The sequence below is a fragment of the Heteronotia binoei genome, chromosome 10, assembly GCF_032191835.1.
Source record: "Heteronotia binoei isolate CCM8104 ecotype False Entrance Well chromosome 10, APGP_CSIRO_Hbin_v1, whole genome shotgun sequence".
Lineage (NCBI taxonomy): Eukaryota > Metazoa > Chordata > Lepidosauria > Squamata > Gekkonidae > Heteronotia > Heteronotia binoei.
This window is the reverse complement of record NC_083232.1, coordinates 101,236,010-101,307,653: the sequence shown is the minus strand read 5'-3', so window position 1 is coordinate 101,307,653 and position 71,644 is coordinate 101,236,010. Positions and strand designations below refer to the sequence as shown.

General features: G+C 46.8%; 1 protein-coding gene across 2 annotated transcripts; it reads left to right on the top strand.

Moving 5' to 3' along the window:
• The first annotated feature begins 23,272 nt into the window (after nucleotides 1–23,272).
• On the top strand, nucleotides 23,273–66,645 carry VSTM2A (V-set and transmembrane domain containing 2A). Of its 2 annotated transcripts, none has more exons than XM_060247841.1 (5): nucleotides 23,273–23,400; nucleotides 25,745–25,911; nucleotides 36,548–36,598; nucleotides 44,999–45,332; nucleotides 65,502–66,645. In XM_060247841.1, exons 1-5 carry the CDS (start codon nucleotides 23,322–23,324, stop codon nucleotides 65,588–65,590), a joined length of 720 nt encoding a protein of 239 aa, XP_060103824.1. In that variant the 5' UTR covers nucleotides 23,273–23,321; the 3' UTR covers nucleotides 65,591–66,645. The 2 variants fall into 2 exon arrangements, with proteins under 2 accessions (XP_060103824.1, XP_060103825.1); XM_060247842.1 differs by having other exon boundaries at nucleotides 65,379–66,645.
• The last annotated feature ends 4,999 nt before the right edge of the window (nucleotides 66,646–71,644 follow it).

Genomic DNA, 71,644 nt, shown 5'->3' with positions numbered 1-71,644 from the left:
TTTTAACAATATGCTGGAAAAACAGGCTAGCTTTTTTGCTGTGGGCAATTTCTTGCAAGGAATGAAATGCACTTGTTTTGAAAAAGTATCCACTACCACCAATATTACCGTCCGACCCTGGGAGACCGGCAACTCTACTATCTTCGGCTTGACTTCGCGAACGAAGATTTAAGAAAGGTGCAGTAATCCACGTCTGCTGCAGGCTCGCTGGTGGCTGCCAAGACCAATGCGGGACAGGCAGGTCCGGCCACAGCGGCTGCAGGGAAAAGTCTGATTTGGGGTTGATGCTGTAGCAGTGCGATTCTTCCTCATTCTCCTTTTGTCCTCAAGACCAGCTATGCGTGCGTTCTCAAAGGAAGAGACAGCCTGGTGGATGGTGTGCCTCCATGCTTTGCGATCTGAGGCTAGGTCAGACCACTGGTGATGGTTGATGCAACAGGTACCAAGGGATTTCTTCAAGGAGTCCTTGTACCTCTTCTTTGGTGCCCCTCTATTTCGATGGCCAGTGGAAAGTTTGCCATACAGGGCAATCTTGGGAAGGCGGTGGTTTTCCATCCTGGAAATATGCCCTGCCCAGCGCAGCTGCGTCTTCAACAGAAGTGCCTCGATGCTTATAACCTCCGCCCTCTTGAGGACTTCAGTGTTGGTCACAAAGTCACTCCAGTGGATGTTGAGGATGGTGTGAAGGCAGTGCTGATGAAAGCGCTCAAGGAGTCGCAGGTGATGACGGTATAAAACCCACGATTCGGAGCCGTAGATAAGGGTTGTCATCACAACCGCTTTATAAACATTGATCTTTGTGCCTTTTTTCAGATGCTTGCTGCTCCACACTCTTTTGTGCAGTCGGCCGAATGCACGGTTTGCCTTTGCCAGCCTGTTGTCAATCTCCTTGTCGATCTTGGCATCTGAGGAGATGATGCACCCTAGGTAGCTGAACTGCTGGACTGTCTTCAAAACTGATTTACCCACAGTGATGCAAGGAGGGTGATAATCTTCCTGGGGTGCAGGCTGGTGGAGAACTTCTGTCTTCTTCAGACTAACTTCTAGGCCGAATAGCTTGGAAGCCTCTGCAAAGCAGGACATCATGTGCTGCAGAGCTGATACCGAGTGGGAGACAAGTGCAGCATCATCAGCAAACAGTAGCTCTCGGATAAGTTTTTCCATTGTCTTGGAGTGAACCTTTAGTCGCCTCAGGTTGAACAGGCTGCCATCAGTGCGATAGCGGATGTAAACACCATCGTCATCATCTAGATCTACACTCTACTATAAAGTCCATAGAAACCACAGACCAAGGGTGTTCTGCCGTGGGTGTGGTTTGGAGAAGATCAAGTGGTTTTCCACCTTGTTTCTTTGCCATTATGCACACTGGGCAAGCACTCAAAAATTCGGAAATGTCTTTTTTCATTTATGGCCACCAAAATTGACTAAATGCAGTGTTTTCACATACAATTTATTACAGTGACAATGTTGTAAAACCTCTTGCCTCAGGGTCTTCGGGACATACAGTTTTCCATCATGATACCAAAACCCTCTTGCCCCCTTTATCATTCCTTCAGGTCTCCCTTCTCCCTCCAGTTCAATTTTGTCAATCAGTCTATTGCCCCCCCCCCAAGGTTCCGGCACTCCTTTTTACTTCCCCGAGCGGGTGGTCACTGCGCCCGTTACGGCACTTGGGGGAATAATAGAGTCCACTACCTCCTCTTTTTGACTCTCGTGTTGGGGCAACCTGGACAGAGTGTCGGCTAAGAAGTTTCTTGACCCGGGTATATGTTTCAGGGTGAAGTCGAATTTTGCAAAGAACCCTGCCCATCAAATTTGCTTTGTCCTCATCTCGACCAGGGCTCTCTTCTCTTCTCTCGCCGAGGTTTCTGCCGCCTTTGCCCCCTCGCCCGGGTCTCACCAGGATGTTTTCGTGGCACGTTGGTGCCTCGTTCATCAGGGTGGTAGAAAAACGTGGCTCCCACTTCCGAGGGGTGATGAACAACTGTTGTACGTGCAGAGGGGACCCACAGCCCCCGACTCTCCGAGCTCTGATGATGTGCCAGGGGGGAGTCTTCACCTCTACGCCTTCGAATGGATCAGTAGGTTCTCTGTTATCCAGCCCTTTTTCAGCCATCCGGAGCAGATAAACTCTTAATAAAGGATCAGTTCCAAAATGTCAAGCATTAGATCTCAAAGTAACCAGTCCTTGAATTGTGAAACAAAGTTTGGTTTATTGATAATCCATGTGGCTCAGCCCAGCTAGGTATTGGAACTGATACAGTGTAACAGTAAAATGCATACTTAAAGATGGCACATCAAAGGTTCTCTAAACAATTCTACATTCTCTAAACACTTCTATATTCACGTGTGAAATTTCTCACTGTAACTTCCTTATTTCTACTGCCGTCAGTGCATCCTGGGTCCCAGCCTTGCTGGCATGGGAATTAGTCCCAGGAGGTTTTATCTTCAAAGAATACATTCCTGCATTTGTTAGTGAAAGTGAAAGGAGCAGGGGGGCAGGTTCTGCTACTTTGATGTGCCTAAGCTCAATCCAAGGTTAGTAACATTTCTATAACCTAACAATTATAATCAGAAAAAATAGACAATGCTTGACACTGAGGTCAGTAAAATGAGTACCCAGCTTGCTGGGGGGGAAGCGTAGATGACTGGGGAAAGCAATGGCAAACCACCCTGTAAAAAGTCTGCTGTGAAAACATTGTGAAAGCAACGTCACCCCAGAGTCGGAAATGACTGGTGCTTTCACAGGGGACCTTCTCCTTTCCTACCCCAAAAATGGGCTCTGGCCTGCTTATATCATAAAACCAACAAGATGAAAACAGTAAATGATAATTAAAATTAACAATCAATGACAAAAAAACCCCCTGCCTTACATAAAAAAAAAATCATATAAGAAACTCCAAAAGCTCCAGTGCCCCAAAAATGTCAAAAGCAGCAAGGCACCGGGAAGGGGCTATAGACAGGGAAGACCAAAGTAGGTTGGGCTTCCATCACCCCAGCCCAAAGCCTAATGGAACAGCTCCATTTTATAGGCCCTGCAGAACTGTAGTGAGTCCCATTGGGTCCTAATCTCAGGCGGGAGCATGTTCTTCCAAGTTGGGGCAAGAGTCAAAGAACCCCTCACCCTGGTTGAGGCTAAATGGATGTCCCACGGGCCAGGGGCCACCAGAAGATGTTGATGGGAAGAGTGTAAGGCTCTTTGGGGCTCTCCTATCTATCTCTCCTGTGTGATCAAGAGAGTCTGGCAAAGCAAGCTGCGACTCAGCAGAAGCAGAACTGGAGAAGAAAGCAGGAACCAGCCAGTTGCTCAAGGGCCAGAGAGAAACCTTGTGCAAGCCGGATGTGACCTGCAAACCACATGTTTGACACCACCGCCCTATTGCATTATTTATTGGATGGTTCATTCTGGTTGATTAAAACTGTCTCACATGTTGTGATTCATCTTGAGTCTCAGTGAAAAAGAAGGACTATAAATAACAAAAATAGTAGCATTGGAAGGGAAGGTAGTGTATATGGGCCACTCCTGGACAGGAGTATGTGGACAGGAGACCACCAAGGAAGACTCTGTAGAGAAGAAGAAGACCACAGATTTATATCCCACCCTTCTCTCTGAACCAGTCTTAGAACGGCTTACAATCTCCTTTATCTTCTTCCCCTATAACAGACACCCTGTGAGGTGGGTGGGGTTGAGAGAGCTCTCACAGAAGCTACCCTTTCAAGGACAACCTCAGTGAGACCTATGGCTGACCCAAGGCCATTCCAGTAGCTGCAAGTGGAGGAGTGGGGAATCAAACCTGAGGAAGGCAATGACAAACCACCTGTGCTTCTGTTCACCTTGGAGACATGCTGCAGATATGGGCATGGTCTGGTGTGAGATTTACACCCTCTCCCCCAGATTTTCAAGGGCCGGTGAGAGCTCACTGGATGACACTGGAACTGTGACATTTTCCAAGTTGTGGGCCCCTCTCTTGGGCCAAACCCATTCCAGGGCTCCCTGCCCTTCACAAAGAAAAGAGAACTCTCCCTGGGGCTCCCACCAGCTTCTCCAGTATCGGTTGCATTACTGCACTGGACATCTCATGGTGCCCACCTCTGCCACTCTGGGCATGGGGGTGTGAACCCGACTCCCTTTCAATTGGCCAAGAGCAACAGAGGCAATTGCCCATCCCTTTGGAATGGCACTCACCTATCTTTCAGGACCAACTGACCCATGTTCGACTGCTGTTCACATGCAACCTTTCTCCACTTCAGCCTTCAAAGCTGGTGCTTGCACATGCACATGCAACCTTTCTCCACTGTTCACATGCAACCTTTCTCTCACATGCAGCCTTTCTCCACTGTTCACGTGCAACCTTTCTCCACTTCGGCCTTCAAAGCTCCCATTTGAATATTTGCTACTACCACCAAGATCTGCACCCATGACAGCTCCACTTAGGCCCGCACCCTAGGCTTCAAGGCCAACTGCGGTGGCCCTCCTCATTTTGGCATAGCCCCCATTGCATGCATCTCTGGCGATGGCCAGGTATGGGCCCAAAGCTCCAGCGCCATCCATTTTCAGGGCTAGTTGATTCAGCAGGTGAGTTGTTACATGCTCCTTAGTGGACTCTGACTTCCATGGCCACCATCCTGCTGTCTATATCAACCAACATCTTTTCTGGGGTCTGATGAGCATTGGCATCGCGCACCTTAACATGGCATTTGGTTCATCCCACAGCGCCTGCTCTGCTTACCAAAAGTGGCCCACTAGGCAGCTTGCATTCCATGCCTAGCCCCATGCCAGCAAGCCGGGCTTCTTACTCATTTAAAGTTTGAGAATAGGTTGAGATCATTTTGGCCTCAATACCTCTGATCATTCACTTTACCAGATAAAACTGAGGGTAGGGTCACACACCCCTCAAGCAATGGGGGCACGGGTTTCTTGTCATCACTGTAAATGTCAGCTATCCTGAGGGAAAATTTGGAGGGAACCAGAGCCAGTTTGGTGTAGTGGTTAAGTGTGCGGACTCTTATCTGGGAGAACCAGGTTTGATTCCCCACTCCTCCACTTGCACCTGCTGGAATGGCCTTGGGTCAGCCATAGCTCTCTTATCTGGGAGAACCGGGTTTGATTCCCCACTCCTCCACTTGCACCTGCTAGCATGGCCTTGGGTCAGCCATAGCTCTGGCAGAGGTTGTCCTTGAAAGGGCAGCTGCTGTGAGAGCCCTCTCCAGCCCCACCCACCTCACAGGGTGTCTGTTGTGGGGGAGGAAGGTAAAGAAGATTGTGAACCGCTCTGAGACTCTTCGGAGTGGAGGGCAGGATATAAATCCAATATCATCATCACCAATATCATCATCTATGAAATGGTTCAATTGCATTTTTGCCCCCTATACTCAGGTCTAATGACCGATTTGCACATCAGGGCTGCTATGGACTTCCATCACTTCTCTTGCTTTGAAAGCATCTTGCTGGTGTCACCGTAAGTCAGCTTTGACTTGATGGCACATATACATAGTTTAGCGTCATTAATTGATTTGCATTAGATTTCCTTTGGACTGACATTTGCAAAAAATAAACAGTAAGTACATTTGTTGACGTCTCAGATGGCTTTGAAGGAAGCAATGCTGTAACATCTGATTTATTCTAAGACTATCATGAACTTTTGCTGATGGAAGTGAGGCTACAAAAAATATATGGCTATTAGATGAGCTCTGAGGCTGAGGCTGTAAATCTGTTAGGACAGCTCTAGTGGGCGTCCAATCAGCTTGCAAATGGGGACAGTCAGCAAATCTCACAAATTGTATCAGTGAGACTTCATTAGATCTGCTGCCACTGCTAGAAAGCCTGTTTTAATGAATATTTATTAATGCATTAATGTATTTATTTAAACATTTATACCCTGCTTTTCCTTGTGGTGCAAGGCTTCTGCTCAGACATACATGTTAATCATACCATGAGAAAGGACAGTGTGTGTATCTGAACAGGGACTGATCAATAGAAACCCTTCCTATTAAGTACCCCTAATCAAGTACAAAAACTTTGTGAAGTGTCAGGAGGACAATCATAAGAACATCAGAAAAACCCTGCTGGATCAGACGTGTCACCCAGAGCCCAACAAATTCCTCTGGAGGACCGCCTCCAGAGCATGATGTTCATTAGAACATCAGAAGAGCCCTGCTGGATCAGACTAGTGGTTCATTTAGACCAGCATCCTTTCTGTCATGGATCAGTCAGGAGAGAAAGACTCATCGGCAGGAAAGAACTTCTCAGGAGGAGAGGACTCAGGAGAAGAGGTATCCTGCTCTGAATTAGCAGAACTGGCAAGAAAGAAGATGAGGTGAAAGTTTGTCAGAGTTCACAACTAACAGCTGATGCTGTTGCACCAACACCTTCAAGCCCATTTCCAACAGACAAAACCCAGGTCATCATTACCTGCCCTCACCCTTAAAACTCCATATATAAAAGTTTAGAATGGAGCTCTGAGAGAGAACACAAAGTGCACATCTCCTGGCCCAGCACCAGCTGCTTGCTGATGATGAGTTGCTGCAGGGTTACTCCCAGGCAGTTGGCTGCAAAAAAGACCTTTCACCAGATACCTTTAAAAGCCAGACAAGGGAAACTGCTTGATGTGAAAGCAACAAATCACCACCTGGTGAATTCGGCACCCACAGCTCCTGTCAGAATCCAGGACCTAGTGAGGCCTAACGCCTGCCTAGGAGTTACTAAAGAAAGCCCACATAGGCTTCCCAATCCACAGGTCCCAGAGGGGGATCCCCCAGTTTTACAGGCTTCCCCCCTCCCCCAGCCAGCTGGCTGGCGGCGGAAGTATCTCCCCCATAGCCATCATGCACCTCCATGAATGATTCCTATAGGGAATGATGGGGAATTGATCCATGGGTATAGGGGGCTCTGGGGGGCTGTTTTTTTGAGGTAGAGGTGCCAAATTTTCAGTATAGCATCTAGTGCCTCTCCCCAAAATACCTTCCAAGTTTCAAAATGATTGGACCAGGGGGTCCAATTCTATCAGCCCCCAAAAAAGGTGCCCCTATCCTTAATTATTTCCTATGGAAGGAAGGCATTTAAAAAGGTGTGCTGTCCCATTAAATGTGATGCCCAGAACTCCCTTGGAGTTCAATTATGCTTGTCACACCCTTGTTCCTGGCTCCGTCCCAATGTCTCCTGGCTCCACCCCCAAATTCTCCTGGCTCCACCCCCAAAGTCCCCAGATATTTCTTGATTTGGACTTGGCAACCCTAAGCCCACATCTCCCAGGATCCCCTCTGTTCCTCTGATTGGGTGGCAAGGGAAACTAGCCCAGAGAGGGGTGGGACCTGGGAGGAGAGCATAAAAGGGCCAATCACAGGCAGGGGGTGTTCTCTCTGGAAAAGGCTGCAAGTGATAAGAGATCCCTTACCCAAGGGGGGTGGGGGGTTGCTGAGTTCTGGTATTAGAGGAAGGGAATGTCTAGTTAGTTGCATCAGGGCTTCTGTTTATTTGCACCCACCTACACTGTATATATATTTCACTGTTTTTACCCAGTTATTATTTGGTCACTGTAAATAAACTGTTGTTGCCATACTGCTTGTGTCCTCACATCTCCTTGGTCACAGTTAAGAGGTATTTACGAATAAGGAAGATACAGGGGTGGTTGGGTGCTTTGGGCCCTCCCATGTCGACCCTTACCAGAGTGGTGGCAGCCAGTCGAAGGCCCTCCTAGGCCCCTGCTGTGTGACAGCTCCTGATTCTGCTTTGCTCCAGTGACCTCTGGACTGGCTTGCTCTTGTGTAAGGCCTTGGACTGCCTTGCCTGACTTCTGGAACCCTGACTTTGGAGCAACATTGATGCTGACTCTGGACTCTGACTGTGACTGTACCTAGCACTTGGCACTGTCTCACAAAGAGGCCGACCAATTCCTCTGCCCCACAGCAAGCTAGAGATGTCAAACTCACAGCAGATCTCTGGCTGACTCTGCTCTGTCTGCCCTCCAAGTCTGGTGAGAATTGGATGTACAGGGTCTGAATTATGCCCCCTCCAAAGCAGGTGTCCCCAGGAAAGTACTGTCAGACAATGGAACTTCAAATTAGGCAGATTTCCATTTGTTACAATGTTAAGACTTTATTTGATAGTTCATAGTTTCTGAGCATGGATACATTAGAACTGATACTCTCTCCTAGAGCATAGATGTTTTAACCAGATGCACATCAAAGGTTTTCTAAACAAATCTACATTCCCACACTAAAGTGATACATTTCACACATTTGCTTTCCCTTATCTCGCTGTGGTTCCCATTCTCACAGGAACAGCTCTGCTGGCTTCCCTGAGGCATTTTATCTTCAAAGGGTTGTTGCCTTTGTTAGTATCAAGGACAGGAATTCACAGGGGGGTTAGTAACAGCTTCATTTCTACAAGGCTTCTATTCGGGGTTAGTAGCAAATGTTAGAAAATGGAGTCAGTTAGGTTAGGCAACACATTGCAGTTTGAACACAGCATCATATCATGAAAGCTTTCCTGTGTCTGACAAGTACTTTCTGTAGAAATGACAAGTGCAGGTTCAAGAGTGTATAGAATGGACCCTACACAAGTTAGAGACATCAATCTTGTCAGGGGCCTTGCCTTGTTGTGTCTCTTCATGCCCTCCAAATTATGTGCAGCTTGGATTTATGTAGTCCACTAAAAAGATGCTCCCAGGAAAGTGCTTTTGGGGAAAATATCAGTTGCAGGTTTGAGAGTGTAGAGAATGGACCCCTTGCAAACTACATACACTAAATACACAGGGAACTTTACTCTGCCATTGAAGTTTGACAAACATTTTTATTGAGCAGAGAAAGTCTGTCTGAAAATGTATCTATTCATGAACCACCACAAACCACTTTAAAGTTCATAGAAAGTTTGTGCTGGTTGACCTGCCCCAAACTTCAGTTTGTGAACCATGAACCAGCCAAAATTCAGCACAGATATTCATTTGTGTGCTGGTTCAGGCCCATTCCTGGTCGGGAAGTAATAGGAAAGGAGTTAAGAATAAAACAGCTCCTGTATAGATCTATGGGGCAGCCTTATTTGGAATACTCTCTACAGTTCTGGTCACTGGATCTCAAAACAGGCATTGCAGAAGTGGAAAAAGTAGAGAAGAGGGCAACCAAGATAATGAGGAGGATTGAAGCTCCTTCCCTTTGTGGAGAAGCTGAAGAGTCTGGTACTTTTCCATTTAGAAAAGAGATGATGAAGTAAGGACATGATAGAGGTTTATAAAATTACGTATGAGGTGGAGAGAGTTGACAAAGAGACATTTTTTTTTCTCCCTTTCCCAAAATACTAGAACCCGAGAGCATACAATGAAACATTAGGTTCAGGATGAACAAAAGGAAATACTACTTTAGACAAAGAGTGATTAAAATGTAGAATTTGCTGCCGGAGGATGTAGTGATGGCCATGGCCACAGGAATAAACAGCTTTGAAAGAGGGATGAGATAGATTCATGGAGGATAAGTAGATCAGTGGCTTCTAGCCACGGTGACTGAGGGAAACCTCCAAATTAGAGGCACTAATCCTCCAAATCTCAGCAGGGAGACAACATCAGGGGAAGGCCTTGGACTCTGTGCTCTGTTGTTGGCCCTTCAGAGGAACTGGTTGGCTGCTGTCTGAGACAGGAGGATGCTGGACTAGATGGACCTTCAGTGGTCTAATCCAGCAGGGCTCTTCTTCTGTTCTAATGTTCTTACGTACTAACTAGGGCTGATGCTGCTTAGATTCTGATATCTGACCAGGTCCTCAGTCAGGGCTTGCTCAGCTGAGGGAAAAACAAAGTCTTTGCCCTTTTGGGTTTGGAGAAACACACAGTGATGGCCTCAGTCTAAGGAGAACATCTCTGGAAATCTAGTCCAGGGGAATTGAGGGGAAAGGAAAAGGGGAAGAGGAGGCAGCCCTGGTCAGTACTTGGATGGGAGACCACCATGGAAATCCACAGTCTCCGTGCAGAGACAGCAGTGGCATACCACCTCTGGTCCATCTAGTCCCGCATCAATCTTGGTTTTTGGAACAGCCCTCTTCTTTGTAAGCCATAGCAAGACTTCTACCTGAAGGGTGATTTGCTGCAGAATGGAATTTTCAAAATGCTCTCTGTACTGCTGTGACACAGCGCGCAGTATGTTTTTTCCCAAGTGGAATTTCTAACAACGTTGCAAACTAATTTTTTTTTACCTCTTTGATTTTTTTTTCACTTCAAGTGTTGCATATTTGCCATTTCGACAAGTGTCTCAACCAGTCAGCAGTTTGGGAATACTGTCACACGTTGTGAAAAGGAGCTGTGTACAGATTTGTAACCTGATGCCCACATACGGAGTGGCAGGCACTATGGCACTCAGGTGTATGTGTTCTTTGGAGCTGTGTTATAAAAGCCACATACTGATTTTCAGAGTGCAATACAGAAGGAGCAATAGAAGAGCAGATATTTTGCATATTTTGGACTTTGGGGTCAGTCTGATACAGATACAAGGATCACATATAGCAGAGCTGTGCTTGAGCTCTCTGGGAATAGCAAGTGCTCATGTGCGGGCAAAGGAATTCATAGCAGCAATCAAGTCCAATCCCACACATCTTCTGTGCCAGGAAGCAGCAACCTGTACCTTTGGGGCAGGACCATAACTGGCAGGGCAGGGCATACCTCTGAGCTTTGCAGAGAGAGACTCACCTCAGTGGAGTGGGGGGGGGCAGGGGAGGAGGGTGCAGCCAAGGTAGCCTCAGCAACAGGGTGGCGTCTTTGGAAGTCTGCCACAGGAAGGCTGAGGAGGCATGGGGACAGGGTGTGCAGGAGCCTGGATGGGGAAGCAATGTTTCCCCAGGGTCAGGACAGGAAGAGCGGGAGCTGGGAGCAGAGAAGAGGAGGGTGGAGCTTAGCACCTGGCCCAGGAGTGGGGCTGGGGCTACATACAGGGAGGAAGGCCAGTGGGAGGAAGCACTGCAGCAGAAAGGTAAGTCAAACCAGCCAAAAGTAAAAGGAGGGGGAGGAGGAAAAGGACACAGAGAAGGAAAAGGAGAAGGACATGGAGAATGAAAAGGAGACAGAGAAGGATAAAGGAGGAGAGGGGAATTGAGGGGAAAGGAAAAGGGGAAGAGGAGGCAGCCCTGGTTAGTACTTGGATGGGAGACCACCATGGAAATCCACAGTCTCCGTGCAGAGACAGCAGTGGCATACCACCTCTGGAAATCTTTTGCTTTGAGAATCCCTTGAAGGTGTTGCCATACATCAGCTGCAACTTGATGGCACTTTACATACACACAGGACCATCTGGTTGGCATTTTAAAGTCACATGATGCACCACCAATTAAGACATCTTGCCAGCTTCAAACATTCTTTCTCTGTCATGGATTGACAGGTCTCTGGCAGCAGTTTCATTTAACAGCTGTACTGAAGGCTTGTTCTCACATGTCTTCTTAAGGTTAAAGGCTGGTTTGCAGTGGCAAAGTTGGCATTTAAAACCTTTGGACACCCAACTTCACCTCAAGCAAAATTCAAAGTGGATTTGGAGGGAGTTGGAAGTCTGCCTCCATTGCGTCTGTTTGACAGCACTAGTTGTTTGCCATTTTATACACAAAGACTCTGTTTTTAAAATGTCAGCCATCATTGTATATTTCAAAGGCCAAGATGGACATGACGTTAAATGCCCAGCTGCTACTGGAAACAGCAGCCAGATCTCCAGCATCCCTCTTTTCATGTGGAATTCACACTTCAATTAAACAAGGCTTGAAATCCTGTTTTCTTTTGCCCTTGCTCCATGACTGCTGCCAGGGTGATGTGGTTACACGGGGAGTGCCGTTTGTGATGCCAAAGGGTGGGTAAAGTTTCAGAGGACAAACCTCAACAAGCAATTGTCACAATGTCTAGTCTGGGTCTCAGAAGGAGAAGACATTTTCTCTGATCCCTGTGTAGCTTGTCCTTGTGGTGTTTGATGACTTGTGGGATAACCTTCAATGTTGTAATGGCCCTGTATGGGACCAGACTTCTTTGAAATACTGTGTACAGTTCTGGTCACCATATCTTAAATAGTGGCAAAGGCAAACTGTGCATTTGGCTGACTGCACAAAAGAGTGTGGAGCAACAAGCATCTGAAAAAAGGCACAAAGATCAATGTTTACAAAGCGGTTGTGATGACAACCCTCATCTATGGATCCGAATTGTGGATTTTATACCGTCATCACCTGCGACTCCTTGAGTGCTTTCATCAGTGCTGCCTTTGCACCATCCTCAACATCCACTGAAGTGACTTTGCAACCAACACTGAAGTCCTCAAGCGGGCGGAGGTTACAAGCATCGAGGCACTGCTGTTGAAGATGCAGCTGCGCTGGGCAGGGCATATTTCTAGGATGGAAAACCACCACCTTCCCAAGATTGCTCTGTATGACGAACTTTCCACCGGCCATCGAAATAGAGGGGCACCAAAGAAGAGGTACAAGGACTCCTTGAAGAAATCCCTTGGCACCTGTCGCATCAACCATCACCAGTGGTCTGACCTAGCCTCAGATCGCAAAGCATGGAGGCACACCATCCACCAGGCTGTCTCTTCCTTTGAGAACGCACGCATAGCTGGTCTTGAGGACAAAAGGAGATTGAGGAAGAATTGCACTGCTACAGCACCAACCCTAAATCAGACTTTTCCCTGCAGTCACTGTGGCTGGATCTGCCTGTCCCGCATTGGTCTTGTCAGCCACCAGCGAGCCTGCAGCAGACATGGACTACTGCACCCTTCTTAAATCTTCGTTCGCGAAGTCAAGCCGAGAGAGGGAGATCTTAAATAAGATATTGCAAAATTGATGGGGGGCCACAACAACGGAGGAGGGCAACCAGGATGATTAGGGGGTTGGATCACCTGCCCTAGGAGGAAAAGCTGGAGTCTAGGGCTTTTCAGTTTAGAAAAGAGAAGACTAAGCTGGGGGGAGGGGGGGTATGATAGAGCAAGGTTGTCAAACTCATTTGTTACAGGGGCTGGATTTGACATAAATGTCACTTTTCGCACTGGACCATAAATGCCATAAAATGTAACATGAGGTACTGAAGATATACAGTATATAAAGGTGATTTCAGATGCCAAAAGGCAATAGCAGGTGAATGACAATAGCAGGCTTCGTTGGATTAAGTGTGATATGCAGGGATAGTGGGAGTGGAGATACCAGCATCGGTAATGAGACAGGAAACCTAGGTCTCAGTTTGGACCATGAGGATTCAGTCCATGAGGAAACAAAGAATAAATGGTCATAAGACTGACATTAGAAAACAAACCATCCAAAAACCAGTGGGGGAATATCTCACCTTCCAGGACATTCAGTTGCTGACCTAAGAGTAGCCATTCTCTTACAAAGGAATTTCAAAGGGAGATTAGAAAGAGAGACTGCTGGATTGCAACTGATAATGGAGCTCAATGCATTCTCCAAAACTGAACAGAGATCTAGGTTTCGTGTCTCATTTCCAACACTTGCTATTGTCATTAGGCATCTGAAATCACTCCGCTCTCCAAGATATAAAGACCAGTGGACACACGTTCTAGCTTTATCTGAAGAAGTGAGCAGTGAATCATGAAAGTTCATGCCCTGCCACAATTTTTTTTTTAGGTGCTACTGGACTCTTGCTCCTTTTCATTAATAAAGATTGCAAGCTGTGCAGTTCTTCCCCCCTCTTCCTCTGTTTAAAGTGGAGATGGGGATCTCTCCAAGTGAAAGAGTCGATTGATTTCAGACTGGGTAAAATTGGTGCTAGTGCATTAAGCTAGAAAGGCAGCCAGGAAGGGAGATGTGATGAACTGGAACATATGAAACCATAAATATATATTTTAAATACTTAGCCATCTACTTCCAGTAACTAAACTATGGAATCTAATTCCTGACCAGGGCCTTTTTTGAAAGAAAATAAAATTTCAGTTAGGCACTGATAAGGGAGGGATGGTGGCTCAGTGGTAGAGCATCTGCTTGGGAAGCAGAAGGTCCCAGGTTCAATCCCCAGCATCTCCAAAAAAGGGTCCAGGCAAAGAGGTGTGAAAAACCTCAGCTTGAGACCCTGGAGAGCCGCTGCCAGTCTGAGAAGACAATACTGACTTTGATGGACCAAAGGTCTGATTCAGTATAAGGCAGCTTCATATGTTCATATGATAAGTCTAATCTTTTTTTTTTCCTTTTTAGAAAAGCCAAAATAATTTTCTTTTAATTCTTCTTTCCCTTTCTTAAAGGGAGGAGTCAGGCTTTGTACATGAATTGCTACATGAGGTGAGCTGAGCCAATGGAGGGAAGGGAGGTGTGGCTTGGTTCTCTCTTGCACAAGGCAGGAACCAAGAAGAAGAAGCTGGACAAAAGCTAGCTGCAATGCGATGGTGGCGGCAGCTTCAGAGAAGTAAATAGGAGGAAGTCAGTTGCTTGGGGGCCAGATGGGAGCCATCCAGGGGCCAGATACAGCCTGCAGACCGCATGTTTGGCTCCTCTGTTATAGAGGTTTGTAAGATTATGCACAAGATGGAGAGAGCTGGTCAAGAGAAATTTTTCTTCCTCTCCCAACCTCCTAGAACACAAAGGCATCCAAGGAAGCTGAGATGAGCAGTAGGTTCAGGTCAGAAAAAAAGAATTACTACTAGTGTAATTAAAATGGGGAATTCACTGCCAGAGGATGTAGTGATGACCACAGGAATAGACAGTTTTCAAAGGGGGATTAAGATAGATTCGTGGAGGATGAGTCTTATCTATGGCTGCTAGCTATAGTGGCTGAGGGGAACCTTCACATTCAGAGGCACTACTCCTCTGAATCACAGTGCAAGGAGGAAACCTCAGCCTCTGTGTCCTATTGCTGGCTGTCCAGAGGAACTGGTTGGCCACTGTGTGAGACACGAGGCTGGTCTAGATGGACTATTGGTCTGATCCAGCAGGGCTCTTTTTATGTTATTCACAAATAAGTTTTACAGTAATCTATGTTGTGGTGATGGAACCTCATTTGTTGAGCAGATATGATGTCACAGAATGTTCATGAACATTATTTATTACATTAGATTTATATCCCGCCCATTCTACAAAGTCTCAAGGAGGCTAACATAAAATAAGCTAGTTTATAAAATAAACTTGTACAAATTATAAGTATTGCAGTTGAAATGTTGATAAATATTCTGTTCCATCATATTTGTTACAGTTGTCGTGTTCTGTTTTGTTAAGGGAGAAAAGTTATTAATTTAGCTTGGAGTTTAACCACATATAGATGCAAGTAACCTGGAGAGAGAGACTGAAAATTTGGTGAAGAGTAGCAACAGGGGCCAAGAGGCAATGAGAATGGTCTTTTTAAAATAGTTAATGACTTTTACAAGTTAAACATTCACAGTTGATTGAGATTGGCTCATCGAAGGCAGAACAAATTTCACTTGGGGTTTCAGTCAACCAGCCAATTGCAGGTCCAAAGTCTTCCTTTTCCCCCAAATGCCAGCTTCAAGTCTGCCCTCATAAAACCTGGTGTCCGGGGGTGGCACCCCCGCCCCCGAGCTCACCAACCCTGGAGGGGTCTGGGCTGTTGCCAGAGGAAGGAATGGGGCTGCAGGGAAGAGCTGCTGGTGCCTCCCACACTGGATGCAGAAGGAGAGTTGGAGGGACCCTCCTCTCTTGACCAGGGGCCAAGTGCAGAGGCAGGTGATGGCAACGAGGGAGAGACAAGGGGTGGGAGCTGGGGGCACATGGACAGGACTTTGGTGGTGAAAGGATATTGGGGCCAGGCCCAAGGGGAAGGCCTGGAGGTGCAGCCAGATCCCAGGGGCTGTCCGTCAGATGAACTCACTTGGGGAGGAGGGGGGTTTGACGTCTCTATGGGGCTCCACCCTGAGGGGGGAAACTTAAGAAGCCAGCACAAGGTCAGTTGAGAAGAGTGCAGGGAAGCCACGTGCAAGACAGAGGGATTTAGGTGCTTGTCAACACCCCTCCTTCTGCATTGTCTGAGGCCACAGCTAAGCCAGCTAGCTGTAAGTCGTGCTCTGGAGAAGCCTGGTGCACCCAGTGGCCCCAGGACTCAACACATGACCTTTCTTCCCAATGGAGACCCAAAGTGGCTTGCATCATTCTTCTCTTCTCAACATTAGGAAGAACTTCCTGAAAGTCAGAGTGGTTCCTCAGTGGAACAGGCTTCCTCAGGAGGTCATCATGGGCTCTCCTTCTTTGGAGGTTTTTAAACAGAGTCTGGATGGATCATGTGAATTTAGGGAGTGGTATTTGTGACTTTCCATTGTGCAGGGGGTTGGACTAGATGACCCTGGAGGTCCCTTCCAACTCTATGATTCTATTATTCTTCTCCATTTTATTTTCACGTCAACTCTGCTAGGTAGCTCAGGCTGAGAATGTGTGACTGGCCAAAGGTCATCCAGCAAGCTTCCCTGGCTGAGCTTCCACAATTGCTTGTATCCATCTCCCCCACCTTCTGCAAGCAAATTTGATATTGTGGAGCGTATCAAAAAGTGCTGTGCTCTGCCTTTGATGAGCCAATGTCAGTCAGCCATGAGTGTTTCACTTGCAAAGTAATTAACTGTATATATAAAAAGGCTGCCCCATCAGAAATGAGCCACAAGCATGGAAGATTCAGTTCTGAACCACATAATGTTTTACTCCATCATAAAAAAAAAATGCCTCATACTTTGGCAACACTTGCTTCTCTTTGCACTCTAGAAACAGTTAATTGAATACAAAGTTGTCATGAACATCTAACTCTATCACCGAGGAGGCAAAAAGCCACTATCCAAAGAGTAATGCTTGAAGCTTAAGGTCAAGGAAGGGCCATAGCTCAGTACAGGCTTTGCATACAGAATAAACCACTCAGCTGCTGCCATGCCCAGGGATTGGATGATGAAGCAAAAGCAGTAGGGATGGGCATGAACTGGCTCATGAAGTAAAGTTCATCGTGAATCTTGGGCAGTTCATTGTTTATGAAATGATATTCATGGAATTGATGCTGTTCATGGTGGTTTGTGAATGGATACATCTTCCAGACTGCCTCTGCTCAATTAAACTGTTTACAAAACTCCAAGACAACAGAGGGAGTGGGATTCTCCAACACTGGAAACACTAATAGGAGCTCTCCTAAGCTTAACAGGCACTGCTGGCTGCCAATAACAAGAGTTCCCATTGTGCTCTATGGGTTCAGAACATAAGAACATAAGAGAAGCCATGCTGGATCAGGCCAACGGCCCATCAAGTCCAACACTCTGTGTCACACAGTGGCAAAAAAATTTATATATACACACACACTGTGGCTAATAGCCACTGATGGACCTGTGCTCCATATTTTATCTAAACCTCTCTTGAAGGTGGCTATGCTTGTGGCTGCCACCACCTCCTGTGGCAGTGCTATCTATCTATCTATCTATCTATCTATCTATCTATCTATCTATCTATCTATCTATCTATCTATCTATCTATCTATCTTCTATATATATGCTCAGCTCAGCTCTGCAGCCTCTTTTCTCTCGTCTGTTCACAGTTACAGAGAGAGGCAGGGAACTTCTTAAAAGCAAACACATTCCCTCATGACTGGGAATTCCTCTCTGCTGCTGGGGTTTTGCACAGGATCCATTCTACACACCCCTGATCCCATAGCTATCATTTCCCCCAGAAAGCACATTTCTGGGGACACCTTATTTGGGGGGCTGCAACCCTGTAACTCAGACTCCTAAATCCAATGGCCATCAGACTTGTAGGGCAGGCAGAGGAGAGCCATCCAGAGATCCCATGAGTTTGATGTCTCACAGATGTGGGGCATTCTACCACATCGTGAGCTGAACTGATTTGTCTGGTGTCAAAAAGTCCATGATGGTTCATGGACTAGGCCTGCCACGAACCATAGATTGAACCACATTTTCCTGGTTCATGTCCATCCCTAAGAAGCAGCTTCACAGAACTGTGAGCAGTGAGACTGGTAGGTAAGAAACTGGGGGAATAGTGGCTTGGCCGCACTGTTTGGTAGATCGATTCTTGTGCATAGGATGGGCTGAGGAAGCAGAGACAATGCCTGCATGAGTCTGCTGCTGAGCAAGAGGGTGACTCCCTGTGAGAAGAAGAATGCCTTCAGATGGGTTTGCCCCAGTCTGCTGAACCAAGCAGCGCAGCACAGAAGAAGTGGCCCTTTATTCTTTGGGCCAGGTAAGTCCCTGAGACTTTGTGCTGCTGTTAAATCCCCACAAAGAATGAGGGAGAGATGCAATCCATCACAAGAACATATGTGATCCTAAGAAAGTCATTCTGTTTTAATAAATGCAGTGGCGAAAAGTGCCATCAAGTCGCTGCTGATGTGGCAACCCCGTGGATTTTCAAGGCAAGAGACATATAGAGGTGGCTCGCCAAAGCCTGCCTTTGTGGCGAGCCTGGCATTCCTTGCTGCTCTCGCATCCGAGTCCAATAATACATGCAGGGCTGACCCGGCTTGGCTTCTGAGATCAGGTGAGATCAGGCTAGCTGGGGCCATCCAGCTCAGGCACTTTAATAAATACACAAGAGACGCATAAGTTCCAAAGTATAAAATGTCCTATGGACCGAAGTAAGAAAATATTTAGATAGACAATTGTAGACCAAATACATTTCAACTTGGCACATCAGTGACTTTTGACACACCATATCTCAGGGTGGCCCCTTGTGAAGCAGCCCCAACTTCCCGAACTGGGACAAGAATCACTTTTTTTTTAGGACAGCTACACTACATTTGAATAGATATGTGAACACATGGAGCTGCCTCTGACTGGATCAGGGGGTTGGTTCATCAAGGACAATAATAATAATAATAATAATAATAATACATTTTATTTATATCCCGCCCTTCCCGCCGAGGCAGGCTCAGGGCAGCTAACAACATAGTCGATACAACAGATTATACAATGATTTAAACCAGGGGTCCTCAACCTACGGCCCGCGGGACAGATGCGGCCCGCTGAGGACGTTTATGCGGCCCGCCAGGTCCCTCCCCTGGATTTGGCAGCGCCTCCCTCCTGCTCTGGCAAGTCCCAGGAACTTGAATCAAACTTTTATTTTTAACCTTGCGGATGCTCATTCCTTACCCCTCTGGGGAGCCGCGAGAGCTGGGCACGAAACTGCGCCGGGAGAGAGGCGGCGGCAGCAGCAGGCGAGGTGAGCGGAGGGGCTCGCATGAGGCAGGAGCCGTTGGGGCGAGGAGGAGGGTGAGGGAGGCGGGCAGGGCATGCGCTGACGGGCGAAGTGAAGTTGCAGATGCCGAGGGAAGGAGAGAGGGAGGAAGGAAGCTGCCGCACGTGCCCCTGTATTGTTTCGGACCCGCAGCGTTAGGTGGCGGTCGGCGCAAGCGGAGCAGTCCAAGGTCAGAGGCTCCAGAGAGAGAGACGCGAGCAGGCGCGTCCGCACTGACCTGGAAAGGGGGAGGGGTTCTGCCTCGGCTCTCTTTCCCTCACTTTGGGAGAAGTTGTGCGGAGTCTGGGGCTGGGGGTGCGCAGGGAGGCAAGCGTCTCGGGCGCACACCCGGGCGAAGTGGGAGGGGGGCGTGCTCAAGCACTGCCCCCTTCGGAGCACGAGTGGCGCCACATGGAAGGGCCACTGAGGAAGCTCTGCGGGGTGGGGGGATATAGTTGTGTGTGGTGAAGAGTTGTTGAGAAATCAGGCATGCAGACAGGGATACCTCTATTGTGGCTGCCCCCAGCCTGGCTGGAAGCACGCACAGGTGTAGGAGAACAACACCTGGGGGGGGAAAAAACCTTGGCCTGTGTTCCAGACTTTTGGTGGCATCGGCGGTGCCCATCCGTCAAAGTAAGCGGCGTGCCTGGAGCTCGCCTCCCCCTCCCCCAGCCCTTGGCTGACAGACAGTGACTTCTCCAAAGTGACTCCCATTGAAATACTGGCAAGTTTGTTGATTTAACTTTACTTCATTTTAAATATTGTATTTGTTCCCGTTTTGTTTCTTCACTTCAAAATAAGATATACGCAGCATGCATAGGAATTTGTTCATAGTTTTTGTTTTTACTATAGTCCGGCCCTCCAACAGTCTGAGGGACAGTGAACTGGCCCCCTATTTAAAAAGGTTGAGGACCCCTGATTTAAACAGTAGCTAATAATTAATTAAAATTCTAAAAACAATAAAACAATAAAATTAACATCTTGGTGCTATTCCAGCAGATAACAAGAATCATTTAAGCCGTCTCTCAGTTTTGTTTTGTTTTTAGTCGGTGAAAGCTTCATCAAAGAGGATGGTCTTGCAGGCCCTGCGGAACCAGTCAAAGTCCCGCAGGGCCCGCACTTCTTCCAGGAGCTGGTTCCATAGGTGTGGAGCTATGACGGAGAAAGCCCGGGTACAGGTACTCTGCAGTTTTGCTTCCTTCGACCCGGGAATAGTCAGCAGGTCCTTCCCTGCTGACCTCAGTGCTCTCTGGGGTTCAATATTGTCATCTCTGACTATCAGCACCTTTTCAGGGTCTCAGATAAGCAATCTTTAACAGCACCTGATCTTTTTCACTGGAGATGTCAGCAACTGAACATGGGATCCCCTGCAAGCAAAGACACGACCACTGATCCACAGACCTTCCCCAGTAGCTCATACACTTGAAGTTGTTTCATTCAGCATCAAAGCTTTGGTCCATCAAGTTCAGCTTTGTTTACTCAATCAATATTTATTTCGGTCAAAGACCAGAACAGCTTTATTTACTCAGACTGGCAGTGGCTCTCTAGTATCTCTGGTCAAGGTCTTTCACATCACTGTCTACCTGATCCCTCTAACTGGAGATGCTGGGGATTGAACCTAGGACCTTCTGCGTGCCAAGTAGATGCTCTGGCACTGAGCCACAGTCCCTCTCAATGAAATCTCCCACCATAACCAGAGAACTGAACCGTCTTGCACCAAAGGTACCTGCATCAGCTTATATTTTTTGCAATTTCCCCCATCCTTCTCAATCTAATGAGAAAAGATACAGCAAACATATATTGTGATGTACCCCATGCTCACAGTCAAGAGTATTTCACATTGTAGACAGAGCTGGAGCTTAGTGTGGCTTACCTAAGGATTCTTAATGTGTTCATGACAGAGTTGAGATTTTAACTAACTTAATAGTATAAGACCCAGACCTGGACAGCCCAGGCTAGCCTGATCTAGTCAGGTGGCCAGAAGCTAAGCAGGATCAGCCCTGGTTTTTAGTTGGAAGGAGGTCCAGGGTCACTCTACAGAGGCAGGCAATGGCAAACCACCTCTGTTTGTTTCTTGTTTCAAAAACCTTTCAGGGTTGACTATGACCTGATGGCACTGTGAGTTGACTATGACCTGATGGCACTTTCCTCCTCCAGTGGTGTAAGAGGGGCCCTTCTGATTCAGTCCATCTAATCCAGCACCCTGAAGATTTATTTATGCATTTATGTATCTACCCAATTCATTCTCTGATTCAGAGGAAAGGGAGACTGAACAGAGTGCCACTGTCAGAGTCTCACTCATGCAGACAGTGTGAGGGTGGAGGAGACACACCATCCTGACTTGGTTGCTTTTGCTGTTGTTTCCCCAGAGAATAGGAGGAGAGAGCTGCTCTCTGTTTGTGGGCTGAGGCAGTTTGCTTCCTGCCCCTGTCAGGAATCAGGAGAGCTGGTGCAGGATTCCGTTATTTCATAATACCTTGTTACTAACCAACCAAAATGTTAATTAGGAGTTTCAAAGTGCCGTTCTTTTAAAAATGTGGTCTCATCACCCCATCTGCCCCCCCCCCCAATAAGTAATCTCATGCACAGTGTTAACTGTTTTACATGGTAACCATTCATCTCTCCCTCATAATAAGCAGAATTAAAGTATAGCAACTCCTCCCTCCCCAGGAATGTCTCTACTGATGAGAATTTCTGAAAAGATCCGAGCATTGAAGGCTGCCTGGAAGAGCATTTAGATGTGTCGAGCTGTCTAGAGTTGTTGAATGGTGGAGGAAGATGCTGGAACATGCTCTGATCTGTGGGCTATTTCCAGTTCCCCTATGAAGCCTTGGTGCTGAAAACAGGTTCTGGGGCTGAAATCACGCTCTGCGGAGCAAGGGGATTCTCACCCACATTCAGACCTAAACCTGGAGAGGAGGTGGCTGAGAGGTGACAGGATCACCATCTTCAAGTACTTGAAGGGCTGTCCTAGAGAGGAGGGGGTGGAATTGTTTTCTGTGGCCCCTGAAGGTAGAACAAGAACCAACGGGTTGAAATTAAATCAAAAGAGTTTCTGGCTCAAAATTAGGAAGAACTTCCTGACCGTTAGAGCGATTCCTCGGTGGAACAGGCTTCCTCAGGAGGTGGTGGGCTCTCCTTCCTTGGAGGCTTTTAAACAGAGGCTGGATGGCCATCTGACAGCAATGCAGATCCTGTGAATTTAGGGGGAGGCATTTGTGAGTTTCCTGCATTGTGCAGGGGGTTCGACTGGATGACCCTGGAGGTCCCTTCCAACTCTATGATTCTATGTAAAATCTTGCGGTAGTAACTTCGGACGCCTCTGGAGTTCAAGGATGGGTGATCTTAAGCAGCTGAGCGAGGTGGGGGAGAGCTAGGGGGAAAGCCTGCCTCAAATATACACACGGGATTTTGGAGATTCCGACGGCTTAACACAGTGGAGAACTCGACGGGGGGGGGAGGGGGAGCAGCGCGGGTCACAGCGAGGGACTCTGGCTTGCGGGAGCGCGTGTGGATGAGGGAGCAGGAGGGCGGAGGAGAGAAGGAAAGCCCCAGCCGTCCCTGCAGCCGCCGCCGCCGCGACCTCTCCGCCTGGCCTGGGAGGCAGAAGACTTCACCTCTCCCCGGCGGCGCTCAGCAGAGCTCAGAATTGCCGCCGCCCGCAGTCCTCCCCAGCCGGCACTTCAGCACCATGGACAGCGGGCGGGGACCGCGGCGGCGTTGAGGCGTCCAGCGGCGCCGCGGTTCCGGGGGAGAGCAGAGCGGGGAAGGGCGGGGGGTTGGAGAGCCGGAGTGTTGCGAGCCCAGCAGAACCGCTCTCTCCTCCCCCCCCCCCCCGCTTAGCGGGCTGGATGCTCGGGGAGGGCGCTTCTCACGCAGTCCTGAGCCGCGGGAGTTGACGGAATTGCCAGGTAGCGGCGGCGAAGAGCTCCCCAGAAGACTCCTCTTGCCAGCCATTGACGGGGCTTGCCCCTCCCCCCCTCTCTGCCCCCCATCAGAAGAGGACCGCGTCCCACACAGCCTTGCCAGGGAAATGCTCGCACTGGCGCAGCTGGGGTTCCGCTGCTCGAGCGCTTGCTGACTATCGCTGCCCGTCTTTGCTTTGCGGGAACCTGTGGGGTTGTTTTTGGGGGGTTTTCTGTCGTCCCTCTCCCCCCCCCCCCCGCGCGGTATTCCCCTGATGTGACTTTCCCACCCGTCTCGCTCTGGAATGATGGGGATCTTTTGGGCTTCTGTTGGATTCCTTGTGTTGTCGGTGTTATACATCCAGCAAGGACTTTCTTCTCAAGGTAAGACCCCCCCCCCGCGCTCCCCCCCCCGCGCACCTTTTGGCCAGATTTGAGGGTGTGCGCGCATGGGGGTGCTATGGAGAAGGGGCGCGATAGGGGCAGTTATGTGGAACGGAAAGCTCCCCCGCCACCCCGAAAAACAGAGAGAAGTTCCCTTGAAGTGAAGGCGAATCGACTGGACTCGGGTTTGTAAACATGAAGACCGCATCTCTGGCTAGGGAGAGGCGATGTTCTTTGTGCATAAGAATAATTTCTTTTTTAAAAAGAATGGCAGGCTTATGTAGATTTGGACTGTCGTCTGTCACGCTCAACGCTCCTTTTTCAGGGTTCGGTCAGCCACAGAGACACGGAGGTGAATTTTGCTTGCCTCCTTTCAATATTGGAGCCTTTTGGAGAACCTCGTCATCCCCCCCCCCCGCCCGCCTTAGTTTCAACCTCATTTCCCCATAATCTCCAGCCTTGCTTGTCGTCTGGCCGTTCTGTTATTCTCCAAGACAGGTTCCCCCACCCCCCGCCCCCACCACGCCCGCCCCCGCCACCCCGTCGAGGGCGCCTCTTGCATTCCAAGTAGCGCCCGCGCTGCAGAATCCACCCAGCGGTTGGAGAGTCGGAGGGCTGCAGTCATCATTTCAGCACCACGGAGAGATCCTATCGGGGCTACTCGCGGAAAGCCGCATCGAGATAGCGCTCCGTGGTTTTGGGCTGCATGCAGCCAGCTGGTGCGTAGAAGAAGCAGACCCAGAATTCAGAAATATGATTTCTCCCCCCCCCCTCCTTTTTTTTTGGGGGGGGGGATAGGGCGAATACATGTCACCAGTTAAACCGGGAATGTAGGGTGTGGGAGAGACTTCACAAAACGGAAACGGGAGGGGGGTATCTTCAAAAACCCAGGTGAGCCCAGGAGCATCTTAGACCAACAAGATTTGGGGGATATGAGCTTTCTAGAATCAAAGCTCCCTTTGTTGGAACGATTTTGTCAAAACCCTATTTTCTCATGCCCATTTTGTAATTTAACTGCTTAAAAAGGCCAGGCTGATCTCAGATTTGTTCTCAGATACAAGTTCCAGGTTTTGATCTAGTACCTTGAATAAAACATTCATATCCAGCTGCTTCAGTATTCCCTGCATCAGCCCATAAGAAGGAAGTGGATAAACTGGCTGCGCATCTCCCTGTCTTTTCCAGCCACTCTGACAAGTTGTTGTGGCTGAAGAAGAGATTGTTTATATTTGTCTTTTCACTAAGGACTTTTCACAGTCGGACTGGGTGGTGCTCCTTCTATTAAGTTCCCTGTACCAGTGGACGGTGCATACAGAAAGCTGTGGCAATTATGGCTTGTATTAAGACAGCCCTCTGGGTTCTGAAATATGCTGTCAGGTGCCATTCTGTGTTGCATGTTTGGATGGGGTACCCATACTGATGTGCCAGGATCCAACTAAAGATGCAAGCTGTTCTTAGCTGGTGAATCACTTAGACCAAAACTGCAACTTATCTTTGGCTTGATGCTGCAAGGAAAAAAAAAATAAGCAACAGGACAGGATTTAGTGGGAAGTGTGCATCATGACAACAATAACTGGAGCACACTCTGTAGATGAGTGATCTTCCCAAAAAGCATATTCCAGTTAGCTGCATTGCATTTAATAATCCATAAGCTATAACCTCACCTTTGAAATGCTATAAATCTCTGAGTCTGAATTCCCAAATGGTTTACCCCTAAATCCTTAAGCCAGCCTGCTACAATGTCTAGGGACTATTTTAGGTTTAATTGGCTGTAACTTTGCAAACCCAAAGGAAATGGGGGCAGATGAGGGGAGGGTCCATTAGCCAGGCTTGAGCGGCTTCCTGGACAATATATACATGTTTGAGAAAGACTGAGGAGGAAGAAATTGTGGTGGGAGGAAAGAGAATGCACAGCAAAAATGTACATGGATGAAAAGATAAAAATGAGGAAGAGGAAGGCTGGAGAGATATTTATTGACAGGTGGCAACAATTCTGTAAGCACATTCTTTATATAAAGTAGATTCCATTCTAGTCAGTAGGTTTCCCTTATAGATAAAGATGTACAGTATCAGTGAGGTGTTTCCTGAGCCCATGGTGATATGGACTTTATATTAATGAGCTCAGGAAACACCTCACTGATACTGCACATCTTTATTTATAAGGAGAACCTATTGAGTAGAATAGACTCCATGGCTGTTTCTAGAATGGAATCTACTTCCAAGTAAATGTACATGAAATTGCAAAGAAAGAAAGAGAAAATAAGGGTGGGGGAGGAACATAAGGGGGAAAGAAAGGTGTGGGGGGATGGGGGCAGGAATCCCATTAAGATTTGCTTTTCTCTTGCAGCCAAATTTACTGAGTTCCCTCGAAATGTCACAGCGACTGAGGGGCAAAATGTGGAGATGTCTTGTGCATTCCAGAGTGGCTCTACCTCTGTGTATCTGGAAATCCAGTGGTGGTTTCTACGAACAGCTGAGGACCAAGAACCTGGAGCTGAGGTGACAGGCACTCAGGTACCAGCTTGCTGCCCCTAAAAATCCTATGAAAACCAACCACCAGTGGCGGACTGGGCCTAAAAACATTGGTTGCCAGGAGACATAGGGGTCTACCCACAGGTATAAGGCTATCATTTAATTTTTATAAGATAAATAAAATTTTCAAAAATACATATGTGGAAAAAAGGTACAATTAAAACTTTTGTAAAATAAGTGTGTGTGTGTGTGTGTATGTGTGTGTGTATATATACACACACACACATACATACATGCAGAGCCCCATGGCACAGAGTGTTAAAGCTGCAGTACTGCAGTCTGAGCTCTCTGCTCATGACCTGAGTTCGATCCTGGAGGAAGCTGGGTTCAAGTAGCCAACTTGAGGTTGACTCAGCCTTCCATCCTTCCGAGGTTGGTAAAATGAGTACCTAGCTTACTGGGGGGGGGGGGGGGGGGGAAGTGTAGATGACTGGGGAAGGCAATGGCAAACCACCCCGCAAAAAGTCTGCCATGAAAATGTTATGAAAGCAACGTTACCACAGAGTCAGAAATGACTGGTGCTGGCGCAGGGGACTACCTTTTACCTTTATATATATATATGTTGTACATATTATTGGCAGTATACAGTAGATACCGGAGGCTGGCAACCCTAAATACAACATAAATTTTAGTTGCATTATAGTAATAATATTGGAATGTCCAGGGCTCTTTTTGTAGAAAAAGCCCAGCAGTAACTCATATGTATATTAGGCCACACCACTGGACAGCAAGCCAGCCAGAACTGTGTTCCTGTGTGTTCTTGCTCAAAAAAAGCCCTGGGAACATCTATTATACTTTCAAGCTACTAAAAGGTCATTAACATTTTTAACATATTGTCTAAAGTTTAAGGGGGGCCACTTCATCAGGGGCCCACTTGCCATCAGGCAAGCTGACCCCCTGGCCAGTCCAGCACTGCCAACCACCGTGAAGCATGGGCGGGGGCATGGTCATGGCTCAGTGGCAGAGCATCTTCTTGGTATGTAGAAGGTCCAGGTTTAACCCCCACAGCTCCAGTTAAAAGGATGAGGTGATGTGAGAGACCCTTTTCTGCCTGAGACCCTGGAGAGCCGCTGCCAGTCTGAATAGACAATCCTGACTTGGAGGGACTGATGGTCTACTTCAGTGTCAGGCAGCTTCAGGTGTTCATGCCAGAAGTGAGGCTCAGGGGATCAAGCAAAGTCCTGACTTTCTCTTGATGAGGACTGCAGCATCAACACCCTGAGGAAGAGACACCATGAGGGGCTGGGACCAATCTCTCCTCTGATGTGTCACAGCTTGAGAAGTACGCACGTTTGGCTCATGCGTGCCTTATTTAGGAAATACTTCCTAAAGCAGATGTTTCCCACAATGGATTAAATTGTGTTACATTTGTCACTTTAAAATGTGCAGACCCTCCAGAGACCAGGATCTCATTTTGTCTTTCCATTAAGAAAACTGCTTGCTGTAATTTTTCTCCTTCAGGGGATCTTGTTCCTGCATTCTTGCAGGTTCACAAACAAACTAATTCATTTTGCTCCTTCAACCCGACAACAAACTATCTAGTTTTGCTTCCCAAACCAAACAATAAGAACCAGACCGGACTCCCTTGCCTCAGTTGTATGAACTCCACCTTAGTTATTCCTACTTTAAAAAAAGAATATCATTGATTTCTAGTTCCATTGTTTTTTTCTTTCCAAACCACAGCTGAACAATCCATTGATTATCTCTAAAATTCTTATCTCCAACACAGATGAGTTCCTGTGCTAAGAATCCCTTTGAGGTATTCAGACTGTTGCGGAATTCCATGCTCTGGTAGCAAAAGGCGTGGGAACCTGCTCTCTTGTTTTGTGCGATGCCCCAGTTTTGGAAGGCTGGCTGCACTGACAGGCATTAAATAATACTGCATTTCAGCCAATCAACTTCCCCTCCAAGCCAAGCAGTTCATTTGATAGCTCTAGCAGGGAAGAGTGCTTTTTCCTGCCCATAGGTGGCACAATGAGCATGCAAATCTTCCCTAAGAAAGAATTCCTTGGTTTGTGATGTCCTCACACAGGAATTAGTCCTCCAAAAATTCACCGTTCTGTGCTTGCAGCTCGTTCTCCCTTGGATGGTACATCCAAGGTTTTACTTGTTCACATCTGGCAAATGTCCAAGCAGCTAAACAAACAAAATTATGTTCTATGTCCAATAGCCAAATTAATTTCCAGGATGTCTAGAAAACTGATTTGGTTCAGAGAGGGATTCCCCCCCCCCCCCACTGATTGGTGATGGTTATGTCTCCACTATACCCAAATATCAAGTTACAAAGAGCTAAACTGAATGTTTCAGTTATCCCCAGAGCCAGACAGGAGCTGTGGTGATGGATGGCTTCCTGAAAGAGAGAGAGGGAGCCCAAAGAGGACTGGAAGGGCACCACAGGGCAGAATGGTCTGCATGAGAACTGCTGGGGGGGGGGGGTTGTTCCCCCAGTTTTGCTGCTCCCAGAAAAACCTTTAAACACCGTAAGGTTTAGTTTGACCCTCAGTCCCTGCTGTTTTCCTGTAGGGACTGGATCCTCCCCCATCCTCTCTTTTCCTCTCCAGGCAAGGGGAAGGAGGAAGGGGAGCCCTGTTCTCCCCAGGAATGCACAACGGGGCCAATGTGGACCAGTTTTGAATTTGGCTGGACCCACACTGATTTGTGGTCCAATCTGGAATGGCTCTGTGACACAGCAGGGTGGATCCAACCATCCCCGTGGTAGACTTCCTCCACCTGAAATGGCTCTTCCCTCAGAGGAACAACTGCTCTGTTGGAGAAAGTCAGAGAAAGACTTCAAACTTGGCTCAGAGGAAGGGTATGGGAGGGGTAGGATCCAACCCGCTAAAATCCATCATATTGCCCCTCTCCACTCAGAGTCTGTGGTAAATCTGGATACAATCCCAATTTCAAACTGGTCATCTATTCTCTCTGTATCAAAAATTATCTCAACTTCTCAGCCTCCCACACAGCAGGGGTTAAAAGGAACCTGAAACTGTTCGCTTTTCCCCCAGTGTGTTATTCAGATTGTCCATATGACAACAGCTAATATGTGAGGGACTTGGACCTTCTCAAAATGGCCTCACATAACTACATGTTCAGGTTATCATCCTGGTCCCCCACATCTGTCCTATCTTTCATGTACACATATGCACATACTTATTTATGTATTTATTTAGGTTGATTTCTAGTCCTCCCTTTCCTGGACAGGTCTCCAGATAAAACCAGTACATACAATAAAACCAATAAATCACCATTAAAACAACAATACAACACAGTTCTGTATAACAAAGACGGGTGAATCTGTAGTGCAAGTTGGAGTATAATCAGTGGCCTGAATAAATAGGCCACTGTGGGAAAGAATAGCTGATGGTATAGGCCATAAGGAAAAGGATGCCCGCTTACCTCAACCAAACGCCTAGCGGAACTGCTCCATCTTACAGGCCCTACAGAAAGGTAGCAAATCTGGTAGGGCCTGTATCTCCACCCTTGTGTACATCTGCCCTCTTATGTACAGTAAAGAGTCATTCAAAGAGGAAACTGCTGCTAGGAAAGGGGCTGGGCTTCTTCTTGGTCCTCCCGGTGCTTTTAACTGTCTCAAGTATGAGCATTTTCTTTTCTGTTATGCAACTGCACTTGCCTTGCAAAATCTGGAACTCAACTAGGAGAGCCTGCCATAGAGGACGGGGAGCTTTTAGGAAACCAAGAAAGACTGAAGAAGTGGGGAAGCCCTTCCCCGCCCCCCCCCCCCGGTCTGAAATTATATTATGTTGTCTTTTAAATCCCCTACAATTTGACAAATTTTGCTGTTTTGATTTACGAAATTCTTCTGGGCTGAATTTATCCCTGGATCAGGCTAACCGGACCTCTCCAGATCTCCAGCGCTAAGCAGGGTCAGTAGCTGGGTGGAAGTCCAGGGTTGCTAGGCAGAGGCAGGCAATGGTGGCTCCCTCTGCTTGTCTCTTGCCCCAGAAGCCCCACTGGGTGACCGTTCGTCATCTACAACTTGACAGCACTTCCCACTACCTCGGCACTATCGGAAACGTTTATTGGAGTGGAGTGTCTCCTCATTCTTAGGTTTGTCTTTGGAATTTGAATTTTTAAAAAATTGATGTGGCCAACTCTGGACTGGTTGAGTGGAATTAGTGTTGAGTGGAATTAGTTTTCAACGATGACTCCCTGTGACAGCCACTCCCTGCCATGTGGCCTCAAATACTGACTGCTCTTTCAGGGCAGCTTCCTGGACTCCATGGCTGCTTCCTCCTGAAACAGATTCTGGCTGTCAAAGAGCAATGAGAATTATCACGTATTCTCTATGTTCAAATAACTTTTCCTATTCAACTTCATAAAAGAGGCTGGAGAACAAAGTTTTGTTGTTGTTGCTCAGTCGCACAGTCGAGTCTAACTCTTTGCGACCCCATTGACAAAGTAACGCCAGGCCCTTCTGTCTTCTACCATCCTCTGAAGTCTGCTCAAATTACATCAGAAATGCTGCCCAGCCATCTCATCTTTTGCCATCCCCTTCTTCTTTTGCCTTTTGTCTTTCCCAGCATCAGGATCTTCTCCAGGGAGTGCTCCCTTCTCATTTGGTGACCAAAGTATTTGAGCTTCAGCTTCAGCCTCTGACCTTCCAGTGAACAGTCTGGGTTGATTTCCCTTAGGACTGACTGATTTGATCTTCTTGCAGTCCAAGGGACTCTCAAAATTCTCTAAAGAACAAAGTTTGGGGACAAATTAATGTCAGCTCTCCTCTCTTGCAGTCAAGGCTAAATCATAAATATCTCTCTTGGATCAGAGCAAGGGTCTAGGTAGTCCAGCATCCTGTTTCACATGACCACAAGAGGCTGCACCATACTGAATCAGACCATCAAAGTCAGTATTTTCTGCTCAAACTGGCAGCTGCTTTCCAAGTTCTCAGACTGGGATCAGTCACATCACCTTTCACTGAAGATGCTGGGGATTGAACCTGGAACCTTCTGCATGCCAAGTAAATGCTCTGCCACTGAACCAGGGTCCCAGGAAGCACACCCCTGCTGTGTGTTTCTAGCATCTGATACTCAGAGATGTACTGACTCTGATAATCAAATAGTCATTGGGCGGGGGGGGGGGGGGTCAATGCTCCATGGACATGTCAAAGACCCCAAAAGCAAGGGGACATTGCCACATTTGGTGACAAGGAGGGAGACAGCTTCATGCCATCCTAATTAGTAGCACAGTGATTCTCCTGGAATGTGAAAGTCCTTAGCACATATGAAGCCCCTTCAATAGCCATTGACTTAGTTTCCCAAATCATCCCTCCTTTTCAGGGCCATATTAACCATTAGGATAGGGGTCCCTGACTTTTTGAGCCTCCAGGCACCTTTGGATTTCCGACACAGGGTGGTGGGCACAACTACAACATGGCTGCCATGGGAGACAGAGCCAAACGCAAATGTCAGGGAGTTATGCAGAAGTCTCACAGTAACTCTCCAGTATTTCAGGTAGAAGCTCTGTTTAAAAATTTAAAAATGAACATATTGTTCAGAAATTTTTTCCTGCATACACCCAGCTTACTTTCAGTCATTCAGTGGAGATCCTAGTGTTGTAGTGCTGGCTGATGGCCAAAGCAACCCTTTCCAAAAATCTGCATTGCCGATCAGATCTCTAACAGCTAATCAGATCTCCAGCAGCCAAAAACCCCACCCACTTCCTAAAAACACTGGGCAGGAACCAGGAAAGGTGTCAGCAGGTACCATGGCACCCACAGGTGCCACGTTGGGGACCTCTGCAGTAAGACCTCACTCAGTCTAAGCTACCTCACAGGAGCCCTGTTCACAAGTTACAGAGAATACACTCACAGTCCATGCACAGCACACACCAGATTGTTTTTTACTTGTGTGTGGAATAATTCTCATGGTGCAGTCAACACATGTACAACTGACTGATTCCTGGTGTCAATAGTGAAGGATGCACACTGGCTGCTTGTTATGGCTAGATGTGCACCTGTATAGGCAGGATGTACCTGCATTCGGTGTAGCACGGGAACAACACACAACGAGGCTCTGCTCCCCACCACCGCCACAGCCCGCCCCCTCCCCTGCATTGTGTTCTGCCTCCCCTCCCCCACCCACACCAACAGAGGAGGCTTGGAGTCAGCCCTACCTGCTTCGGCAGCGCCCGGGCTGATTCAAAGTTGTTTGAAGAGCAGGCTGGAGGAAGAGTATCGCCCCCTCCCTCACTTCTGGAAGTGAGGTGGGGGGGGAAGCCTCCTTCAGTGTGCTATTCAAATAACTTAGAATCAGTCCGGGCCCTGTGGAAGCTGCCCGAGCCTCGTTGCAGCACCCCTCTGATCACACGGGGGGGCGGGGGGAGAATGAGGCTCGACTCTACTGCTTTGGCAGAGTTATTTGAATAGTGCGCTGAAGGAGGCTTCTTCCTCCCTCACTTCCAGAAGTGAGGAAGGGGGCAAAACTCCTTCTCCAGCCTGCTCTTCAAATAACTTAGAATCAGCCCAGTTCCTGCCAAAGTGGGTAGGGGTGACTCCGAGCCTCCTCGTGTGGGCAGGGGAGGGGGCAGGCTAGGGTTGCCAATCCCCAGGTGGGGCAGGGAATAAAGGTTACCACAAACTTGCACACAAACCAGCCTCAACCTTACATACACCTTAAATACCACTCATAGCACTCAGTAAATATGTAAACTATCAAAATTTCATTGAGTCAATCAAAAAATTATAGAAAGATATTAAGGAACAAGAGTCCACACCCACAGTCTCCTAAAAGCAAATTAATGTCCGAGTAGTATGAATCACGGGATGTAGACAGGGATTCAAATGGTAGAGTCTTCAAACACGAAGCGCTGCTCCTCACGTATTCCAATTGTACTTCAAAACGTCTTCCACGGAGAACCACGCTCCATGAATTTTATCCTCTGTACAGCCAGGCACAGGAGATGAATGCGATGTGGCAGTACTCAGTCCACGTTTCGCTGATGCTTCTACGAGCTTTCTAGAAGAAATGTTAATCTAATTTCAATGCTATCGCTTACAACATAGCGGACTGTGTTGTAAGTGATAGCATTGAAATTGGATTGACATTTCTTCTAGAAAGCTCGTAGAAGCATCAGCGAAACGTGGACTGAGTACTGCCACGTCGCGTTCATCTCCTGTGCCTGGCTGCACAGAGGATAATATTCATGGAGCGTGGTTCTCCGTGGAAGACGTTTTGAAGTACAATTGAAATACGTGAGGAGCAGCGCTTTGTGTTTGAAGACTCTACCATTTGAATCCCTGTCTACACCCCGTGATTCATACTACTCAGACATTAATTTGTTTTTAGGAGACTGTGGGTGTGGACTCTTGTTCCTTAATATCTTTCTATAATTTTTTGATTGACTCAATGAAATTTTGATAATTTTCATATTTATTGAACGCTATGAGTGGTATTTAAGGTGTATTAATTTCAAGGCTGGTTTGTGTGGAGGCTCATGGTAACCTTTATTCCCTGCTCCAGTATCCACATTGCTCTTTTTTGGTTGCTTAATCCCCAGGTGGGGGCGGGGGATCCCCTGGATTGGGGTCATCAGAAAGTGGGGGGAGGGGAGGGAAATGTCTGCTGGGAACTCTATTATTCCCTAGGGAGACTTATTCCCATAGGGAATAATGGAGAATTGATGTGTTACATCACTTCTAGGGGAAACCCAGAAGCAATGTCGCAGAATTCTAGGAATCACTGTTCTATGGTTCTAGAGTTTCTGGAGATTCCTGGAGCAGTATGACATCACTTCCATTTTCCCAGAAGTGACATGATGTAATTGGACTGATGGCATTTTTTTTAGTGTATTTTTTCTCTGCTGGCTGCTGGAGTGATGGCAGCCAAGGGGATTTGGGAATGGCAGATCTGCCCCAAGTGAGCAGCTGACAACCCAGTTTGTTTGTGAACATGAGAGAACATTGAAAATAAGACAATCTGGCACAGGCTGGAGTAGGGCCTTGCATGGCCGAGCCAAGTTGACTCCAACGTGGGGGTTTTGAACCACCTGCTGCCGATCCCAGGCGTCTTAGAAGACCTGTGAGATCAGGCTGGGTGGCAATCAGGGCTCTCACACAGGGAGGACTTCCAGTCGGAGGTTTTTCTCAATGATTTAGAACCATAAAGTTGGAAGTGGCCATACAGGCCATCTAGTCCTACCCCTTCCCTTGCTGAATGCAGGATCAGCCTAGAGCATCCCTGACAAGTGTTTTTCCAGCCCCTGCTTAAAGAATGCCAGTGAGGGGGAACTCACCACCTCCCTGTGTCGCTAATGCCACTGTTGAACAGCTTTTATTGTAAAAAGGTTTTCCTGATATCCAGTCAGAAACCTTCCCACCTTTAATTTAAACCCATTATTGCATGTCCTCTCCTCTGCTGCCTACGGGAACAGCTCCCTGCCCTCCTCTAAGTGACAGCCCTTCAAAGGCTTCACGAGAGCAATCCTGTCCCCCCTCAACCTCCTCTTCTCCAGCCTGGACATTCCCAGGGCCCTCAGCCTTTCCTCCTAGGGGTTGGTCTCCTTGCCTCTGATCATCTTCATCACTTTCCTCCGCACAAGCTTCATTCTGTCCACATCCTTCTTGAAGTGAGGCCTCCAGAACTACACACAGGACTCCAGGTGCGGCCTGACCAATGTGGAGTGCAGCAGGACTAGGACATCTTGGGATTTGGATGTTATGCCTCTGTTGATACCCCCCAAGATCTCATTAGCCTTTTTTGTCATTGCAGCACACTGGCTACTCATATTAACATGGACCACCTGTACTCCAAGATCTTGTACACACACAGACGCACACTGCTACCCAGAAGTGTAGCCTCCATCCAGAATGTGTGTTGCTCATTTTTGTTACCCACTTATTAAATTGCATCTTGTTCACATCCACCCACCTTTCCAGCTTGTTCAGATCTTGTTGAATTCTATTTCTGTCTTCTTGTGTGTTGCTGCGCCTCCCAATTTGATGCTATCTGCAGATTTAATGAGTAGCCCCTCCACACCCTCATCCAGATCACCGATAAAAATATTAAGAAGTACTAGGCCCAGAACTGAGCCCTGAGGCACCCCACTGGACACCTCCCTCCATTCAGATTAAATGCCACTGGCAATTACTCTTTGAGTGTGGTTCTCCAACCAGTTCCCTATCCACCTAACTATCCTAGAGTCCAGTCCACAGTCCTCTAGTTTACCCATCAGAAAATCTTGGGGAACCTTGTCAAAAGCTTTACTGAACTCCAGGTAAACAACATCAACAGCATTCCCTCGATCCAGTAAGCTTGTCACTCACTCAAAGGTTGTTCTGGCAGGTCCTAGTGGGGACAAATCCAAAGTTGTCCTTTAGATGCTCAACAATTTATCCCTTTAAAATCTGCTTCAGTAACTCTCCTGGGACAGAGGTTAAAATGACTGTCCTGTAGTTTCCTGGGTCATATGAACATGAACATATGAAGCTGCCTTATACTGAATCAGACTCTTGGTCCATCAAAGTCAGTATTGTCTTCTCAGACTGGCAGTGGCTCTCCAGGGTCTCAAGCTGAGGTTTTTTCACACCTATTTTGCCTGGACCCTTTTTTGGAGATGCCAGGGATTGAACCTGGGACCTTCTGCTTCCCAAGCAGATGCTCTACCACTGAGCCACCGTCCCTCCCCCCCATCCCTCATCCTTTTTTTAAAAAAATGGGATAACATCTGCCCTTCTCCAGTCTTGTGGCATGTCTCCTGTCCTTCAAGAGGTCTGGAAGATGAAGGACAAAAGACTCTGCAAAGTCTCTGTGAAGCTCTTTGAGTACTCTTGGATGCATACCATGTGGCCCAGGGGATTTGTACTCATTCAATGCAGCCAGGGCTTCTCAGCTACAGGCCAGATGCAATAATTTGATACTTTTATTTTTGCAAACCATAGTACAATTCAGGCTCCTTCATACCTAGGGTTACCAACCTCCACGTGGAGCCTGGAGATCTCCTGCTGTTACAACTGGTATCCAAAAACTAAGATCAGTTCCAATGGAGAAAATGGCTGCTTTGAATTCTTCTATGGCAAGGTACCCCATGGAGGTCCCTCCCCAGGCTCTATCTCCAAATTATCTGGAGTTTCCCAACCCAGAGCTGGCAGTCCTATTCACATCTTTAACCTGGCTTGGCCTCCTCTTACTCCACCTAGATATACCATTGAACTCAGCTTCAGTCAGGACCTAAGAAGGTATAGCCTAGGTCCAACAGAGACCATTGCCATAGACTTGGAGTACAGGAAAACATCTGGGTGGGACAGATGTTTTGAGGCCATGAGGCAGTTGCAATTAGGCATCAGACAGGGTTCCCAGCTACAAATTGGGGAATTACCTGGGATTTGGGGGTTGGAGCCTAGGAAGGGCACGTTGGGGAGGGGAGGGACTTCAGGAGGTTATAATGTGTTAGAGTTCACCCTCCAAAGCAGCCATTTTCTCCAGAAGAACTGATCTCTGGAGCCTGGAGATCAGTTGCAATTCCAGGAGATCTCCAGCTGCCACCTGGAGGCTAGCAACCCTGACATTAGAAAAGGGATGAAGGGAGTGGGGCTGGGCCCTGATATTGGACATGTCTTGCTTTGTGTTTGTAAAAAAACCTGCTGTCTGTTCACCAACAGGTAGAACTCTTACCAGAGAGAGATTTGGACAATGATGGCACAAAAATAAGCGTAAGTATTATTTAATTAATTCTCAAATAGACATCACTGTTAGGTTCTCTGTTCCTCTCCATTTGTTTTGTTCTCCTTAATCAGCAGCTTCCCACAAACGCAAAGGCATTTTGCTGCTTTCCTTAATTCTAATCCTCCTGGAAAGTTTTTTTGAGGCCTTGACATTTAGAAAGACTTTGCTTTTCATGTTTGGTAATCCACCTTGATTCTCTGTGAGAATCATAGAATCATAGAGTTGGAAGGTTTTTAAACAGAGGTTAGATGGCCATCTGACAGCAATAAAGATTCTGTGAATTTAAGGAGAGGTGTTTGTGAGTTTCCTGCATTGTGCAGGGGGTTGGACTAGAAGACCTGGAGGTCCCTTCCAACTCTATGATTCTATAAGGTACCTCCAGGGTCATCTAGTCCACCCCCCTGCATAATGCAGGAAATTCACAAATTGTTGTTATTCAGTCATACAGTCGAGTCCGACTCTTTGCGACCCCATGCACAAAGTCACGCCAGGCCCTCCTGTCATCCACCATCCTCTGAGGTCTGCTCAAATTCATGTTTGTTACATCAGTAACACTGTCCAGCCATCTCATCTTTTGCTGTCCCCTTCTTCTTTTGCCTTCTGTCTTTCCTAGCATCAGGATCTTCTCCAGGGAGTGCTCCCTTCTCATTTGGTGGCCAAAGTATTTGAGCTTCAGCTTCAGCATCTGACCTTCCAGTGAACAGTCAGGGTTGATTTCCCTTAGGACTGACTGATTTGATCTTCTTGCAGTCCAAGGGACAAATACCTCCCCCTAAATTCACAGGATCTTCATTGCTGTCAGATGGCCATCTAGCCTCTGTTTAAAAACTTCCAAGGAAGAAGAGCCCACTACCTCCCAAGGAAGTCTGTTCCACTGAGGAACTGCTCTAATGGTCAGGAAGTTCTTCCTAATGTTGAGCCGGAAACTCATTTTATTTAATTTCAACCCGTTGGTTCTAGTCATGCCTTCTAGGACCACAGAAAACAATTCCACACCATCCTCTATGTGAGAGCCTTTCAAGTACTTGAAGATAGTGATCCTATCACCTCTCAGTCGCCTCCTCTCCAGGCTAAACATGCCCAGCTCCTGCAACCTTTCCTAATTGGACTTGGTCTCCAAACCACTCACCATATTTGTCACCCTTCTCTGGACCCGTTCCAGCTTGTCTATATCCTTCTTAAAATGTGGTGCCCAAAACTGAACACAGACTTGTTGCCAATAGGACTGCCAGCCTACAGATGGGAAAACATATGAAGAAAAATTCCATGGAAATAACTAGGTCTTGAATTCAGCAGGAGCTCACAGGAGCACAGCTCCTGAACCTTTCTGATGGTCCCCTCCTCCTCCCTCCTTGTCCATTGAGTAGTAGGTGCAGCTGCATACCCATCCCTGGATGAGCTCCACCATCTATTTTTCTACAAAATGACCCCTGAAAATAACTCAACTACAAACAATCAAAATTAATATAAATGTATTACGATAATATTATTAAACCTAATATGTAAAACTCTCAAGTGCTAGTACCAAAGTCTTATTAAAGAACTATATAATTTATACCATCAAAACTCTCATTGAATCATAGACAGTATAACATAAGGAGATATAAAATAGCAAATATGCACTGTTTTAATAAGACACAGTCCAATTAAGATTCCTTTAAATGGAAGCTTCGCAGATCGCATTGTAAGTCAGAGGTCCTTAGACTGTTTGCACAGCTGTCAGCCTGTGCAGCTGCCAGCGGGATGTTTTCCTCTTCAGCCTGCAGTCTGCTTTGGATTTCAGCCTAGGCTTTACAGCTTCAGCTTTCAGTCTGCATTTGAGACGGGTTCTGGAGCTTTGCTGAATGTGGCAATTCTCTGATCTGTCTAAAGCTGTTCTTTCTGTTGGAATGCTTTTTACTTCTGAGGAAGCAAGTGTGAAACAAAAACGGAAATGTGTAAGGCTAAGGTGAAGCTCAAAGCACGTTGAAGCTTAAAGCTTCAGACTGAAGGCTAAAGCTGTAAAGGCTTGGCTGAAATCCAAAGCAGACTGCAGGCTGAAGAATTTCCTGAGAGTTAGAGAGGTTGCTCAGTGGAAAGGGCTTCCTCGGGAGGTGGTGGGCTCTCTATCCTTAGAGGGGAATAACAGGATACAACCCATTAGTTTGATCTGCAACTCTGAACTTCCTTTGGAAGACCCATTAAAATCCATATGGTTTTCTTCCAGGCAAAGACGTACAGGAGACAACTCTTTAGCCACAATCCAAAAATTATTCAGTAAGTCACACTGAACACAATCTAGGGTTGCCAACCCCAAGGTTTCTTTTTTGGGGTGTGTGGAGATCTCCCAGAATTAGAGCTGATTCTCAAACTCTCCTGGAGACAAGTAGACTCTGTGGCACCACCTCTCTGCCAAGCTCCTTTCCCATCCCAAAGTCTGCCTTCCCCAGGCTCCCCACCCCCACCCCCAATATCCTGGAATTTCCTGAACTGGAGTTGGCAGAGCTAACACCACTGGGCTAAACATGCACAGCCTGTGAATCCCAATGAAACCAGCGGGAGCATTAAATGGTGGCTGACTTCAAACCCCAGTGCTTGCGTTGAGGCTTAGTCACAACCCATTTTAGCTGAACCAGGGCTCAGGGGGGCAGTATGGCATGCTAATTAAAATTGGGTTTAATTAAAGAAGTGCAGCAGTTTGTTTATTTATTTAAAACAGTCCACTGGGAGAAATTTGATTCTTCAGGAATCCACTGCTGTTATAGACAGGAATGGTGATGTAGTGATTGGAAGCATTTCTTATTGAAATAAACATGGAGCCCTCCAAGTTATTTATATAGGTTTGGGCAGGTTGAGAGCTTTTGGGAGGGTGTTGTTTTTATACTCATATCTGCTGTGGACATGCGTGTCAAATTCTGGTGGCTGAGTGAGCCTGGCAATTTCCAAGCGTTTAATCAGTGCAGCCAGGGCCTTTTTTGTTTTTTGATCAGGAATGCAGTTCCATCTGGCTTGGCATCGGGGTGTGTGGCCTAATATGCAAATGAGTGCAGTTCTGTGTCCAGGGAAGGTCCTCCATTATTGGGATGGGTCACATACAGTTGCCCGGGCTGGGTTGGAGAGTTCCTGGAGGTTTTGGGGAAGGGTATGTGTAGTGTCTTGTGCTTGCAGCAATGGCGACCAGGGGAAGTCCCTTGGTCACCCTGCGCAGCGCGGGAAAAGACTCCGCCTATCAAGATCAGTGGCGGGAAGTTTGACTGGCCAGGATTGGACTGGCCAGCTAGAAGGCTGTTCCGGGTCTAATGTATATAAAGCGGGTCCCGGCCCACGTTGCCCTGTTCTGTGATGTACCATCCATTAAAGCATGTTGCCTTCAGCACATCTCGTCTCTGAGTACATTACAGTATGGTTTGGGGAAGGACCTCAGCAGGGCATAGTGCTGAACAGTCCAGTCTCCAAAGCAGCCTTTTTCTCCAGGAGAACTGGCCTCTGTCGCTGTAATTCCAGGACATCTCAAGGCCCCCCCTGGAGGTTGACAATCCTAGATGGACACCACCAAAATTCAGACTGAAAGGGATTCCAATTGAAAGGGAACAGGGATTTCCCGTCACATGGAGAGTCCAAAGGGTCCACATTTAAAAAGAACATCCACAGGAGGCCAGCTGACTCTCAGCATGACTCATGGCCGTCCTCCTTTAAATCAGGTTTTTTTTTTTGTTTTTTTTTAAAGTCCCACTTTCACCTGGTTCAAAGGAGCAACTTCAGAGTCAGGTCTGAAGCTCCACTTTTGCTGTGGCTTGCCACATGTGCCCCCCCCCCCTCAGCATGTGCCCCTCCCAAGGGTATTTTACCTGTCCTCTCCTTGCTGCATGCCCCCCTTGGAGCAGGGCTGGGCCGCTAGATGGGAAGAGAGGGGAAAGGGCTTCTGGGCCACAGGGGGTCCAGAGGGATTACACAGCAGAGGGGTGAGGGTGGGATGGCAGCAGAGTGCATGGACCTTGTTCTTGGGGTTGCCAACTCTGGCTCAGAAATTCCTGGCGATACAGGGATGGAATCTGAGGAGGATGGGATTTATTTATTTTTATTTTATTTAGTAGGTTTATATTCTGCCCTTTCCCATAATGGTCTTAGGGCAGATCACAACATAAATTGAACAATAAAAACCCTACAATTCAAATTTAAAACAATACAATAAAACCAAACAATAGAACCATAGAACAAGATAAGGCAGGAAGGGCACATTTCACAAAAATACAGCAATTTTTGGCCCAAGAAGAAGTGATGGTGTTAATAATATTCAGCACCACAACAAGACTGTAAAGCATGATGTCCCAACAAGGGAGGCCAACTGATGGAATAGTTGCTGAAATAGAACACCCACTGCCTCAACCAAAAGCCCGGCGGAACAGCTCCATCTTACAGGCCCTATGAAATGATAGTAACACAGGGAGGGCCTGGATCTCCATAGGGAGCTGATTCCACCAGGCAGGGGCCAGAGTCGAGAAAGCCCTGGCTCTGGTTGAGGCAAGACAGATGTCCCTTGGGCCAGGGGTGGTCAGGAGGTATTGTGTAGCAGACTGCAATGACCTCCGGGGTGTATATGAGGAGAGGCGGTCCCTCAAGTATGTTGGTCTCAGGCCATGTAAGGCTTTGAATATCAGTACCAAAACCTTGAAGCTTTCAGCATAAGAAAACCCATTTGCTTTCTAATAAGCTGCATTAATGAGCCAAGTTCCTGTTTCAGAGAATTAATATTCCATAAGATATCTTTTTTATAAGACATTTCGCTAGGCAGTGCCATTTTTCTCTGACAGCAAACTCAGTCTCTTAATCCAAGTTGAAAAGTAGCTTCAAGATCCTGTTAAATCCACATTCCACGACAACTTCAGCTGAGATTTCAAATGTTATAATTTCAAATACAGTCAGGCAACAGAGACAGATCTCTCTAAAATATATCTCCTTTGTGTTCAGATCATATTGCAGCCTAATAATAGTCTCTTTAGCATATGTCCAATTATAATCCGGGTCGATTTTAGTATTTGTATTCAATCCAATTTAAATAGTTACCAATACTTAAGATTGCGCATAGACTTTTCGAGGCCCCATTTCTCTCTTCCTTTGAGCTAGCCTCTCGTTGTTATGTAAGGCGACCCATTAGCCAGCGGTATTGAAAAGTCTCTTACTTGCCAAGTAGAATTGCCACATTAGGAGTAGAAAGACGCTACATCAAAGGTGTACTGGGAAAAGTGAAAGAAAGAAAGCAATTGGGCATTTATCTTTTTCTGCTGGTGCGCCAGCTTTCATGGCTGCAGAGCCTGGGGACATGCGAGAAGCACAGGGGCAGCCACCATTGTACCCCTGGCTCCCTGCAAAAGTCCCATGCTGAAGAAAAACCTTTCCAGGGCTTTTCTATGGGGGCGCCACTTTGGTGACACCCCTTCAACAGCCAGAATCAGAGGCCCTGCAGGAGGACGATCTGCGGACACCTCTGAAGGCAAGATGATGGAACCCAAAAGTCTCGACCTTATTGGGGTATAATGCCATAGAGTCCACCTTCCAAAGTAGCCATTTTCTTCAGAGAAACTGATCTTTGTTCTCTGGAGACCAGTTGTAATTCTGGAAGATCTCCAAGCCCCACATGGAGGAGACCTGGCAACCTTCTTTGTTCTTTTTAATATTCATGTCTCTCTTGCTGCAAAGGCTGCCAGCTCTGAGTTCAGAAATACCTGGAGATTTGAGGGTGGAGAGTGGGAGGGTGAGGTTGAGGAATGGGAGGGAGCTTGGTGGTGCATAAGGCCACAGAGTCCACCTCCTGAAACCACCATTTTCTCCAAGAGAAGTGGAATAAATGTCTTAGATAAATAATAAATATAAATATGGAGCAGAGGTCCATCAGTGGCTATTAGCCACAGTGTGTGTGTGTATATATAACATTTTTTGCCACTGTGTGACACAGAGTGTTGGACTTGATGGGCCATTGGCCTGATCTAACATGGCTTCTCTTATGTTCTTAATAAATAAGCAATCTATGGAGGAGGAGGAAGAACCAGAACAAGAAGGAGGAGGAGGATTTATACCCCACCCTTCACTCAGATTCTCAGAGTGGTTTGCAATCTCCTCCCCTTCCTCTCACCACAACAGACACCCTTTGAAGTTGGCTGGGATGAGAGAGCTCTGAGAGAACTGCTCTTGAGAAGGAGGAGGAGGAGGAGAGTTACTTTTCACACCCTGCTTTTCTCCACCCTAAGGAGTCTACTGTCTTCCCCTTGTCTCCCTGTGTCAGGCACCTTGTGAGGCAGGTGCAACTGAGAGTGCTCAGAGAGCTGTGACTGGCTCAAGGGCACCCAGCAGGCTTCAGGTGGAAGAGGAGGGGGAATCAAACCCAGTTCTCCAGATTAGAGCCTGCTGCTCTTAACCACCACACTGCTCTGGCTCTCAGTTGGAGATCAGTTATAATTCCAGAAGCTCTTCAGCCTCCGCCTGGAGCTTGAAAACACTACTTGCCATTTCCACAGCAGAGGTGCCTTTTCATGCCCCCATGTCAATTTAACTATAATCTGATTGGCAAACAATTATGACTTTTAAAATATTAATGAGAAAACAGAAGTAAGTTGAGGATTAACTGCTATGGTCACACTAGGTAAAATCTGGGGCAAGTTACGGGAGGCTGAGATATGTTATTGGCAAATGACAGATGACTCTTGCTAAGCCACAGAAGCTATCAGCAGATCAGCATATAAAAGCACATGGTTGCCAACTTCCAGGTGTGCCACCAAAAACCCAAGAGAGAGGTCACTGAAAGCTGCAACCAAACCAAACCTTTAAACGGTTCCTGTGCTTTTCTGAGCAGATGCCCGGTTGAAAATATTACAGAGACTTTCTGTCCCATGGGAATGTTGTAAAAAAACCAAAAATCTTCATTGATTTCTGAAATTTCTGTTAATCCCAAACCTGATGAAATGACTGAAAGAGGAAGTAAAAGTTAACCGTCCTGTCGCAGCTATTTCGGGATTAAAAGAATAAGGACTTTGCACTGTGAATGGATTACTTGATATGAATTTTTTGAGAATGAACTATGGACTTTGAATGAATTTCTTCATCACTGCTCTATTGGATGAAACTGTATTTATGTATATAATTTCATTGTACGCCAGTTTGTGATGTTTGTAATTATATTTTCATTCATAGTAATCTTGGGTCCCAATAACCTTTTTTAGGTTTGGTTTGGTTGCAACCTCCAGGGGTGACCAGGTGAATGCCAAACCACAGAAATTAGTTCTCCTGGAAAAAAAAAACAACAGCTTCAGAAGGCAGACTCTATGGTATACCATACGTTGAAGGTGAAATTCTTCCCCAGATTTTCCCCCCCAGAGGCTCCACCCCCAAATCTCCAGCAATTTCCCAACCTGGAGTTGGCATCCCTAAATGGCTGGATGCAACTGATGATGACTGCAGGCCTATGGCCAATGAGAAGCTGCAACACTCACTTCTGTCTGGCCAGCTTTCTCCACCAGTGCCATCCTTATCAGAGTGACACCCTTCTAAGCCTTATCTTCAATGGAAAGATTCAGGCAGCTTTCCAGGTGTGGTCTCATTTGCCCAGCAGTACCTTCTGGAGTGACCCAGTAGCAGTATCTCAGGTGCTAAATGTAGTTTATTTCCCTGTGACTAAGCTGCTGCTGTATCCTGGGGGCAAGGAGGATCCCTGTGACATTTGGGTGCCTTGGTAACTGATGTCCATGGGAAAACAACACTCTACAGTGTCCCCCACACCTGGGGTATGACCAGCATTCTGCAGGAGCTTGGGAAAAAGGGTAGGGACCTGACAAAAAGACCCCTTGATTCCATGGCTAGCTCCACCAGGACTGGTGGTGGGTTTGTGAACTTTCTGTTGGGTCCTGACATTCTTCCAGCATTGCAACTGATCCACAGACAACAAGAATCAGTTTTCTTGGAGGACATGACAGCTTCAGAGGGTGGTCTTTATGGCATCCCATCCATGTGGCATCCCTTCCCCACAATCTACTCTCTTCAGGCTGTGCCCCCAAATCCCCCAGGAAAATCCCAGCCTGCAGTTGGGAACCCTACCAGATACAGGGGAAGGGGCCACTGGGAAAGAGATGCCGGGGGGTGGGGGGCACTCAGGGTGGCAGAGGGCCTGTTCATTCAACAGATCCTCCCACATGATGCCAATGAGAGTCAGGTTTGGACTAGACAGAGTTTTCTGCTTGCAAAGACCATTCCACCCAGAGTCAGAGGGAAATGACCCTTCTGCAGTTATGAGGATTAGCATCATGGTGCATATGAAGCCCTCTGAATGCTGGAAACAGGATCCTATCAATGCTATGCATTATTATATTGTCACAATTGTAGGAATTGGTTCTTATATGCTGTTTCTCACCCTTCTGCAGACAGTGAAAGTCCAGGGGAATGACATCTCCCACAAGCTGCAGATCTCCAAAGTCAGGAAAAAGGATGAGGGGTTGTATGAATGCAGGGTGACCGATGCCAATTATGGAGACCTTCAGGAGTACAAAGCCCAGGCCTATCTCAAAGTCAGTGCCAACAGCCACTCCCGGCGGATGCAGGCCTTTGAAGCATCGCCAATGTGGCTGCAGGATAAGCCACGCAAGAACGTCTCCGCAGCCATGCCCAGCAGCATACAGAACTCGGCCAGCCAGCGCATGCGACCCACGGCTGGCCCTCCCGCAGAGACCAAAATAGCCAAACAAAGCCCACAATCAGGTACGAGATGTCATTTTCAACCCTTGTAGGTTTTTACTGCTAAAGACCTGGGCATGTGAGTCAAATGTGCAGTGTGGGGGATGGTGCAAGGGAAGAACTGAAGCTCTTAGAAGCATAGTTAGGACTGTGCCTTGCACAAAGATCCTGGCCCCCTTGACCAAGCAAAGAAACAAATCCCCACCCCAATTGAGGGTAATGCAACTAGACTTGCCAACTTCCAGGTTGGGTCTGAAGATCTTCTGGAATTACAACCGATCTCCAGGCTACTGAGGTCATTTGCCCTGGAGAAAATGGCTGCTTTGGAGGGTGGACTTCATGTCATAACAGCCTTGTCCAGGTCCTTCCCCTTCCTAAGCACCGACCTCCCCAGGCTCCACCCCCCAAATGTCTCACCCTGGAGCTGGCAACTCTACTAGCAGCATCTCTAGAGATCAATTTAAACTTTGTAACTTTGAGAACAATTAACTGTAATAATTGTGGACCAAATTATACAGGAAATATTTGTTTTAAAACTCTAATATCACTTTCAACAATGAAGGGCCATAAGCGCCTTGTTTCCCAGTCTATAGTTGTCTGTGTGACAGCAGATTCAGGGACCTCACTTTTTCTTTACTTAAGATTGCCACCTTCTAGTTGGGCCATGGAGATCTCCACACTAAAGAGATCATTTCCCCTGCAGAAAATGGTTGTCTTCTCTTATCATCACCACTTAGCTAGACCAAAGTTAGCTGAAGAAAGAATTCAGAAGATGAAAAAACCTTTTGTGCTCCTTTCATGAAGACGGCAGCTCTTCCTTGATGCAGGAATGCTTCTTGGATGGAGTGCCTTTTTAGTTTATTTATTTAACTTATTTGTTATCTGTCTTTCTCATTGAGACACAAGATGGATTGCGCAGTGTAGATCAAGGCAATTCAGATAGTTTTATAGAAAACGCTTCATACTGCACATTCTAAGTTAATAAAACTGTTTCAGATTCACTTATTCCCAGAGACACTATTTCTAGAAGAGTTTTCAGTGTTCTCTAAAATTCTTAGCTTTTCTATTGGAAAAATGGAAGGGGGGGTTGTTCTTGAAATGAAACAAAAGCAACCCCCAATTTCCCATGAAACTTTCCATATCATAGAATCATAGAGTTGGAAGGGACCCAGGGGTCATCTCATCCAACACCTTGCACAAGGCAAGAAGTTCACAGAATGAGCTTGTTTTTGCCAAGCTTTTACAATCTCTCATCCAGAGCTGAATCAGGAAGTTCTGAGTTCAGATTCTGCCTCTGCCCTGCAATTTTCAGGTGACCTTTGGCAAACCTCTTTCAGCTTCAAAGCCCCACATTGAGTAAAGGAATTACAACAGCAGCCTATTTTACAGGATGATTGTTAAATATCAAAGCAAGATAATTTATGTGAAACTCTTTGAACACTCAAACAAGTTATATACATTACTAGAAATAAGGCCCATTGTGGAGAAAAATATACTGGACTCGAGAAAGAGGCTCTGAGTGAATGCCCCCCACCCCTGCTGTCTTTCCACCCACCAAACCAAGTGAAGGTAAAGATGCCCACCCTTGGTGTCTTCCCACCCAGCCACCCGCTCCAGCTAACACCTACCCCAAACCACCTCTTCCTTTCAACTATACTACCACACCCTTGGCACTCCACTACTCCCCCCATTTATGACAGTCACCTCCACTCATGCTGCCTTTCCACCCCCAAACCCTGGACATTCATTCACTCCCCACCCTTGCTGTCTTCTCACCCACCCAGCAGCTGAAACAGATTCCGGCTTCTTGGCAGGGTATAATGACATAGAGTCCACCATTTTCTCCAGGATACCTGATCTCTGCCATCTGGAGAGCAGTTGTAATTCTGAGTGATCTCTGGGCCTTACATGGAGATTGGCAAGAATGGCTCCCCAGGAGGAAATGGCTGGTTTGGATGATGAAGTCTATGGCATTATACCTGTCTGTGGTCCCACTTCTCCCGAGGCTCCACCCATAAAAAATCTCCAGGAATTTCTAATCTGGAGTTGGCAACCCTCTCTCCTTCCAGCCAACCATCAACCTACCTTGATCTGTGCCTCTGACTTCAGCTTTCTATCTCCTCCCCCCTCTCTGCAGCCTCTACCTAGGAAAAGGACAGTCTTTCTCTGCAATGAGAACCAAAGCAGTTTACAACATTCTCCTCTCCCTCTTTTGATCTGTAAAACAACTCTGAAAGTTAGCTTAGGCTGAAAGTCTGTGACAGGTCCAAAATCACCCCACCAGCTTCCACAGCAAGAACCTGGGTCTGGTAGACCCTGGTCTGAAACACTAACATACGTGATGGGGGCTGCTGCTCTCTCAAAGGTCAAAATAGGCCTGGAAAAGGTCTCCTCCCTCTGCCTTTTACTGACAGAACCAAGCTTGGAATACTATGGTTGCCTAACAACAGCCACTGAGGGAAAATGGAGGACCTGGAGGGATGGGCCAATAGGAAACAAAGGCATCTTCCCCAGATAGACTGCCCAGATGGCAACAGCAGCCTCTTTGTGTGGCCCAGACCTCCTGTGAATGGCCACCACTGCCTACAAGACTTGCTGCCTCCTGCGGAGAGACAGGTTTGTGGGTTTTTTGGCCAGGCTGGCAGTGGGTGGGAAGAGATGACAGTTCCCGGCGAATGGGACATAAGCAGGGCTTTTTTTGAGCAGGAATGCAGTTCCAGCTGACTTGGTGACAGGGGGTGTGGCTTAATATGCAAATGAGTTCTTGTTGGGCTTTTTCTACAAAAAGCTCTGTGTGAAACAATAGTAATGTCAGGGGTGTGTGGCCTAATATGCAAATGAGTTCCTGCTGGGCTTTTTCTACCAAAAAAGCCCTGGACATAAGTATAGTTGAGTGGCGGTTGATAGGCCAATGTGTGAGGAGGTGAGCATCCCACAGGCCAATGGGAGAGTCAGAAAGCACCAATACACCTGGGCTTCTAAGTATGTAGGATTATTAGCTTTCTCCTCACTACTTAAAGAAAACAATATGACCAACTCATCTTTCTAAGACTTGTCTTATATGTAACAGCTCTCTGTATTGTTCTGAGATGATTCGTGTTCTGCTGCCTCCTGGCCCTTCCTTATTTTCATTGCCATCAATGGCTCTCACTTTAGAAATCTTAGTTGGATCCAAAGAAAAGAATGGCTTAATTGTATATGGTAGAGGGGCAGAAAGGTTGTAAGAATGTAAGAGAAGCCATGTTGGATCAGGCTAATGGCCCATCCAGTCCAGCATTCTGTCACACAGTGGCCAAAACCCAGGTGCCATTAGGAGGTCCGCCAGTGGAGCCAGAACCCACTCCCAGTGTGGCCCCTGAAGCACCAAGAATACAGAGCATCACTACCCTTTAATCCTGGTTCAGCCCTGTCCTCAAACCTTTTTTCTACACTAGAATCACAGAATCATAAACTCATAGAGCTGGTTTCTACGATTCCATGATTCAAGTATAGAATGTCAGTTTGGAGACAGGGCTGAACCAGGATTAAAGGTCTAGTGCCTTTCCACAAGCCCTTGAGGGTTCCCTGCCATGGAAGTGGACCTTCAAACTGCTCCATACTTTTCCTAGACAGAGGCTGCTAGAGAGAGCTGAAGCCATATGAAGGAAGGTTGGCTGATAAAAGAAGCCAGATAAAGGAAGGAAAGAGAGAAAGAAGATGGAAAAGGGGAGAGACTGCGGGATCTTTCAGAGAAAAGAAAGAAGAAATATTGGGAAGGGGAAATGAGATCCCCCTGCAAGTCCTTGCAGGTCCCAACTTGTATAGTGTATATTATCTACTATAGATTTAATGTACTGTTTGCTTTTAAACAGGTATCGGGGGGGGGGGGGGGGGAAGCACTTGATGCTAAAGCCAAATTACATTCAGTATATTTGTATTTGCAAAATTTATTTTCATCTAGTCTTGTATCCATCCATTGTGAATTTCATTTGGTTTCAAGGGGAAACACATTTCTGGCACCAGTTGCTTGTGCTCTGTTCAGTGTGAATGCTGTTAACAGGCATCACAGCTCTTGCTATGTCAGGAAGACAGGAGAAAAGGCCCCAGTTTTACGGAGAACTCAAATGCTTCCTTGCAGATCACGTGGTACCCTCAGCAGGAGGGTGGGGGCAGGGAAATATCTGACACCCCAAGCAAGGAAGGCAGGATTACTTGGGAGTAAAAGAGGTTTGTGTCTGGCTATGTGAGCTGCTGGTGGCATTCTGGGCTTCTCTGGGCACAGTGTGCCAATTGCTTCGGGTTGTCCTCTCTGGATTAGGAAATGCCTGGGGACTGGGGGAAGATGGGGTTTGGGGAAGACCTCAACAATGTGCAGTGCCATAAACCAGGAATTTAACTTTGTAATCTGAAGGTCAATTTAAATTTCAGGCAATCCCAGACTCCACCTGCAGCCTGGCAACCCTACTATTGCAACAGTAGCAGGTGTGGAGAAGGGGCTTAAATCCTCCCTCCCCCCATCCAGGTCATTATTTGCAAGTTTCCCAGTTATGCCAAGTCAGGGTTGGGAAATTCCTGATGAGTATAGACCCCACCTTACATGGCAGCCATTTTCTCCAATTGAACTGATCTCTGCTGTCCAGAGATCAGCTGTAGGTTGGCAACTCTATCAACAAAGCAAAGAGAGAGAACTGTTTCAGTTTGCAAAGACAGAATCATAGAGTTGGAAGCTGCCATAAAGGCCATCCAGTCCAACCCCCTGTTCAATGCAGGATCAGCCTAGAACATCCCTGACAAGTGTTCGTCCAGCCCCTGCTTAAAGACTGCCAGTGAGGGGGAGCTCACCACCTCCCTTGGCAGCAGATGCCACTGTTGAACAACTCTTATTGTAAAAGAGCATTTCCTAATATCCAGCTGGTACCTTCTCACCCTTAATGTAAACCCATTATTATGAGCCCTCTCCTCTGCTGTCAACAGGAACAGCACGCTGCCCTCCTCTGAGTGATAGCCCTTCGAATACTTCAAGAGAGCATCACGTCCCCTCTCAACCTCCTCTTCTCCAGTCCCTCAGCCTTTCCTCCAAGGCTTGGTCTCCAGGCCCCTGATCTCACTCTTCCCTGCACTCACTCCATTTAGTCCACTTGCTTTTTGAAGCGAGATTTCCAGAACTGAACACCATACTTCAGGTGTGGCTTGACCAATGCAGTATACAGTGGGACTATGACATCTTGGATTTGGATGTTATGCATCTATTTTATGCTCATATTTAATATGTTCATATATTATGCTGATATTTAACATACAATCCACCTATATCTTGTTCACATACGCTATTACCCCAATGGCACATAGAATCATGGAATCATAGAGTTGGAAGGGACCTCCAGGGTCATCTAGTCCAACTCACAGCACAATGCAGGAAACTCACAAATACCTACCCCAAATTCACAGGATCTTCATTGCTGTCAGATGGCCATCTAGCCTCTGTTTAAAAACCTCCAAGGAAGGAGAGCCCACCACCTCCCGAGGAAGCCTGTTCCACTGAGGAATCGCTCTAGTGGACAGGAAGTTCTTCCTTATGTTGAGCCGGAAACCCTTTTGATTTAATTTCAACCCATTGGTTCTGGTACTACCTTCTGGAGCCACAGAAAACAATTCCACACCATCCTCTAGATGACAGCCCTTCAAGTACTTGAAGATGGTGATCATATCACCTCTCGCCGCCTCCTCTCCAGGCTAAACATCCCCAGCTCCTTCAACCTTTCCTCATAGGACTTGGTCTCCAGACCCCTCACCATCTTCGTCGCTCTCTTCTGGACCCGTTCCAGCTTGTCTATATCCTTCTTAAAATGTGGTGCCCAAAGCTGAACACAATACTCCAGTCGAGGTCTTACCAGAGCAGAGTAAAGCGATACCATCACATCACGTGATCTGGACACTATACTTCTGTTGATACAGCCCAAAATTGCATTTGCCTTTTTTAGCCACTGCATCACACTGTTGACTCATGTTCAGCATATGATATGTGTTCAATAGGGAAGGAACTCTTGCCCACTTGATTCCAGAGTTCCCATGGCGGCCATGAGGACTTTGCATTGTGTGAATTGGCCCTTTGGTTACCAGCCTAGAGAAGGGCCTTGAAGACAGGGTTGCCAGTGCTTGTTCATAAATATTACAGGTTGATTAATAAATCTTACAAGCTGTGGCCTTTTACCCTATTGAGGCCCCTCCCCTCTCCAAATCTTGCTTTCCTCCAACACCTCCAGGAATTTCCCATCTGGGAAATGGTAACCCCTAATTGGCCAGAAAGAAGGCTGGGTTCATAATGGGGACAGAGGGAAGCATTTAGCACTCTTGAAGCTGTATTGTTCAGCACCCCCTCCCATTTCAATGATAATTTGATAGGAAATCCACAGGGTGTCAAGTGCTGTACAATCCCCATCAATGACGACATCTAAGATGGTGAATCATATAAGGTTTATTCTATTAATGAAGATGTTACGGTGCCAAGACTGTATAGAACTGAGTCCCTCAGGTTCAGACAGTCAATTGTACTATCAGATCCAGACCATTACAAGTTTGAAGCAATGAGCAAGTCTTGGACTTTTCTCTCACTGTGAAAAGTAGGCAGTAGGCATTAATTTGCCTTCTACTACCCCGAACAAAAGTCCCAGCCTGCTCCCGTTATGAGAGACAGCTCAGCTGGGCATTTTCCTTCCCCGGAAATTGATTAGCCAGCCAGCCAATATAGCATCATAGCAGTGAGGTTACAAAGTTTGGACCAAAATGGAAGTACTCATAGCAAGAAGCATTCTTGACACAGGGTAATAAAAGCACTGGGTGGGAATAAAACACCTGCATGTGAATATGTGCATTGCAGAAGGTAGTACACAAAGAGGCAGAGTCATTCCAGCAGTCATTTATATTTATTTACATTATTTGTAGTCCACCTTTCTCATTGGACTCAAGGCAGATTAGAACACAACCCAATCCACGGGATGGGACATTCAATAAATGATGAAACAGGATTAGGGCTGTAGAACCAACCAGAAGTCTAAAAAACAAAACTGAAACAAAATGTAAGTGTTAATTAAATTATGCAAAATGACACAATGTCCCACCCGCTCCCGGCTGGGACTGCCTCTGGCGCCATCGGTGACCCCCTGGACCTGCATGCCCCCCCTGACCTGGGAGACAGTAAGCCCCAGCCACCCACACTTATCCAGGAGTGGAGGGAGCTGGCATCTGATGCTTCTGCTGTGGAGGCGGCCATCCAGAAGAGCGGGGGGCGGGGAGGCAAGCCCCTGCATGAAGCCAATGCTGGGAGCCACCTGGCCCCCTCTGGGGCTCCACGGGCTAGTGGAGCTGTGGGTCTGGAGGAGGAGCACGGCTTGAGCTGCAGGGCTGAAGGTGGGGTGTCCGGAGCCATGGAAGCTCCCTGGGGTGGCAGCAGGCAGCAGCAAACCCAGAGAGCCCTGGAACCGGGGTCTGCTGGGCGTCTTTGCTTAAATAGGGGGGAGGGGCTTGGGAGACCAGCCAGTGTGAGGAAGACAAGGGAGCAGAGATGGGAATAAAAGGAGGGAAGGGTGGTCAGGAAGAGGGCCGATGAGGATTGTGCGGTGGAGCTGGAATGCCCACAGCAGAGAGAGAGAGAGAGGCAAGGGCTCAGCCACAGTGAGCCAGCCAGAGGGGCGACAGGGTGACGCAACCTGGCCCTCCACCTGCTTCTGAGACCTCCTGGGCATGAGGTCCAGGGGGCTGCGAGGTGATAGCTGCCTGAAGGACGGGGCCCCCAGACCAGGCAGGGCACGACACACAAACTATACACAGTGGTGCAAACCACAGTTTATCCAAGTAACTTTGTGAATCATTTCATATAGTGCACCTCTATTGCCTACAGAAAAGCCCTCTTGAATAATCCAGGCTGATTTCCCACTCACCCTACGCCGATCTGACATTCCTCTTTTCAGCGTTGCGTCCTTCCGATTTCCCGCTACCTGCCCCAGGGCTTCAGCTTGCATCAGCATTTTTGCGCAGTAAACAGAAACCGCTAAAAACCCGTTTCTTGTTGCTGCGCAAAAACTCCGACACAAGCTGAAGCCTCGGGGCAGATAGTGGGAAATCGGAAGGACGCCACTCTGAAAAGAGGAACAGGAACGTCAGAGCGGCGTAGGGTGAGTGGGAAATCAGTATCAGGTTTGCACAGAGAGGAGTCAGAAGAGAAGAAACTCCCTTGCCTTCTCTGTGAGGCCATTCTGCAAGCAATCACAATACCACTAGCAAACTTGTAGGCAAGGACAGAACCAACGTTCCAGACAGGCGGCACTAGCATGTAACAGGCAGCCTCACTTATTGGCTACATAGTGACACTTCTCGCACCTCCTCTTTCCCTCTCATGTAAGGCTGCCAGCTCTGGATGGGGAAATACCTGGAGATTTGGGACATCTGGCACATCTGCTCCCCATAGCCTGCTCATCCTTACCTCCCACACATATTAAAGAGCCACCAGGAATGTTTCTGGCCATGTGATTGGCCTGGGCATGCTACAGACACACTGTGCACATGAAGAAGGTGTGAACACTCCTCTCAGTGCACATGTGGCACATGCCTGTGTTGGCTGCCGGGCGGATGCCGTCTGATTGCTGCAGTGCATCTCTAACTGAGGCAGCTTTCTAAAAGCTGAGAGACCATTGCAGCAATCAACTCATCTGATTCCACCTAAGTATAATCCCTTCTCAGAAGGCTGAAAAGTAGGAACAGCACACATCTATCTACCTTGTCCCACTTTGGGAACTCAGAGTTGGGTGGAAATGTGGTATAGAACATTTTAAATAATTAGATAAACAAAGAAACTAGGGAATTGGATGTGTAATTTAGGAATCTTCTAATTCTAGGAATTAAGGCACTGATCCTCCCATGCCCAGATTTACCAATGCAGTCTTGAATCTTTCCCCCAGTCTTATGATCTGCAACTTATTGAGAGAAGAACATAGACACAGTAATTTAATCCAAAAAGGACTCATAGTACAACCACAAGCAAATCTCTCTTTCCCTGATGTGCCAACTTGCAGATATAGGGCTTCTTCAAAGACTTGTGGAAACTGGAGATGAGAGATGATGGTTGTTTTATTTTATGTTCTTTGTAGCCCTCCTTTCTCTCTGAGAGTCCAGTCATTCAGGGGTGCTGGTTCCCTGTAATTTGGAGACAAGCCTCTAATTAATGATGTAATTGCACTACAGAACTACAGGAAACGAGGCAGCAATATGTCTGTTAATACTGCTGTCAAATCACTTCCAACGTACGGTGACCCTACGAGTCAGTGACCTCCCAGGTGTCCTCTTGTAGTTAAGCCTTGCTCAAGTCTTGCAAATGGAGGGCCCTTGTGGCTTCTTTGAGGGAGACCATCCATCTCATGTTGGGCCTTCCAGTTTTCCTGCTGCCTTCAACTATTCCTAGTAGAGCTGCAGCCCCCCTGTTGGAGGTAGGAATCCCCTGTTACCGGCTTATGTCAGGTCCTGCCTCCAGCTGCTGATCAGCTGTCCGGCGGGAGGGAGTTTACCAGGTGAAAGGCTGTTGCCTAGGAAGTGACAACATCCCTCTGTGATGCCACTCTGGCAATCTCAATAGTAAAAATGACTTCTACCATAGAGTTTTTTGCCCAAACACCAGAGCATCACTTCCTGGGCAATATGGCCTGGGCCTTCCTCTTTCTTCTGGTAAGTCCCCTCCCATCCCCTGCCAGTTGCCATCTTTTCCAATGACTCTTGTCTTTTCATAATGTGACCAAAGTATGAAAGCCTCAGTTTAGCCACATTGGCTTTTGGGGAGAGTTCAGGCTTGATTTGATCTAGAGCTCACTTGTCTTCTTGGTGGTCCACCATAGCTGTAAAACTCTCCTCCAACAACAGATTTCTTCTTCCTGTCAGCTTTCTTCCTTGTCCAACTTTCACATCCATTCATAGTAATGGGGAATACTGTGGCATGAATTAACAATCTTGGTCACCTGCAACACCTCCTTACCCTTAAGGATCATTTCTAGTTCCTTCCTGGCTGCCCTTCCCAGTCTCCGTCACCTTCTGATTTCTTGGATGCAGACTCTTGTTTGATTGATGAATAGAAAGAATAGAAAACCTTGAACAATTTCCACTTCTTTGTCATCAGCCTTAAAGCTGGTAAAGAAATGGTATTACGTAAGTAAAAATATAATGCAGTGAGAGCAAGACAGTAAGCATACAACAACATATAATGCATATTGGTAGGTTGTCCATAGCCCCTTTCCGTCCTGCATCTTACTGACTCATTCTGCCTTATTTCCTTTATATAACGCCCCTCGAACAATTCTCTTTTGCATGGTTTGTGGAAAGCCAAATGTATGAGAGTCTTCATGACTTCTTCAGGCAGGCTCTTCCACAGGGTGGAGGCTACTACAGAGAAGTCGCATGTCAGGTGGCACATGTAGAAGGCCTTCTTCAGATGTGCAAAGTTGCGGCAGAGGAGGAGAGGCAGGACATAGAATTGCCAAGTTTTTGGTTGGGAAAACCCTGGAGGTTTAGGAGTGGAGCATAGAGAGGGCAGGGTTTGCGGAGCTCCACCCCCAAAGTCCCTAGATATTTATTGAATTGGGCTTGGCAACCCTGTTTTCAATGCCCTTCCTAATAATCCCCAGCACAGCTCATTTCCAGACTACATGGACTTCTTATTGATTGATAGATTGAAAACATTTATTCCCAGGGCTTTTTTTGTGCAGGAGCTCCTTTGCACATTAGGCCACACACCACTGATGTAGCTAATCCTCCAAGAACTTACAGTAGGCCCTGTAAAAAGAGCCCAGCAAGCTCCTGGAGGATTGGCTACATCAGGGGTGTGTGGCCTAACGTGCAGAGGAATTCATGCTGCAGAAAAAGTCCTGTTTATTCCACTTGTCCTGGAGAACATGGCTGCTTTGGAAGGTGGACTGCATGGCATTTCCCCCTACTGAGATCCCTCCGCTCCCTAAACCCCACCCTCCCAGGCTCCACCCTCAAATCTTCAGGTATTCTGAACCAGAATTGCCAACCCTCTTGCTAGCTGAGGGCTGGGCAGTTCCTGGCGATTTGGAGGGGGAGGAGTGTGGGAGGCCCAAGACAGTCTAATGCCTGGGCTCAGATCAACATTCATATTGCCCTCAGCCACCAAGATTGGTGGTTGCACTTGCGTAATGGCTGTTGTGAGGATAAATAAGGGGGGCGTTCAGAGGCAAGACAGAGTAAGAAGGTAAGATGTAATTGCTGAGGAGAGTTGCCAGCCTCCAGGTTGGTCCCTCGGATCTTCCAAAATTACAGCTCATCACCAGAACACAGGTACCAGTTCCCTTTGGGGAGAATGGATGTTCTGGAAGATGGACTATATTACCTTGTACCCCCCCCCCAAGGTCCCTGTCCTTCCCAAACTCCCTCCCCAAATCTCCAGGAGCTCCCCAGCCTGGATCTGGCAATCCTCCCCACCATCACCTGCCAGAGGCCAGGGGCTGGCAACCCTACTGCTGGCTAGACAGGAAAAGGCCAATATTGGTTTTTTGATGTGATATCATTAAGGGAGAGTTGTTATGAGGAGTGGGATTTCTGTTTCCAAAATTCATATTTTTAGCTATAGCCACTGATCTCTCCTGTTCTCTTGATAAATAAAATAATAATAATAATAATTCTCTTTCAGTTTCTTTGTCATTTGCACCCTTGAGTAACTTCAGCCCTTGCAGTTGTTTTACGTTACCCACCTCATTGAGGTGCTCTAGGAGAGTAGAGCCTGCCTTGTTGTTTGGGAAAAGCCTGTCTTGTTCTGAGGTTGTCTGTAGTCACCCATGTAGTGGTCTCTCATTGACACGAGGAGCCAAACCAAGGGGCAGTGAGAGCAGATGAGGCTGGGGAAGAAGGACGTTTCTCTCCTGGGGGAGAAGTATTCCTTCCTAGAAGTCCTTTTCAATTATAGGGTTTACAGGTCCTCCAGGCAACTGGTAGAGGGTGAGGGGGATGTAACTACAGTGGGAGGAGGCCTAGCCCAGCATGGCAGCTATGTCACCAGCAATGTGGAAATGATGCTGTCGTGTTGATACAATGTGGGACACTCTGGTATTTGAACAAAAAACTCTGGTGGAAGCTGTTTATGCCATAGTTTTTGTCCAAATATTTATTTGTTTACTTACCTTATTCTATTTATTACCAGGGTGGGTTACATCATAGAAGAAGACAAACAACGGTTAAAACCAAATTCAAATATATAAAATCTAAAAATGCAGACTAAACATTGGAATCTAAAAACGGCAAATTCTGCCTCACAGGCATGGCCTATTGTCCAGGTCCAGCAGATCCTAATAATAATAAATTTATTTTTGTATCCCGCCCTCCCCCGCCGAAGGCAGGCTCAGGGCGGCTAACACGACACGGTATATACCATGATAGTAAAATACAATATTACACCAAACAATTAAGCAATTAAAACAAATAAAATTACATTCATAAGTTAAGTTAAAATTAAATAGACAGTTAAACCATTATGAATTATACATTTCAGTGCTACAGTTCAACTATATCTAGGAAGGCTAGATGTCATTTCCCGGGTTTCATCTTAATGCAAGCTGAAAGAGGGCAGTTTTACAGGCCCTGCGAAACTGATTTAGGTCTCGCAGGGCTCGCACCTCTTCTGGTAGTTGATTCCACCATTGGGGAGCCATTATTGAGAAGGCTTGCTCCCTTGTTGATTTCAATCTAACCTCTCTTGGTCCAGGGACTTTTAAAAGGTTTTGAGAACTAGATCTCAGTGCTCTCTGAGGGACATATGGGGAGAGGCGGTCCCTAAGGTAGGCAGCAATGAGGTAGAATGGAAGGGGAGAGGCCAATAACAAGTCATGTCTGCTGCCTCAGCTGAAAGTCTGGTGAAACAGCTCTGCTTTACGGGCCCTGTGGAACTGGAGTAGGTTTCACAGGGTCCGTAGCTTCAGAGGGAGCTCATTCCACCAGCCAGATGCTCGTTGAAGCAACTTGGATGTCTCTGGGGCCAGGTACCACCAAAAGGTGTTGGGTCACTGATTGTAAAGACCTATGGGGCTCATACAGGGAGAGGTGGCCCCAAAGTTACCAGAGGATCCCACATTGCTGGTGATAAGGCAACATCACTTCCAGCAAGCACATTGCTGCTATTCTGGGCTAGGCCTTTCTCCACTACAAGTAAGTCCATCCATCAGCCAGGGGATCAGCGGCAGGGGTCAGTCAGCAGCTGGAGTGGGAAATCTGATGTTGCGGTATCATGCTTCCATGTTTCCATTTCTGTCTTGAACAATTTTTATGGAGAAGCGGCATGGTCATTTTCTCAATTAATAAATGCATGCTGGGGAAAGAAGCACAGATTAGGGGTGTGCAAAAAAGGTGGATTTTTTTCTGATTTGGGCCCAGTCCTAAGTTTGAACAGGAGTTCACAGGAGCTGATCTCCAGAACCTCTAACTTATATTGTGCTTTTTTTTCTTAAACTCTTTCTCTCTCCCCACCTCCCCCCCAAAAAACACACCCCCATGCTTCTGGACTCCATTGTTCAAACCCCCGGTGAGAATTTTTGCTGAACACTTAGATTTGAAAACTTTCTAATATTTCCCCCCACACAAAATGGGAAAATAGCCAAAACATATAAAGCAGATAGATGGAAATCTTCATCATGCCACTGTGGCTACATAAGAGAAAGTAATTTTAAAAGTATGATGGGAGTAAGGTTTTATTATGACCATTCTAATTCAAGAAGCATTTTAAACTGAGCTGATATAATTTAGTCCACCTTCTGGTGATGTCAGGAGTGTGTGGCATATGCAAATGGGTTGTGCTAATGAGCTCTGGCACCTCTTTTTATACAAAATGACCCCTGGTTGGGCCTATTGGACCTCAAAAATTTGGGAAACCTGGATTTATTTGGCTTCATTACACTCTATGGGAACTATCTGCATAGTGAGTTCACTCACTGAGTTGCACCACCACCACAGGCGGTGAGTTTAGAATGTATTTAAACTTTAAATGCTGTCTAACCACACCTGAATAAAAGTTGGATAATATTGGCTTTTATTCAGATATAGCTGTTTTGGTAGCCAAATCAGATTCTCTAATCTGACCCTGCTAACAGCCCAATCCAGACATACGTGGCGGCTGGCCACTCGGGTGTGGGTGGATCTACGGTGGTTCAACTGCCAGAGACGCTCACACACCAAGCGGTCGAGAGCGAGGGGAGGGGGAGGACGGGGAGGGGACAGTGGAACTTACCCAGTCATGGGCGACAGTCCTCACATGCAGAGCCTCCGGAAGCCCGGAACCTGTGGAGGCCTGGAAACAAGAGCAGTTAGCCCTCGCAAGTCAAAGATACTGTCAAAGCAACTGCACAGTGTAAAACCCGTCACCAACGTGCCTGCCTGTCCCTCACCCTAAGTCTGTATGTCCGGGAGTTTGCCGGCAGAGCTTCCTGGCACGCAAACCTGTCCCTAACAACTGAGTTGTGCAAGGCAAAGCAGAAGTATTTCTAAGAGGGGGGGCCGCAATTGGGTGCCAGGGAGGGGGCTCACCAGACCGAGGCACGAGGGAATTGGTGAGGCAATCACGCTGCTCCCTAAGGGGTTTGTGAGCTTCCGCAGCAGCGGAGGCGACCTTTGTTTTTGGTTTCAACGAGTGCCTATGGGACACGCCACTATTTTTGCAGGCATAACGTTGCGCCTCTCGAGGGGGGGGGGTGTCATGGGCCAAACTGCTCAGGAAGCTGCCTAAGCCTGGCCGTGCCACCAACTCCACCCCCTCCTCTGCTTGAACGCTGTGCTCTGCCTCACTTCCGCCCATGCTTGGGCGCAGCTCTCAGGCACTGCTGCCCTTGGGTGGAGCGGTGCTCGGGCAGCCCTCCGCCCATGTAACTCCTCTCCACAGTGGCAGCACCGGTCATACATCAGCGCAAACCCTTCCTGCACCCATGTAGCAGCTTGTCTGCTCCCAAAAGACTTTCCACCCCACCCCCAGATTGTGCTGTAAATACCTGAATAATACTAGTAAATATTTTTGGGGTATTTATTCAACTCACTCAGTGAGCCAGTTTGGTGCAGTGTTTTAAGTGTGTGGACTCTAATTTGGGAGAAACAAGATTCCCCACTCCTTCAGTTGTTTTACTCAGTCTTACCCCATTCCCCTTTTTATTATAGCTCCCCCCCCCCAAAAAAAAATATGGCTTTAGTATGCACAGGTCTCATGATCTCTAGCACAACCTTTTTGTGATATAAAAGAAACAACATTTTTTCACCAGCAGATGCCACACAGTTTTGTGTGACATCTGAACTGAGCCACTGTAGCCTGCTTTGTGTAGTTTGCCCCCAGATATCCCCAGTATGGTGCCGGGGCTTTCCTAGGGCAGGGGAGGGCAGGCGGGGCTTCCCCAGACACCACTGTGTGCATCTCTGGGTGCTACTGCAGTTCTACAGCAGGTGCCTGAATGCTTACTCACATCATAAGAGGGTTGCCAGCCTCCAGGTGCGGCATGGTGTGCTGAAATCGCAACAGAGCTCTGACTGCTTTGGAAGGTGGATGCTGCGGCATTATACCCTGCTGAGGTCTCTCCCCTCCGGAAACCCTCTGCTTCCCAGGCTCCATCCTCAAATTGCAAAGAAATTCCCAAACTGGGGTTGGCAACTGTATCAATTTAACCACAGAAACATCAGCCTGTTGGGGAAATGAGGGGTGCAGGAACCTGTTCACATACTTCCATCCCCACTGCATTCATTTGGGGAGGAAGAGAAACTGGTTTCCCAATTGCATCAAGAAAGAGAGGCAGCTGTTCTAAAACCCTCTTATTTAACTTCACTCCCAAATGTAAACACATTAAAATGTATAAAAATCAGGTATGCAGCATACAGAATTACTCAAATTACTTAAATGCCCAATTAGAGTGCACTGTAAGCTTATAAAGGATGTATCCTTGGTTATTCTGTCAATATGTCCCGTGACACATGGTAGTTGACCAATACAACATAGAACAAGAATACATTCACACATTACGTACCTTTTTCCGTCCACAGAAGCCAATGAAACTGCCAATCAACTCTGTGACAAGCATCTGACATATATACAAGTGTAGTATACAATTGATGAGCCCCGTGGCAGAGTGGTAAGCTGCAGTACTGCAGTCCAAGCTCTGCTCGTGACCTGAGTTTGATCCCTGTGGAAGCTGGGTTCAGGTAGCCAGCTTAAGGTTGACTCAGCCTTTCATCCTTCTGTGGTCGATAAAATGAGTACCCACCTTGCTGGGGGTAAAATGTAAATGACTGGAAAGGCAATGGCAAACTACCCCATAAAGTCTGCCATGAAAATGTCATGAAAACGACATCACCCCAGAGTTGGAAACAACTGGTCCTTGCACAGGGGACTACCTTTATCTTTTTTTAGTATACAACAGAGCTCAGCCCTTTCTCACTATCTTTTGAAGACAAGCGAGTCCAGGAAAGCTGGGTTAAGCTAGGTTGACTCAGAGACACAGGCAGCTCAGAACCACTCTCTCCTTCCACCCTTTGTAATTTAATGGAACTCAAAGTAGGACGTACCTGTTATGTCAACAATGGCCCAGGCTTGCCTGATCTCATCAGACCTCAGAAGCTAAGCAGAGTCAGTCCTGGTTACTGCTGAAGGAACTGAACTCTGTAGTCTGAGAGAACTCCAGGCCCCACCTGGAGGTTGGCAACCCCATGTGGAACAAACTGACTTTTGGAAATGCAAGGAGACTCTTATTAGATATGCTGGGTTCAGTATGGTTCTCTGTTGGGGTTGGGAAATTTCTGGGCATTTGGTGATGGATTCTTGGGAGAGCGAGGTTTGGGAAGGAGAGGGACCTCCATGGGATCAAATGCCAAAGTCCCCTTCCGCAAGCAGCCATTTTCAGCCACAGGAATTGTTCCCAAACCAGTTTGGTGTGAGAGCCAGTTTGGTGTAGTGGTTAAGTGCTCGGACTGTTATCTGGGAGAACTGGGTTTGATTCCTCACTCCTCCACTTGCCCCTGCTGGAATGGCCTTGGGTCAGCTATAGCTTTCATAGGAGTTGTCCTTGAAAGGGCAGCTGCTGTAAAAAGCCCTCTCAGCCCCACACACCTCACAGGGTGTCTACTGTGGGGGAGGGGAGGTAAAGGAGATTGTGACCGTTCTGAGTATAGGGCAGGATATAAATCCAATATCATCATCATCATCATCATCATCATCATCATCATCATCATCTCTGTCATTGAGAGATTAGTTGTAATTCTGAAAGATCTCTAGGCCCCCTCTGGAGGTTAACACAACAACAAAAAATACAAACTAGTGACCAATTTACTAAGAAATATATAGAAACCAGTCCAAATGTCCAAAACATGTACATTCAAGTCCCAAAGTAGTGTGGTGACAAGCCAGTCGATTAAGTACTTGTTCCTTTCCAGTCTCATCAGACCTGGGACCAATATTGATTCAATTATATAGATTCTTTACATAATTTTTTAAAAAGGGGACGCAGAGCGTCTCCAACAGCAATTTCACATCGGCTACAGCTCAGTATGAGGCTTCTTGCACAGGGTAGGATGACAACTGCTAGAGGCAATATAGAGAAATGTGAAATTGCTCAGTTGTCTTCCTTTCCAACTTCTTGATGCATTCAGGTCTACTTTAAATCACATGTGCCTTGTCTGACATGATTTATAATGCAGTTGAGAAGAAGTCCCCCCCCCCACACACACATCTGGAATTACAACTGATCTCCAGACAACAGAGATCAGTTCCTCTGGAGAAAATAGCTGCTTTGGAAGATGGACTCTCTGGCATTGTACCTAGCTGAAGTCTCTCTCCTCCTTAGGCTCCACCCCCAAAATCTCCAGGTATTTCCCAACTCAGAGCTGGCGACTCTACCAAGAGCATTTGGAACCTGAATGTTCTTGGACCAGGTCAGCTGGAGTCAGCCCAGTTGGGGGCCAAATCTTGATCTTGCTTTTTAGATATTTTTGACTTGGAAGATATGGCTGATCATTGGGAAACAAGCTCTGAGATTAGGCTTTCCAGTAGTCATTCATTAGTGCATTGAGAGCCAAGCAACGATGTAAACCATAATGCCTCTTTCTAAGTCTGTAGGATAACTTCTAGGAGATGGCAAGCACTTGTGGGAGTGGCTTCCATAGGTGAATCATTCACAGCCAGGGTTGTCATGTTCCAGGTGGGACGTGGAGATCTATTTATTTGGGATTTAGTTATTTGGGATTTATATCCCGCCCTTCCCACAAGTGGCTAAAATTACAACTGATCTCTAGATGGCAGAGACCAGTTCCCGTGGAGAAAATGGCTTCTATGACATTATGATCTGCTGAGGTCCCCCCACTCCCCAAGGCTCCACCCCCAAATTTCCAGGAATTTCTTAACCTGGAGCTGGCAACCTTACTCACAGTCCTCCTTGTCAACAACTATATATTATAATTACCAAAGACAAAATGACCTCCTAGATACCTTGACATTTCAAACCTGTTCTTATTTGTCATCGTAATATCCCTTCCATGCCAGTTTTAATTGCATCATGTTAAATATGCAGATTTCTGCACATATGAAAGTGCCTGCACATTGATCTGTCTATGATATAACACTGTCTAAATGATTCTAGGAGTCAGCAAAGAATGATTTTATAAGCTACAATAATAGCTTACAGAAAATACAGTTGGAAGGGTCACAAACACCATCTGACACACAAAGTAAGATACATTGAAGCCCATTGATTTCATTGGGCCTAATTAAAACTAGCTCTTGTTTCAAATGTCATTTGAGATCTTACAGACAGGCATTGGCTATTGCTTCTCATTAGCATCCCTTTGTTTATGGAGTGTTCCATCTTAGCCAGGCAGGACTTCCTCCAGTCTCAGTAGAAAAGAGTGAGATCTTTTAACTAGCGATTGCCCCTAGAGAGTTATGGGCCCTCCTTCCTCTGAGGACTTCTAAAAAGGGGAAGAGTAGATGCACCTACCTTGAATAGCACACAGGTTTAAGAAACAACATGCTGCAGAATTGTTTGCACCCTTATTATTGAAATCATCAATCCTTCCTCCTCCTCCTCCTCATCTCAGGGGCTGTGGCTCAATGGAAGAGGTTCTGCTTTGCATCTCCAGTTAAAAAGGACTGGGTAGAAGGTGATGTGAAAGACCTCAGCCTGAGACCCTGCAGAACTGCTGTCAGTCTGCGTAGACAGTACTGACCTTGAAGGACAAAGAGTCTGATTCAGTGCAAGGCAGATTAATGTGTGTACTTTTGGGAGTTGGGGCCATGGCTCAGTGGTAGAGTCTCTGCTTGAAATTCAGAAGATCCTCAGGTTCAATCCCCAGTATCTCTAGTTAAAAAGGAGCAAGTAGTAGGTATTGTGAAAAACCTCCACCTGAGATCCTGGAGAACCATTGCTGGTCTGAGTAGATAAAACTGATCTTGATGGACTATTTCGGGGTGTATTTCAGTATAAGGCAGTTTACTAACCCTTTTGCTTTGGCCTGCATTGCTTGTGCCCCATCAAGCCAAACTGCACTTGGAGGCTCATGAGGGGGAGGACAAGCCCTCCTGTGTTCTCAGTTTGACAGGAAGAGGTCATCTGCGGACTTCCGTAGGCCACCACTCATGATTGCCACACAGCGTTTGGCTTGATGGATTGCAAGTCAGCAGGCAGGTTGGTTTTCTGAAGGACATATTGGCAGTATTTAGTTGGCAAGGGACCACTCTGACAGGTGTTAATGTTGTCTTTGCAAAGCAACTTCACCATTTTTTGTTGTTATTTCTAATGCTTTGAGGGCCAGAGATGTTCTCTTTGGTTCCTCTTGTGCTTCAGTAACTGGAAAAGAGAGAGAGAAAGCGAGAGAGAGAGATGCAAGAAAACAAAAGCACTTCATTATGGGACTGAAATCTTTTGTATGTATTGTTATTTGCAGTGCATGCCAAGACAGTCATGGGCACAAGAGCCAAGTGGGCAAGCTAATTAAGTATATAAAAATGTATATGTTTAAACAGCCTTATAAAGGAGCATTGGAAAATCTGCAAGATGAGCGAATATCTTATAACTTCTTCCGCAGGTGCGAGGATAGCTACAAGCCATGGACTTTCTGTCCTGCTTCTTGTTTGTGGCTTTGTGAAGGATGCTTTGCTTTAATCTAAAAAGTGCTGACTTTTTCCAATATCACTTTCTCTTCTTAAAGCAAAGAGCAAATCGCCTGTAAAACCTACGGAGCGGACTGCAAAGTTGACCCTCACTTCCAACCACCACCCTGCACCCAATGTCCTCTAATTCTCTACACAAAAGAAGCACCTTCGCCAGGACATACATAAAAACATACAATAAAAACAAAACATTAAACACATTTTTAAAAAAGGAGAGAAGAGGCAAGCCAGTCTTCTTCATTTGTGACTTTCTTTGGAACGTAATCACTAGCCTTTTTCTGGGAGGGGAACTCGCATGGTGTATCCGAATGCTGCTCGACGGGATGGTGCTTTTATTTTCTCTTTTCTTTTGATCAACAAAGGGAAGCACCAGATCTCCTTGACTGTTCAGAGGTTGGCTGCTGCCTTTGCCATTATCAAAACTGGATGCTTTCTTTTGTATTTGGAAAATTACTGCTCTGAGCAGAAGGCAAGGAGGGCCGAAAGTCCTCTCAAAACTCCAACTGTAAACTTGTCCACCATACAAGATGTACCACACTGGCCTCGCCTCCATTGCAATGGATGGAAATGCAGTTGTGTGCGTTTGGAAAGTTGCCCCAGCCCTACTTAGATGGCAAATCTCTCAAGAATTCAAAACTCATAATCATGCACAAGAACTATATTTCTGAAGGACAAGCAAGAAAGTGTTGAAGTCTCTCTTGGAGGTTCTTCTCTGCTTTGATTTTTCCGTCCTGGTTTGGTTTTTATACTTTTGTTCCTGTTTGAGAGTGGCAGTTGCTGGCCTTGGCTTAACCCTGTGGAGCACTTGAAGGTTTCTATAAATACATCTTTTCTTTGTGTGTGTTCTCTATTTCAGTGTGTTTTCTCTATTTTTTTGCAACTCCTGTATATGCAAATCTAACTTCAATTCTGTAAATTGCTTATGGTACATGCGTTATAACTTTGGAGCAGACATTCTGTGGTCCATCCCGCAAGCCAGTTTTGAATATTATCTCAGTGTGGTGCCACCAAACTGACATCTCTGTTCCCTTTTCGGCAGAAGTATTCATTTTAATTTGTAATTCAGTAAAGTGTGGGATTTTGTAATTCATGCATTCACTTTCTGCTGGTCTGAGCCATTGCAGATGGCAACCCAGCCCTCTGTTTACTCTGTAAAAATACACATTAAAATTTGTTATGGTCTCTGAGCAGTGAATTATTTGAGTTGTGTGTGTGCCACATTGGAATTATTTGCTGAATACCTTTAATTTAGGATGTTGATTGGTGATAAAGTGGTTCTGTTGCCAGGAGAAGCAAGCAGAAATAAGGACAAAGGGGACAAGTTTCCACTGTTAGGTGGATGAGGACTGGGAGACAGACCTTGGTACACACCCCCACAACATTCACTCAGAAACCACAGAGGGGCACACTACTTATTTCACCCTTCCTTCATGGGACTTCCAGTGGAATTTTTCCATAACAGAATACTTTGGTCTTGTGTTCCTGACCTGAAAGAATGTTTTGTTAGTGCCTACAAATGATTATTCATAGTATGTGGGTGGGGGGTGAACCTGGAGGAAAAACGGTGACATACAATGATTTTTACAACAGGGATATGTCTAGGCATTGCTCAAACCTTCACCTTGCCTGGGCAATTGAGCCATAACATCAGCAGTGTTAATAAGAACAGGATATACAGCTAGGCACTGTAAAAAAAAAAACCTTCCAAATCCTCATCGTTTTACTTACAATCTCACAAAGCAATCTACTGGAGGGATTAAAAATTATTCATAATTAAAATTTGGATCTTAAAATCCAAAGGGTAGGTTTGTGCTATATAATAACATATATATATTGTTGTATCTGATGTGATATTACTCAAGGCCTGCAGGCTAAATGAGCAGCATCATTTTGCAGTTATGAATTCCATGTAAAGAATCTGGAGTAATATGGTTTAGTGAGAATGTTCTGAGAACACTCTTGTAGTAACTCCTCCTTTTGCTCCAGAATTGGTTCCTGGGGAAGAGAGAATGATTATAAAACATGTTTAAGGCTGGAATGTACAGGCATGTCCTCAGTCCCCTGTGATTCAGGACAGTGTTTAAGAGCAGTGTCAGCTGGAGAATTCCAACATGCACAGATTTCCCCGTTTCCGCATAATAAGCAGAAATCCTTCTCTTCCAGTTGAGCCCAAAGGGTGGAGAAGCACTCATAGCAAAACATGTTGCATACCACACTGCATGTAGAAGTCCATAATGCAAAACTTTGGTCACAAAATTTAGTCCAGTCAATATGCCCTCACTGCGAATGCATGCCTTACATTTCTATTATTCGCTGGGATTGCCCTCTTCTTTTCTGTGTTCACACTAGAGAGTCAGCACAAGTCAAACTATTATCATGATGCTTTCTCACAATCACTTTGTGTTATGAATGTGACTGGATAAGATGTGTGAGAAACTGTGGAAGTAAAGAAGGAATCACAGAAGCCAAGGTTTAAAATAGAGATACTTGTATAGGCAAATATATCTATAGCCTGATCTCAGAAGCTAAGCAGAGTTGGTCCTGGTTGGTTCTTGGATGGTAGACCACCATGGAAGCCCAGGGTCTCTATGCAAAGGCAGGCAAGGGAAAAACCACCTCTGTTCTTCTTTGCCTTGAAAACCCTGCAAGGTTGCCATAAGTTGACTGTTACTTGATGGCACTTTCCACCACCACCAGTAGAACTGGGAAAGATGAAATGTGGAAAGCAGCTTTCAATCAGGATCAACAGAGTTAAAGGGGATGGACTGGTAGTCCAGAAAATAAAAGGCAATTTCATAGGTTCACCTAAACTGACATTTTGAGGTATATTGAGAAGTTGCTGCTTGGATAATATGCTCGAAGAATGTTGAGAGAAGCAAAAACTGTTTGATGAGGTTGAGGAGATATTTCGCAGGAGGGAAGAGGATTTCAGCACCTCTCTGCTCATCATTGTAATGAGCAGTGGTTGGTGATGTAATTGGAGAGATCCATACAGTGACCATGTCCAGCCATTAGAAGTGGAGGTGGAAATTCATCATGGTGTGCCATTGCTGGAGGCAACCTATTGCAGAACAGAACAAGGGCACCAGTCAGGAGCCAGAGGGAAAAAATCCCTGGACCCTTTACAGGAATTTATTCAATGCATTCAGCTCCTTCGTCATTGGCACATGCTGGGTAATATCAGTTTCCATCACATTTAGGGAAAGTGGAGACACAAAGGTGCTTCCTTGAGTATGGTCCAGTGAGGCTGGTTCAGGAACGGCATGCCTTCCTCACCCTACATGTGCATGTGTGTCTGTGTGGCATCTCTCAGTCTTTCCCTGTTAGACCAAGTGGCTGAGCACCCACCCCCACTCCCTGCAAATTTCTCTCCAAACCACAACATTCTCATTTATGGAAATCTGCATCTAGATCTGAGTGGGAAGGTTAATCTATAGAATTCAAGGACAAGTTCCACACAGCTCTATTGCTTAGTATTTCTGAATACTACTAATTCAGTCTAGGCAGTTAGCAGCCAAATACTCAATTTGGTTTCCAAAATTTTCCAAACAATATCCTTAATTCAAAGCAATCGTGTGCCCTTTGATGTACATTCAACCCGTTCCTTCTCAGTGACCTTTGACTCGTGCAACGCCCACACCTCTTCAGCAGGATTAACACAGGTGGATCTCTCTCCCTCTTAATGGTGACCTAAACAGTTTGGAAACAGGGTTGCCAACTCTTGATGGGGAAATTCCTGGAGATCTGAGAGCACAGCCTGAAGAGGGAGGGGCTTGGGGAGCAGGGGCATAGCCAGGTTTGTAAAAGTTGGTGGGGGCTTTTTAAAAAGTCAGGGGGTGTCAGTCCTACTCCTGGTTTTTCAATAAATAGTCCATTTGGTTTCAAAAGTGTTGTGTTTATGAAGACATTCAAGTAAGGTATAGGGCGTTTTCGCACTGACCTTTTACTGGCGCAACCACCTTCCTCACGCCGGCGGATCTGCAGGGATTTCGCACCAGAAGCGCTGGCGCAGCCAAAAGAGCCGGCTACTTCCGTCGCAAAGCCAGCTCAAACGTTTTCCTGCTTCTTGGCGGTTTCCGTTTGAGCTGGCTTCGGGACGGAAGTTGCCGGCTCTTTTGGCTGCGCCGGCGCTTCTGGTGCGAAATCCCTGCAGATCCGCCGGCGTGAGGAGGGTGGTCGCGCCAGTAAAAGGTCAGTGTGAAATCAGCCATAGACTCAATTGGGGGTTTGAGTCAGATCTGCCCCATAGCAGATGAACTATAGGTAGGGTTGCCAGGTCCAATTTAAGAAATATCTGGGGACTTGGGGGGTGGAGCCAGGATACTTTGGGGGTGGAGCCAGGAAACATTGGGGTGGAGCCAAGATCAAGGCTGTGACAAGCATAACTGAAATCCAAAGGGAGTTCTGTCCATCACATTTAAAGGGACGACACACCTTTTCAATGCCTTCCTTCCATAGGAAATAATGAAGGATAGGGGCCCCTTCTTTTGGGGCTCATAGAATTGGACCCCCTGGTCCAATCGTTTTGAAACTTGGGGGATATTTTGAGGAGAGGTACTAGATGCTGTACTGAAAATTTGGTGCCTCTACCTCAAAACACAGGCCCCCCAGAGCTCCAGATACCCACGGATCAATTCTCCATTATTTTCTATGGGAATAAATCTCTATAGGGAATAAAAGAGTTCCCAGCAGGCATTTCCTTCCCCTCCCCCTGCTTTCTGATGACCCTGAAGCGGGGGGAGGGTCTCCAAACCGGGGGATCCCCTGCCCCCTCCTGGGGATTGGCAACCCTAACTATAGACTTTATAGTATGCAAAAGCACATGAAGGCAAGAGCATGCCCACACCCCTCTCCCCACAGTCCAGGATGTCCCCACAGTCTCTTTCCAGGTGGGAGCATCTTTGATAACAGGGAGGGATAACATTCCCCCTGTCCAAGGCCTCTCTCATGACTACGCAAAACAGTTACTGCAAGCAAGCAAGCTGGCCAACCGTTCCTCCCCTCCAGTTCCCAGACAAAACCAAACCAAAACACTGGCAATAAAATAGGCAGCGCATTAACCCATGATGGCAAGAGATCTTGACAAGGATCTTGATCCTTTCCCATCCGCTGCAGGGCTTGCCACTTCTCAGAAGCTTTCTGAGTTAGGGGCAATAACTGGGGGCTCTGAAAGTTGCCAAGTCAGCAGCCAACCCTAAAACTTGGAGTCAAGAAGGGACTCCACCCTTTGCAGCCAGCAGCTCCATCTGCTGCCCCTCCCTGGCCCACTCCATGTGGCTTCCTCTGCCTCCCTCCTCTCCAGCTGCTGCTTTTGCTGCTGCAGTGCACTGTGGCCTGCTCAGCTCTCCCAGCTCCAGCTGCCATAGATGATGCTTCGCCAGCTCAGCCATGGCAAAAAAGGGGAGGGGAGAAAAAGCAGGCTTGCCCCAGAGGCCCCTGGAAGTGCCCCCCACAGCACCCCCCATGGCTATGGGCCTGTGGGGGAGGGACCAATAGACTCTGCCTTCCAAAGCCACAATGTTCTCCAGGGGAACTGATCTTTGTGATCTGGAGATGAGAGCTCCAGGCCCTGCCTGGAGGTTGGCAATAATAATAATAATAATAATAATAATAATAATAATAAATTTTATTTATATCCCGCCCTCCCCACCTCGGCAGGCTCAGGGCGGCTAACAACATTTTATAAAAACGTACAATAGTAGATAAAAACCTTTAGATTTAACAATATAAAACATTAAAACATTAAACTTAATAACATTAAAACCAATCCAATAAGTACAGTTATTCAGCGGTATAGGTCTTCAAACCGCATTGGCGGATCTTTAATTACCAATCTTCTTAGCAGTCCAGGTGTGCAAGTTTAAAAAGGGCGGTCTTGCAGGCCCTGCGGAACAAGCCTATGTGGCAATCATATGGTTTTGGGTTTGCATATTTTTAAAAGAAATATTTGTCTTTCTATTCTCCCTCCCAAGTGGAAAGCCTTTCCTAAATGCAGTTGAGAGAAATATTTGCATTTGACTGTGTTGTCTGTAAATGTCAGCTGTTGTTTACAGATTTAAAAACCCGATGATGGGGGAATAAGATCAACACACACATTTCAAAGGTTAATCTACACCGATTAGTTTAGCCAAACAATGCTAAACACATAATAAATTGTTGAACGTCAAGCACTATGGATGGC

Bases quoted from the DNA above. Each gene is read 5' to 3' on its own strand.
- VSTM2A (XM_060247841.1), top strand. From the start codon at position 23,322: ATGATGGGGATCTTTTGGGCTTCTGTTGGATTCCTTGTGTTGTCGGTG. The intron at 36,599-44,998 runs GTAAGTATTATT...ACCCTTCTGCAG, and splicing joins ATGATGGCACAAAAATAAGC to ACAGTGAAAGTCCAGGGGAA. The intron at 45,333-65,501 runs GTACGAGATGTC...CTCTTCTTAAAG, and splicing joins CAAACAAAGCCCACAATCAG to CAAAGAGCAAATCGCCTGTA.